The sequence below is a fragment of the Neodiprion fabricii genome, chromosome 3 (genome assembly GCF_021155785.1).
Source record: "Neodiprion fabricii isolate iyNeoFabr1 chromosome 3, iyNeoFabr1.1, whole genome shotgun sequence".
In the NCBI taxonomy this organism is placed as follows: Eukaryota; Metazoa; Arthropoda; class Insecta; order Hymenoptera; family Diprionidae; genus Neodiprion; species Neodiprion fabricii.
The window spans coordinates 40,301,806-40,373,894 of NC_060241.1; the positions used below are offsets into that span (position 1 = coordinate 40,301,806).

General features: G+C 41.5%; 2 protein-coding genes across 2 annotated transcripts; one reads left to right on the forward strand and one right to left on the reverse strand.

The window, feature by feature from the left end:
* Nucleotides 1-10,290: 10,290 nt before the first annotated feature.
* Nucleotides 10,291-12,587, forward strand: LOC124178335. Its single transcript, XM_046561575.1, has 5 exons — nt 10,291-10,386; nt 11,293-11,468; nt 11,731-11,978; nt 12,077-12,255; nt 12,417-12,587. Exons 2-5 carry the CDS (start codon nt 11,341-11,343, stop codon nt 12,585-12,587), a joined length of 726 nt encoding a protein of 241 aa, XP_046417531.1. The 5' UTR covers nt 10,291-10,386; nt 11,293-11,340.
* A 22,576-nt stretch (nt 12,588-35,163) lies between these two features.
* On the reverse strand, nt 35,164-40,485 carry LOC124178336. Its single transcript, XM_046561576.1, has one exon. It carries the CDS (start codon nt 40,483-40,485, stop codon nt 35,164-35,166), a length of 5,322 nt encoding a protein of 1,773 aa, XP_046417532.1.
* Nucleotides 40,486-72,089: the final 31,604 nt, after the last annotated feature.

Below are 72,089 nucleotides of genomic sequence, written 5' to 3' on the forward strand. Positions count from 1 at the left end.
TCTGCCAAATTACAAATTGTTGACATCAAGTAGTTAAACAGTAGTTTGATATAATTTAATGTGAATATTATTTCTTTATAAACGATTACAGGCTGATTGTTTGAAATATATTGTTCAATTTTGTGCCTTCCGGAATTTCAATTTGCAAACTCGTTGGGATAGAAGTATAAAAAAAATTATTGAAGCACTTCAGAACATTTTGCAGTCAATACTCACGAACATTGACGCGAATTTTAAAAGGCATGAAAAAATTCAACCACCGTACGGACACTCGAAATTTATAATTTTTTATTTACCTTTCACCGGTAAATTTAATGACCAGGTACAAAAACCGTTCATAGAAACCAAAAAAATGGTAACTTTTGATATAACAAAGGAACTTGATGCAAGTATCAACTCACAAAATAATTTAATATGCAACAAACGAACGTTAACTAAGACTTGCATCTCAAATCAGAAAATTTGAAAATCATTTGACATTTGGCTAACTATTGAATGAATACTGCATAATGTATATACATCAAGGCCACAAACGAACAAGTAAACATGGATGAACTTGAAAGAAAAATGCACAGGAGGTGATAGAAGTTCGAGAGGCCGAGGGGTTGACCCCCTCTACTGACTCCACCGGGACCTCATACGAAGAAGGAAAAAAAGTACTGTATAAAGGAGAAAAGAAGCGAAAGTCAGAGAAAAAGGAGGAGAGAATACAAATGAAAGGAGTACAGAATCAGCAATGAAAGGAAAACCGCAAGAATATAAAAATCACTGAAAAAATGGACAACAGAGAAAAGAGAAAGAAAAGCCAAGAGGAGCAAGAAGATGCAAAAATAGGTAGCAGCATAAAACGATAAAGAGGAAATAAAACACAACGTATGGAAATTTAAACAATCATGATTTGTAATTGGATGTTCAAATCCATAAATCACTTCCACTAAGTATTTTCTTATTTTGTGATTATTCGGATGCAAATTCACCCGTGTCGGTCATTTGCTGAAAAAGCCGAAACGCATGCAATGAAATAGAAACTTATGAGAAAATAAAAGTTAGCCTATGAAATTAGGAAACAAATGGTAAAATTAGAAACAAGAAATAAGGATGTATTGACTGAGTTGAAGGTGAGAAAAAAATGTAAATTATCAGAAATAAAAACATGGTAAAAGTACAAATTTGTTAACGTAAAATTGCAAATGTTTCTACGATATTCATACCATATTAAATTTTTAGATAAATAAAAGAAATATATAAGTCCATATCCATTATACCTATACATGGGCTATTCCGCGTCAATCGGATCCGTCATCTCTCAGATATTTTTTCAATTTGGCATGTGGATTGTGTAGGGGGAGTTAGACTTTTGTGCCAAAGCGCGAATCTCATAATGCAAAATTCGATTTTTTATTAACAATAACAAATTAGACTCCCACTTTTTTCAAAAATTCATAACTTTGGCAAAAAGTTAGATGCGATATATTTTTTTTTTTTCAAATTACGCGGAAAGCTCCACAGAATTTAGAAAAAAATACGAAATGGTGAAAAAAAGTTGTCATCAATTGTTTATTCAACAATTAATTTTTCAAAGATTTTTAAAACAGTGACTGACACGATGGAAAATTTTTTTTTAAATTCTGACATGTTCCTTGAACTGTACCACAACCTGTGAATCAATTCCAGAGGGTTGTTTTTCTTCGTTTTCGAGTAAAAAATCATTAAAGGTGTCGATGCGCATGAAATTGCGGCGCGCCGAGTCTCTACGTAATGGCGGGCGGCCGGCTGCCGTCCACCGCTATCCTGTGATCTGCTGTGCGCAGCAGCAGAAGCAGCAGAGGAGGAGATGTTGCTTGAGACGGACGACGAAGAGTGGTCCGTCTACGTATGGTTAATGAAAATTATACAAGGGAATGTAAAGAAAATGATAAAAAATTTATCATCCCACAGCGAAAACATCCCAGAGTCCCAAAAACGAAAGAGGTCAACTTCGAACTAAATTTAAGGGCGTTGCCTAGCCAGAAAGCGCGGGCCACTCCGCTTCCGGCGTTAACCGTGGCGAGAGAGAGGGTAAAGAAACAAGTGAGACGGAGCAAACGAGCTGTCGCCGGAGTTAGGCGGGTTACGCGGCTAGCCTCTTCCACCCCTTACGGGCATTCGGTTTCAAATACTTTTAAACAGCCCAGTGTATCGCGCACCTGATGAATAATAGAAAAAAAAGAGACTCCTTTCAGATTACACTTGAAAAATTTACTAGTAATACAGAATTTAATAAGGAACCCAAAACTATTTTTTTTATAATTCAAAAACTTATCATTAATGAGGTAAAAATCGTCGAACATTTGAATTGTTTATAAAAATTGGGATTTGCAATAATGTTCAACATAACATTTTTTTTATGAAAGCTTATTCGTTCACCTTCCGAATGCACTGTAAATGATGTCTTTACGTCGAATAGAACCGGATACATGCGAGCTCCTTTTTCATCGAAATTGAACGATTGTCTCGTAACTTTCGAAAACGAGAGTAATTCGGACGGACACCAAAATGCGCATCGATTCTTTTTCCCTTATTTCACGTGAAAAAAAGTATGTATAGATCGAAAAAATACGAGGTCATTTTTTGATTGACGTGACGTAGAATTCCTCATACGTATGTTGATATAGATGTACATTCTTGATATTTCAACGAAAATTATATTCACCGGCGTCCGTATTTCTACGCAATGCGATCACGTGACTGGTAATAGTCCAACAGCCGGTATTCATAGTCGGGTTCGATTTGCAGGACTGTCTTGAGTCGGCTCAAAGCATAGCTTGATCGGCTGAGAGCTGTTCCTAATACAGTCTCGAAAATAATACGTAACTGTTTACGACTGCCGGCCAGACGTCGTCACAGGTCATTTTAAATTGAAAATGCAACGAATAGCTGTGAGCAAATTCATGATATAACAACGAAAATATCATCAATCTCCCAGGTCTCACCACGTGGAGGTCGCCATCAAACAGAGACCCGTCTAACCCGTCCCTACCTCCCAACCGTGATCGGGTTTGCACCAAACAAACGCAAAATGATAAAAAATAATATAAAATGGTAAAAGTGAAATTAAACTCGTTTAAACTTAACAAACATAATCACGAAATCTGTATGAGAAGGATCTCATAGAAATTAAATTGAAACAGTATAAGCGAAACATGACGGTAATCTTGATAGAGAAAATTGATATAACAAGGCATCGAGCATATTATGCATTGTATGGCTGAATAAATTCTATAGAAGGCGCAAACTATGGAAAGTAGTACGTCACGAGTGCAGGTCACAGATAGTAATGAAAAAATAGGCTATAGAATATTTACATAATATATAGGTATACACGCAGTCTGGTCCGACTGCAGAAAGAATTCCCGGAATGGATAATCAGATATATAATCATAACAATATGACCAGCATATTTTTAGCAGAGTAATACATATAACTAACTAAACATAAATCACAGAAATATTGCACGTAAGCTATACACAAAGCTATTATATTTATGTACATATGTACATATATTTAGTAACGCTAAATTCTGTTACAGTCTGGTCGAGAAGTGAGTTCACTGAGAAAAATCGTTAGAATGGTCTTAAAAATATGGCGATTGGTGCATTGGATTCAGAATTTAAAACGATGAAACCGGTATTTTTTAATTAATCCGCCATTAAAAATTTCCATTGTTATAAACAAAAAACGAAGAGAAAAAAAGGGAGTCTCCGTTTTATAGCTATAATTTCAAAAATATAAAAGATAAATGAATTTTGAAAAAAGATCCTGAAAGAGGAGGAAATTTCCGATAGGAAAGTCCCTACTCCCGGAATTCTAGCTTTATTATTTATAATTTTAATTTAACGTTGAAAATAGGGCTCCGCGCGGCCGTTTCGGTGCCTAGGCGTCACCGCCTAGCGAAGCATGCAACACGAAACCATCTTTTTATAACATTCAATATTAATTTAAAAATTTGAATAAATTAAAGTGTTATCTAGACACTTGAAGGAATGTAGTCTTACCTAAAAAAAAATTTCTAACTCGATTTTCGTTTAAGTTATTTCATTGTCAATTGACTCGTTTTTCGTAGACTTGACTTTTCATAAAATCACTTGCAAAAGTTTAAAAAATGGGTCTATAAATTTTTTTTCTTTTGTGAGCTCTTCTTATATAACTAATAAACAAGATTCAGTGGTAAAAGTTTGTAAAAGTTTTGTAAAAGTTTTGTAGTCACCCAACGCCTGACGCTCGCTCTGTACGAGCGGTGACCATGGTAACCCAACATTATGTTATAATTTTTTAAGCATTTTTTTTACGAGCGACTGCACTCGCTCTGCGTAAGATAGCGTGGTATTGTGCGTCTGACGGGGCTTGCGGTTTAGTCGAGGAAATAAAGCACTAAAAACGGCCCAACTGTCGATTTTTTGAGGAGTAAGACGGATTTTAATGCGGTTTTTTGCATTCGATTCGTAAGAGCGCCTACAAACTTTGTGAACTAAATCGATTAATTAATTTTCTGAAAATGCATTATGGCATTAATAATATGCATTTTGCAAGTGCACTTCCAAGAGACACTAAATAAAAAATTTGCTACTCGGGGGTTTTTGGGGTCGCTGAACACGAATATCGCCACGGCAACCGTCTCCGAGGTACCTGGTGCCCAGGGTGAACAGTATCAACGTCTTCTCCTAGTTTTGGCGAAAATTGTGATCGAATTTGTCGAAACTCGTTGCTCGGGGCTTTTTGGGGTCACTGAATACGAATATCGATACGGCAACCGTCTCCGAGGTACGTGGTGCCCAGGGTGAACGTTTCAACGTCTTTTTCTGGAATTATCTTGAGTATTATCATTTTTACCTCAATTAAAGTATATTGTTCTTAATTCAATCACAAATTCGATCACAATTTTCGCCAAAACTCTAGGAGAAGACGTTGATACTGTCCACCCTGGGCACCAGGTACCTCGGAGACGGTTGCCGTGGCGATATTCGTGTTCAGCGACCCCAAAAACCCCCGAGTAGCAAATTTTTTATTTAGTGTCTCTTGGAAGTGCACTTGCAAAATGCATATTATTAATGCCATAATGCATTTTCAAAAAATTAATTAATCAATTTAGTTCACAAAGTTTGTAGGCGCTCTTACGAAGCGAATGCAAAAAACCGCATTAAAATTACTGCGTCTTACTGCTCAAAAAATCGACAGTCCATTGCTTTATTTCCTCGACTAGTTGTTCTGCAAGTACGGACGCCTGCCGCGACTGCTCGGTCAGCGGGGACGGCGCGACGTAGAATGCGTCCGTACCGATAGGGTTAAACTACACACACCGGGCGACGTGATCGTACACGTATCGTACGATTGTACGGACGGGCGACGTACCCAAATTGCAAATGATGCAACAATGTAACGATAGCTCGGTAGATAATACGACGAAAATACCATAAGAAAGAGTAGAAATTATAAGCAACTTCGCAACGATACGATACAAAGGCAAAAGCCTTACCTTAATCGGTGACTTCAGGCACGCAACACTGAATTTATTTTTAATTATATACTTAGAATTAGCAAGCGGAAAAGGAAGGAAGGAAGGATCTGACGATAGAACAACGATAGTAGTGATAAAACGCTAGCGGGATGATCAACGATATAAACGATAGGGAAACGATAGCGGTAAAAGGAGAAGTATCGATAGCTTGAACCGGGAGGATAAAGGAATTCGATGCTACCACCCAGCCGATCAAGTGCAGACTGCAAGGACGCACGAGTTGGGCTCACCGCGATCTCGCCGGTGTCTCTTCCCTCTGATTGGTTGGTTGATAAGAGGACTTTCTGCGGTTTGACCGATCCGCGTGTATGCGCTATTCCGCGTCAACCGGATCAGTCATCTCTCAGATATTTTTTTAATTTGGCATGTGGATTGTGTAGGGGGAGTTAGATTTTTGTGCCAAAGGGCGAATCTCATGATGCAAAATTCGATTTTTCTTCACATGCTTTCCGACATTCAGTGTCGGCGAAAAGCCGCGGAAAGGCGCGCTTGACGCTGGCAAACGTCGTTACTCCCTGTCGTCCCGGCCACTACGCGCCTCTCTCCCCATCGCGATCTTTCGTCCGCGCACTACTTTCTGCGGCCATGATGCCATCTTAGCTGATCACAATACAACGCGGTCGTGTTCGTAGATTTGTGACGCTTTGGTTTGTTCATCACTGAGAGAAATGAAGTTCAGAATTCTGGTACCTAATGCTAAATTCTATCGACATACCCTTTACGCATATGACTTCGTACAAAAAAAATAGAGAATAATGATTTTAGTATGGCAATATTTATAAGTGACATAAATCGCTAGTCACGTTTGGCATCACATAATGTAACACTCGGAAGGTGTACCATTCTTTGCACTGTTTGAAACCTAATCTAGTATGGTAGAAAATACTAACAAGTCGAATAGTAACTGATGTTTTACGCATTAATTAGTTTTGCTACTGATTGTGGCATATTTTCCATTAGCAATCATAATTTTCAAAACTCGGAATCCCATTATGTGCTCCTTTATGACACGTATCAGATTCTATGCTGGTATAGGTACGATTCTGGTATACATGGCGAGAGGTAACCGATAGTGAATAGTATATTTGGCCAGTGTGAAGCACTGATTACGATACTGTATGGCAATCCTTGACTATCTTCTTAGATTGCGTGATACATGTATAAGGCCATTTTAATGCCCAAGTGATACAAGCATTGTTAATCGTCACTAGGCGTCTGCTACAACGCTGCATGGCAATTTCTGCTGTTCGCAGGGTAGTAATTAGTACTAAAGTAGCGAACCAGTCTAGTCAATAAGCACCTTTTTTACGATTTTCAATTACAGTTCTCCTAAAAATATGGTTGAGGTGTCATTCGATTCAGAATCGCATCAAGTAACTTCTTGAGAAAATTCAAGATCCGCAACAAAAAATTACAAAGGTTGTAAGCAATTGAGTAACAAAAAAGGGTTTTTGTTTTTCATGAATATCACGAAAACTATTGCAGATATCGCAAATGTAAACAAAGATTCATAAGGAGCAAGTAATTTCCTACAGGAAAGTCTAAACTTCCGGAACTCTACCACCAATATTCATAATTTTAATCTGGAGGTAAAAATAGCGCTGAAAACGGACGGTGTGATGACCGTGCGCTCGGCACGATTCGCTCATATTTACAACAAAAAATCTTTTAACCCATTAAATATGAATATGCAGGGACGAAAAAAATTCAGGTACCATTTAGACACATGAATGAACAATAATCCGTAAAAAAACAATTTTCCGTGATTTTTCAATTAATCATGCTCTTGTTAATCAAGTCGTTTTTATAATTTGTGAATCAACATAAAAACCCCTGTCATATTCCAACTAAGACCAGAAAATTTTTTTAACTTTTGGAATTCTTTCTTCAAAGGGTTTGCAGGAGATCCCCATTTGTAAACTTTTTCAATTTCGATTTTTCATGTTTTAATCAAAAATTTAAAGAATGAAAATTTTTAAAAATCAAACAGAGCTACCAAAAAACTTTTTTTCAAAATGTTTCGATTATTTCAGTTTCTAATCATTGAAAAATATACAAAAATAATTAAAATTTTTTTTTACTTTGATTCTTTAAAATATTGTTATAAACAAGTGCATTGTTTATGAGATTATCGAAAATTTGTTTTTGACGAATAGATAGTCGATAAAAGCAATGATTTTTAAGAAAAAAATCCTTTCATAAAACTAATTCCCTATAATTTTAAAACGCATTTTTTAACTAACACCTTTTTTTCGTCGCTGAAAATTAATGCTAAGAAACCATTATTTCTTTAAAAATCATTATTATCAGTGCTCTTTCATATTCTGACAAAAAACGATTTCTTGTCCATATCCTTATTGTTCATTTAATAAACAATCTGTTATAAACAAATGAACATCCGTACTATATTTTTCTTCATGTACTACCAAAAAACACGAAAACAACCCTGCACAACTTTTTGATGAAAATACTTTTTTCCCATTTTTTACATCATTTCAAATATTCTCATGTCCTCGAGGTAGCCATTTTTTTCAAGCTAACCATAACTTTCAGATACCAAGTATTAAATGAAGTATAGTGAGTATTCAAAAAGTTTACAAATGGGGATCTCCTTCAGGTTCTTAGTTTGAAAATGACAGGAGTTTTTATGTTGATTCACAAATTATAGAAACGACTTGATTAACAAGAGCATGATTAATTGAAAAATTGGGGAAAATTATTTTTTTAAGGATCAGTGTTCATTTATATGTCTAAATGGTACCTGAATTTTTTCGTTCCTGCATATTCATACTTAATGGGTTAAAAGATTTTTTGTTGTAAATATGAACGAATCGTGCCGAGCGCACGGTCCTCACATCATCCGTTTTCAGCCCTATTTTTACCTCCAGATTAAAATTATAAATATTGGTGGTAGAATTCCGGGAGTTGGGATTTTCCCGTAGGAAATTTCCTGCTCTTTATGAATCTTTTTTTATATTTGCGATATCTGAAATAGTTTTCGTGATATTCGCGAAAAACGAAAACCCTTTTTTGTTACTTAATTCTTTATACCATTTGTAATTTTTTGTTGCGGATCTTGAATTTTCTAAAAAAGTACCTAGACGCGATTCCGATTCGAATGACACCTCAACCATATTTTTAGAAAAACTGTAACTGAAAGTCGTAAAAAAAGGTGCTTGTTGACTAGACTAAACGTTGTCAATCGAATGTGGCTCGCGTTGCCACGCTATTGGTCGAATCAAGCTAACGCGCGACGTCTTTTTTCCCGGACGAAAAGCGTCTGCTGCTGAGCTGTATGGCGATTCTTCCCATTCATATGGGTACTAATTGCTAAGCGAATAGTATCGCGTGCCAAATAAAAGGCTAGCAGTGCCAGTTCGATTTCATTCTCTAACGGTCGAAATACAAGTATGTCTCATTCTTGTGGGAACAGTGTGAAGAAGAGCATCAAAATGGATCACTTGTTAGCTGAGTGGGGCTTGGAACACATCGTATCTTAATTTCGTATTTCCTTTTTCGAATACGATCCGCAGTTCCTAGTTTAAAATTTATAGTTTAAAAGTTTTTTTTTTTCTTATTCACCGTACACCTCGAACACAACATTCATTATATTTCCACAAGCATATTAACTCACTAATTCGTGCAGCTATCTTGAATCCCTAATAGACGTACCATTATTCATATGTGCACCCTAATAGGATATACAAGTCTCATATACCTATGTATACGTATATATGCAGTTCTATTAGAGTAGGATCTATAGATCTCTTCACTTTGCTGTACACATATTATAGGTACAAACACAAAGCTGTGCCAATTTCTTTGTTAGTATATTCAATTGAGCTTTCCACGGGTAAGTTTGTAAAATAATGTATACATATGTACATTTTCAGTATAGTAAAACATGTGCATTTATATTATCGTATGCTGCGCGAAAAATATACAATGTACAATACAATTATACAAAATAATCGTCCGATTTTTTCTTAACTATCGATTTTTTCCTGTATGAATCGTAAAATTCACTGATTGTATATTTTTCGTATATTTGTATATACATAGCTCATTCGCGGAATGTAATGAATATTGGTGTTTCCAGTTTGCTGGCCTCTTTGCATGTTGATTCTTTTGCCTCTGTTTGTTATGTGAATACTTTGCGAATACTATTTGATCGACGTATAGTTTTCATACATTGTCTTGAAATTACACTTTTGTTTTCATATTTATCAGTCATTATCTGCATGATTTTGTCAATTTCTTATTTACTTTCAATTGCTTGTGTTATTTTCCAATTCAGCTGCGGGAATATCCCTATCCGATTTCCCGACCCTAAAATTCGACGACCTCAAACACGTTTTAACGAATGTCAACGATTTCGTATACTTCTTCGAAAAACTAGAAGGGTGGCGTAAGATTAATTCAGAACCGCAGGTACTACTAATCCTCCTTATCCTCTCATACTTTTATACGCCACTCCTTACTGTCGTTGCTGAGTTATCCTATAAATAGGTGATTTTATCATTTCATACGTCTATATACTTAGGTATAATTGTAAAAAATATAAAAACGCACTGAATGTTCATTGCATGTGAGGTGGCATATCCATCGTCGTAATATTTGCATACGTCATGCTGTACGAATAATTGATGTTCCACAGAATAAGATAATGTACTTAATTGAAGGTGCATTTATTTGAGTGTGTTATTCATATTATTGTCAGATTAACCAGAGGGTGGCAAAGTGGAGCGCTGGAAGCCTTCCATCCTTTCATTTTGAAAATTGTTCGTTAACCGACTCAATAATAGACCCGCAGAATTTTGATACACTGCCAGGTACACGAGTCATGCTCATATTTTTATATATATGATACACTGTGATTCAGAATTCGCGACGAACGTTTCACAATGTCAATCCTTGAAGTTGAAAATGATGAAATGAAGAAATTGAAACGGAATTTTGGATCTTAATTTTGATGAGGATTGGAAAAAAATTGAGAAAAATTATTATGATTGGTATTGTTTTTTTTTTCAATTAAAAAAATAGTCGCCTTTCAGAGGAATTGTTTTTTTTTTATCTCAATTTTGACAACAAGTGAGCCTGTGAAAGATTCGTCAAGAATTCGGAATCACCCTGTTTAGTTGAGATAGATAGCTGCAGATCCACATTATTTTTCGGGTTGATTTCGAGATACTTGATATTGTTTTTTTTTTTCTATGTAGACTTAAGCGAGTTAATATGTACAGGGCTAGAGCCCACTATTGTAATGCAGGAAAATATTGCAACGAATGCAGTACCCAATTCTGAAGGTCTAGAGTTATCGCAAAAGACTACCAGTAAATCTCCCACTCTTCTGGAACTAAAATCAGTTGAACAGCGTGAAAAACAAATACCCTGTACAAGCGGCACAATAAGTATCGCAGCTACTGATTCGGCACAATCGACGTCAAATTCCGACCCGGTCAAAAGATTGGTATGTTTTCACAGACCTTATCAAAAATATCCAATTAGGTATCTACAATTGCAGAATAATGTTCACCTTTCTAAAGGGAGACGCTGGACGCTTCATATTTATCAATCAATATTCCCCTTATATAACGTTATGGTATTTACCTCGAATATGCCGAAATTATTACGTCCTACGGAATCGATATTCGTACAACAATTGTACGCCGTTCATAGATGGTTTTAAATTTAATTTTGGAATTGTTACAGTCTGCTTTACATACCAATTTTTATAGGATCTACAAACATTATTGCAAAAGGACAGCGATGGAAAAGCTATTTTAATGGTGTACCGTAAAACAGGATATTTAACATCACGCCTTCGAAATCTCTTGGTTCAAAAAATAATTAAATGCAAACAAGACGAAGCCTTTGAAGATATTTCGATTGGTGAAGTACTTCCTGAGTTCAGGTACATTGAATTGTTAACCACGGTATATTTTTTAATTCGGGTGTCATTGCAATGTAGGTATATGGGGTAGTCCACCACTCCTGAAACGAATTCTTGTATACCGATTCTCCTATAGATTGAGCAGTCTAAAATGTGCATTACTCTAGATTTCTTGTATGGCATTTTGCGGAGATGAGGGATTTTCACGTGTTTATACAGGCTACATGACGTACGAAAAGACTGATCTGGGCAAATCCATATAAATACAATTCTATATTGACAGAATTACAACAGATGAATTTAAAAGCTGGGCAAAAGAAATCCACGAAGTTTTTCCTACTGAATCCATAGCAACGTATTACATCCCTTATGCAAAAGTACAAGGACAGCGTATCTGTGCATCCGGAAAGCTCTGGGAACATTTCCACTACACCAAAACTTTATTGCATAAGAGTGGCCTGTTACGCAATAAGCGCAAAGATAAATACACCAAGCCGGAAGTAAACGTCGAAGAAACATGCGAAATTACAGGTGCTTTGATTTAAATAATGATTAATTTTTTGCACCATTACTGACATAATTTTTCTGGGTGAGTGATACGTCTAGATGTATTTTATAAATTGTTGTAGATGAGGATAATGATAAACTTAGCTGGCTGAAAACTTATATTGAACCGTGGGGTAACGTGGTGGAATATTGGGACAGAACTTATCACATCAGAAGGCGCAATTTAATCAAAGATAATACATCCGTTGCGGATTATATAAAAACGTACCGCTGCTTGCGGCAAGAGCTGGGAGCTGAATTGGTATGGATCAATTGGAAAGCCAAAACGTTAATCCGATCTATATCTATTATATTACGCGAAGATCTATATATATATATACACCTATATTTTATCTATATATATATATATATATATATATGAACTGCACACATAACAACTATAAATATCGAATGAATTTTCAGATACATCGTGATTTTGAAAAACTTTATCCTGGAAAAAGTGATTCGCTGCTCAACAGATGGGATGCTATTCGCACACGGCTTTCTGAACTATTACAGGGTCCCCGCAAACCGAAAGGTTTGGATAACGAACTGCTGGTTAATAAACTGAAAACGTTGAGTCCTGGTAAGTAATGTATCTAAATGGTACGTGGACAGTAAAATTAGTCAAGTGTGGAATTAAAAGTCTGTATAGAATCACTATACGATGCAGGTGTATACACATACATAGGTATAATAAGCGGGGAATTTCACTTCAAATCGTCGAAGAAATGACTTGGTATGTCTCTTATATCGATTCACACTCTTTTTTACATGAAATATATAATATAAAACCATTAGATACGTATTTTGGTGTTAGTCTGAATTTTCTTTTTCAATTTGGAAGGTCGATTTAGCGTGGAATTCGCCAAATAGCATATTATTAGAAATATTTGCAGAGAATCAAGATGCCCTGATATTATACCTTCTACCAACATTGGTTAAAGCGACACAAATTAAATACCAGCCAGTGACCAAGAAACGAAAAATCGCGGATTCAGAAAGCAGTTGCAACAGCGTAGGAAAAGGACGAAACAAAAAACCGTCAACCTTGGAGTCACAGGAAGCATTTGTTTTACATGTCTATGTAAGTATATTGCTGCGCACGAAAGGGTACATTCCAACGTCATGGCACAAGCATTTGTGACGTTTACCGGGACATGGAATGTTACTGAATTTACACACGAGTGCTTCTTATGAATTTGGCTATAATGTGTGTGTAACTCACAAATTTGAGGCAGTTGATTTTTACATGTCATTTATAACTAATGATTACTTTGATTATTAATTTTCATTTATAACGGGTTACAGAATGCTGCGTCCGTGGAGCCGGCAATAGCTAATAAAAAGGCACAGCTACTACAGCAAGGACTAACGGCGCAACCCCACATAGTGCTTGTCGGACCGCTGGATAATATTCAAGCCAGCTATGTAGTGGTAGATGATGTCAGGTACACGACGACGTCTCCGCTGAGGGCACTAGATCTTACCTTTAAAACATTTTACGCTACCGATTGCCAGTATCCAATCCATGCGTTTCACATTTGGCTCTTCATTCAGAAGGTAGCATATGACATCACAAACACGGGTGACAAATTTGGTACCAATATAAATACCCTCATTGGAGAAGTGCTCTCTTATAATCAAGCCCTCTAGATTAACATACCGTAATGTCGTGCTTTGTGTGCCAGTGTATATTTCCTAGTAACTCCGAACTACTTCGGCACATAAGACTTTCACATCCAGCGTCCACTGTATTTAGATGTAACGAAGATTCTTGTCGGCGTGGTTTTTCTTTATTTAATTCATTCCGTAAACACAGACATAGAACACATTTTTTGGCAAGTACGCCTTCCTCGTCTTTAACAGTGCCCAATAACTTTCCTTCAGTCAGTAGCCTAGAAGGTACGACCGATCAATATAACGATTCAAATTCCACATCAAAGATTGATTCAAAAAATTTCGACTTCCAGTCACAGTGTGCGTCGAACGAATTAGGTGATGATAGTATTGCGGAGGTATTGCATGCGTTAGACAATTCAGACTGTTCATCCAGAACGTCTGATGATGAAGAACCCGATTTGATAGTACCTTCAAATTCTGTCACTCCTAGTATATCTACGGACACACTCACAGAGAAATTATGTAAATATTTAATGGAACAAGCAAGTCATTTCGTAAGCAAGTTATACAATTTGTCCGATTTACCAAGAAAGAGAGTACAGTTCATAGTAGAGGAAGTCACTAACCTAGCCAATGGAAGTGCTGCATATGTGGTACGAGACCATGTACTAAGTCGTTTGAAAGCTCTGAATGAAAATCCTGAAAATTTATCCGAAATAACTGCTTTGTTCGATAAACTCGCAAATCCATTCAAAAATTTCGAAACTGAGTACTTTCGTTTCAAATACTTTATTTCATCTGGAAACTTAATTCTACCGGAACAAGTTCTACTTGGTCAAAGAAATGAATATAGAGAAGAGAACGGTGTACAAAAATTGATACATATTCCTGTCACTGCCGAGTTCGTACCCATTCGCCAAGTATTCAAAAAGTTTTTTGAGATGCCAAACGTGTTTCGGGACACGATGAATTACCTTCAACGTCTTCACGAAAATTCGGACATAATTTCAAATTTTGTGCAAGGCTCATTTTGGAAAGAGAAAATGTCAGCATTTGAAAATAAAATTGTTTTACCTCTGTTCTTATACTTTGATGATTATGAAAATAACAATCCTCTCGGGAGCCATGCTGGAATAGGAAAGTGTGGTGCTGTGTATCTGAGTATACCTTGTTTGCCAGCTGAATATCAATCGAAACTTGAAAATATTTTCTTATTCATTCTATTCAATACCATTGACAGAAAAGTGTTCAAAAACAAAATAATTTTTTCTCGAGCTATTGATGAACTTAAATTTCTTAGAGCACAGGGTATAACGGTGTCTACTCCAATTGGAAATATACACATGTACTTTGAATTGGCATTAATATTAGGTGACAATCTTGGTATGCATGGGATGTTGGGCTTCGTGGAGTGCTTCCGAGCGAACTTTCCGTGTAGGTTTTGTTTGGTTCATAGAGATCAAATCAACAGCACTTTTGATGAACGATCCTGCGCCTTGCGAGATATTTGTAATTATGACTATGGTTTGACATTAAATGATGTAAGTCGTACAGGAATCGTGGAGGAATGTGTTTTTCACGAACTAGGTAATTTTCATTCAACTCGCAACAGATCTGTAGATCCAATGCATGATCTTGGTGAAGGTATATGTCCACGTGACGTTTCAAAGGTATTACATTACTTCGTATGTGTTGTCAAATTATTTACCTTGGAAGAACTCAATTCGAGAATTAATGGATTCCATTATAGTTTTCACGACAAATCAAACAAACCACCTGAAATCACTCTCGCACGTTTGAAGAGCGGTTCTTTGTCGATGAGTTCTTCAGAAATGTTCATCTTTGTTCGAAATTTACCAGTTATTATCGGTGATTTAGTTCCGGAAGGAAATATACACTGGCAAATAATCATACAATTAAAAGCCATAATTGAAATTATTTTGAGCAAAGCACACCAACCGACAACACATGATTATTTGGAAACATTGATCACTGAATATTTGACACTAGTTTCCGAATTGTTTCCGAATTCTCTGACACCAAAACACCACTTCCTACTTCATTACCCTCGGATTAATGCTCAAATGGGTCCATTATGGAAACTGGCTTCAATGCGGTACGAAAGTAAGCATAGAGAGGGAAAAATCACATCTCACGTTTCGATCAGTCGGGTTAATGTTTGTAGAACCATAGCTATTAAACATCAACTTCAACTAAATCATCGGTTAATGAATTATGTTCCCTACGCTGAATATGCCCATGGCCTGACGCGGAATGTCCTTTTGACCAAGTTACCTAACTATGCAGATTTTTGTCCCGCATTGCCATTAAATATCAGTCAAGATGTGAATGTTACCGAATGGATAGAATTTTCAGGCCAACGGTTAAAGACTAATTCGGTATTAGTGAGCGCTTCCAAAACTGGTCCGAAATTTTTTATTATTAAAACTATTTTCCTGGAAAAAGAAAATCAAGTTGTTCTGGTGGCTAAAACTTTAGAACAATGCTTTTTCGATGTACATTATCAAGCCTATAAGGTTATACCTACAGATGAAGATTCATGGTGTTGTACTACATGGTCACAGTTTCGGTATGCATTTCGAATATCGCATATAGTTGCGACAAATAACAGCAGTTCCTATGTTATAAAGAACTGGTATTAGTTTTTAAAAATAGTATAAGTATTGCAAACACGTACCTGCATAGTATATACACATATACAGCTTGTTCAATAGATAATGGTTCTATTTTGGACGCATCGGACTTTTTTGTAAATAAACCCTACGCCAAAAAAATTGTATTTTGATCTCTGCCTTCACTTCCTCAAATTTATATAAGAGAAAATATAACATTCTTAAGCATATGTTAATACAAGTTTTGTTTTTGTCTACAACGATAACGCTTGCGATTGGAAACACGTCAAGAAATAAATTTTCTAACTAAATATTTGCTGATATATGTTTCAATTGAAACTTCTGATAATTATGGAATATTGTTGAGAATAGAACGACACTCTATCTTCCAGCCAAATCGATGACGTGCTGACATCTATTGAAACCTATATACATTGCACGCCTCACGTGCTAGATACCTTTGTATTTTTGAATATCGTTTTGCACTTGTCGTGACCGCTGACGCGTAAACACATAACATATATACCTTGTACTGTTTCACACTTCAATTACCTATAAATTAAACTATTCAGATTGTTTTTTCAACTGTGCTTTTCACTTACGCATAACCCGGAAACCAACAGGTTATGGGCCCAGTATTGTTTATAAAATAAAACATAAGTGAAAAAGGGTTTAGCTCAGTGTAAAAATAAAAGGAGAACAATCTGCGATCGTGACTGTGCGATCACGTGCTCGATCCGCTAAGCGCGTTTCGAAGAAATCGGAAATTTCGCGAAAAACAGCCATGAGTGCCGGTAATATAGTGCGTATCGAACCACTGCATAGAGATAATTATGATACGTGGAGAATTCAGGCAGAAGCTATCCTAATTAAAAATGAAACGTGGAAATATGTGAGCGGTGAAAAGGCCCGACCCGATGTGAAACCGGGAGATGTATCAGCGAGTACAGCTGCGGCAGAGTGGGACGATATGGACAGAAAAGCGCGTTCGGACATTATACTCGCGATTAGCCCCACAGAATTACAACAAATAAAAGGTTGCAAAATGTCACGTGAAGTTTGGACAAAATTAGAATCAGTGTACCAGTCAAGCGGGCCTGCCAAAAAGGCAGCGCTGCTTAAGCAGCTGACCTTACACAAAATGGCCGAAAGTGACGATGTACGTGATCATGTGCGAAAATTTTTCGACATTGTAGGTAAATTGCAGGAAATGGATGTAGTAATCAATAAAGATCAACTGACGATTATGTTACTGTATAGTTTACCGGAAGCTTTTGAGAATTTTCGCTGTGCGATCGAAACGAGAGACGTTTTGCCCGAACCAGAAATATTGAAGGTGAAGATTCTAGAAGAATGCGACGCGAGAAAGGGAAGAACGCCGGAAGCTGTACCAAACGCCATGTTGGCGAACAAAAGCGGTCGTTTTAAGAAAAAATGGCAAGGGAAACCACATGCGAACAAGGGGAAGGAGGACACATCCGAAGGTACGTCGTCGTTTAAATTTAGATGTCATAGATGCGGAAAAGTTGGACATAAAGCAGCAGATTGCGGAAGGAGGAAGGACACGCAGCCCATGAGCGCCAACGCTGAAATGAGCTACATTGCAATTCCAACGCAGGAAGCCGCACTGAAGGTTGACCCAATTAAACCACAGGGTACTTGGTGCCTCGACAGTGGGTGCACCTCACACTTGTGTGGGGATGTTGACAAATTCATCGATATGAGTAAGTCTGAACACAAATCACTGAATCTTGCAAGTAACTCATGTACAGAAATCAAAGGGGAGGGAACTGTAAAAGTTGTAGCTGATAATGGAATTAATAAGACTGTGCTCAACTTGGAAACGACCCTATATGTCCCTGATCTGAGGACAAATTTGATCTCTGTTGGGAAAATTACTAACAAACATCACGAAGTCACTTTCAGGAAACACGACGCCCTAGTGCGAGATCAGGATGGAAATATTACGATGATCGCAGAACGAGTGAATGGCCTGTACTATCTGCGAGAAGAGTCCCAGAACGCATGGAGCGCCGATGGTACTGATTGTGAGGAAAAGTCGATGCTGGAAAAGTGGCATACAAGACTAGGACATTTGAACGAGAAGGACCTGGTCGAGGCGGTCAGTAAAGGAAACATCCTGGGAATAGAAATGAGGAAGGATGAGAAGCTACCTCCTTGCAAAATCTGCATGCAGGGTAAATTTACTCGTGCTCCTTTTCCGAAAGAATCCTCAAGAGAAACAGAATTGCTCGAATTGGTGCATTCTGATGTAAGTGGACCGATGCGTAAACAATCACATGGAGGCGCATGGTACTATGTAACGTTCATTGAGGACAGCACCAGGTGGTGCGAAGTATATTTTTTGAAAAAGAAGAGCGATGTTTTCGAAGTTTTTAAAAATTATAAAGCCACAGTTGAAAAACAGTCGGGCAGAATGATAAAATGCTTACAGTCAGACAATGGAAGGGAATACTGTAATACTGACTTTGACGAATATTTACAGAAAAACGGGATTGAAAGGAGGCTCACTGTGCCCTACACACCTGAGCAGAATGGGGTGGCGGAACGGAAAAATCGTACACTCAACGATATGGCACGCTGCATGCTCATCGAGTCTCAGCTGACTGGATCTTTCTGGGCGGAAGCAGTAGCCACCGCGAACTACCTTCGCAATAGATGTCCCTCGAGTATACTGAAAGGTGCAACGCCTTTTGAAAAATGGACTGGGAGAAAGCCAAACCTCTCGTATCTGAAGACGTTTGGATGCAGAGCCTTTATGCTTGATAAAACTCCTGGCAAGGGTAAGTTTGACCCTCGTGGAAAGGAATGTATCTTCATAGGATATTCGAAAGAATGTAAGGCTTACAGAGTTTGGATGTTGAATGAAAGGAAGATTATATCAACTCGAGACGTGAAATTTCTGGAATCGTCCAGTTTCTCAATGAAAAACATGAAAGCTGCTGCACGAAAAATACCTCTAGAACAAGATACAAGTAGGCCCTCAGAAGGAGGTACATATGAAAGAGGGGTTATAAAGTTTGAACTGACACCTGCAAGCACAACTTCAACTGAAAACCGACCAACATCGGAGAAAAGTGATTATGAGGAAGCTGAAGCAATTGTCGATGACAGTACTGACTCTTCAGAAAATAATAGTTCATCTGGAGACAGTGTATTCGAAGAAAGTATCGACGCACTGGGAGACCAGTCCAACCTACAAGACAACCTGACAAGAGAGGACCGATTTTTCGAGGAACCACAGCCGGAAGAACTTAGAAGAGGACCTGGTAGGCCAAAACTAGTGAGCACTGGCTCTAGGGGAAGAAGAAAGAAGATATATAACATGATTCCGACGCAGACACAAACCGAAAAGGATCAAGCAGACGACCCACAAGCAAGCCTGGCCGAAGTATCTATCAAAGACGCTTTAGCTAGTAATGAGGCACACGAGTGGAGAAATGCCATAGTTGATGAATTCGTGGCATTACTGGAAAACAACACTTGGAAGCTGGTGGACCGACCGCAGGATCGAAGCACCATTGGATGCAGACTGGTACTCTGCAATAAGTATGGAACCGATGGATTGCCGGTGAGAAGGAAAGCTCGATTGGTAGCTAAGGGCTACAATCAACGCCCTGGAATAGACTTCAGAGAAACCTTCGCACCCGTGGCACGAATGTCGTCTGTACGAATACTTGTAGCAACAGCCATGATGAAAGGAATGAAAATTCATCATCTCGACGTCGCTACTGCCTTCTTGAACGCAAAATTGGAAGAAACCGTTTTCATGGAAATACCGAAATTATTTGTTGAATCACTGCCTGAAATAGCTGCAAGAATGGAGAAAAAGCAGGGAAAAAGTTACGACAAAGATGCCATGACAAAGATGATCAAGGAAATCAGTCGTGGAAAAAAGGTCTGCAAGCTAGAGAAAGCCCTGTACGGACTAAAGCAAGCAGGTCATCAGTGGAATAAAGAACTTAACACAGTTTTGAATAAACTTGGAATGCAGTCTTTACAGGCTGACAACTGCGTATACTTTGCAAAGCGAGGAACGGACTGTATGATCATGCTGGTTTATGTTGACGACATATTGATGGCATCGAAGGACTTGAACTGGATGCAGGACATCAAGCAAGGACTTAAGAAGAGGTTCGAGATCAAGGATCTTGGAGAAGTAAGACAATGTCTAGGCTTGCAATTCACTGATCAGAGTGGGAGGATAAAAATTTCTCAACGAGCATATTGCGAAGAGATTTTGGAAAGGTTTAAGATGAAGGACTGCAAGTCAGTCGGATCGCCGATGGAACCTAACACCAAATTAGAGAAGATCGAAGAATGCCCAAAAGAGAAGCTAGACTTGTACCCGTATAGAGAGCTGATCGGCTGCCTGATGTACTTGGCCGTGAGCACGAGACCGGACATAGCTTTTACTGTAAACTGGCTTAGCCAGTTCAATACGGGGTACTCAGCAGAACACTGGAAAGCAGCAAAAAGGGTGCTTCGATACCTTAGAGGAACTACTGACCTTGGAATTGTCTTCGGAAAAGATCAGAGAACACTCGAGGGGTACGTCGATGCTGATTGGGGGTCGTGTCCGATTGATCGACGATCATACACGGGCATAATTTTTGTACTGGGGAATGGACCGATCACCTGGGAGGCGAGAAAGCAGCGAACTGTTGCTTTATCATCTACTGAGGCAGAGTATATGGGGCTCACTGAAGCAGCAAAGGAAGCCTCGTACCTTAGAGGATTTTTGAGAGAACTGGATGAAGTTCAAAAATCACCAACCGTTATTTTCAACGATAATCAGGGAGCTAAAAATTTAGCTGCTAATCCTGTATTTCATTCCAGAAGTAAACATATAGAAATTCGACAACACTATGTCCGAAGAGCAGTCAGGGACCAAGTTATTGAATTGAAGTACCTGCCGACGGAGGAGATGACTGCCGACATCATGACAAAGGGACTGAACGGGGTGAAACATCGAAGATGTCGTGAGCTTATGAACATGGGGTAAAGCAAATCGTTCAGAAAGCTGGTCGATCGATTGAGGGGAAGTGTTGAGAATAGAACGACACTCTATCTTCCAGCCAAATCGATGACGTGCTGACATCTATTGAAACCTATATACATTGCACGCCTCACGTGCTAGATACCTTTGTATTTTTGAATATCGTTTTGCACTTGTCGTGACCGCTGACGCGTAAACACATAACATATATACCTTGTACTGTTTCACACTTCAATTACCTATAAATTAAACTATTCAGATTGTTTTTTCAACTGTGCTTTTCACTTACGCATAACCCGGAAACCAACAAATATACATCGATCGAATATTTGTTTAGGCTTGGATGACTAAATTTTGGATAATATGAATAGTGAAAAATGGTAATTACTAGACCGATTAATAATATCTATTCGAAGAATATCAATCATCACTCTACGTATATGAGGAACTACTCCACATACATATAGCAAATCTTACTATCACCAGAAATGTGTTGTCTCATATATTATTGACGTAGATATTGCCATGCAACGTAAAGTATAGTCACAAGGTGTGGGTACGAATAGTTCACCCATTGGAAGGCAATTGCTGCGAGTGAGAGACGTATTAAGTCACATACTTATATACTGTGTAATGACATACACTACTGCGAAGTTTATCCTATCAAACCAGTGAATGATGCTAATCAAATATGTTACCATTCCTTCACAGTTCTACATCTCGGTAAAGTACGCATTGTACACTTTCAGATACTCATTCAAGTGATGTCTGATGTCTTGCAATGCATCGTTTGCCATACATATAAGGACAATCCGCTAAAAACCTTGATGGAAATATGGCTGCGCGTGTATGTCATATGTTACCAGAATATTTATGTGTCCCTCAACTGCCATACAAATTTGGGTAATGAAAACCTAGATTTCGGGCTTACAATACCCGAAAATCGAACTCAATTTCTCTCAGTGATTGTGTTTTAAAAAAGTTAAAAGTTATTTTATTTAATAACAGCCATATTTTTCTTAGGATTGTTTTCAAAAACTGAGAATTATTAATTGAGGATATAACAAGTAATTTTTTTCAAAAAAAAAACATAAACAAGCAGTATTTATTTTTCTGTAAATAATTTTTAAAATTGGTGACTTGCGATGATTCACGTGAGTGGAAGTAAGTGAGCGATAGTCGGTAAAGAAAGACAGCACTAGTGCGTGAGAAAGAAACCAATAGCCATTGACTATTGGTGTCCTTTACATGTCACGGTACTACCTTAAGCTGTCAGAACAATGAAATTCCTCCACATAATTATCAGATTATAGGTTAGCACAACAAGGACATCGAGCTCAACTGTCTGCATATAAATCTGATGAGCTTGAGTATTTCAAGGTCACTATTTTTTTTTTTACATTTTCAAAAATCGGCCGTGAGTTCTGACTGCATCCAAATCGTCAGTCTTTTGAATAGGATACCTTTTAGAGGTCACTTAACATTCCCCCTGAACATCTGATGAGCTTAAATAATTTTTTTTTTTTTTCATTTTCTACCCCTTCGTGCTGCCACCCCCGGCTTGTAAGCCGGCAGATTAATACTTCTCTGTTACCGGAAGCACATAGGGCGTATACGATATTAATGTCTGACGCGCTCGAGTATTTCTTTATAATAAATTGTTTTTACATTTTTGAAAATTAGTACCTACTTCCCCCGGCAGTAGTAGTAATCTTTATTGTTCCCCTTGGGGTTACAAGGACTTCCCTTTTCCTCTTCCTTTACAATATTTTTTTACATGTTTTCTTAACCTATTCTTACCGTAATTCTTACTTCCTACCTTATCCTTACTTAATTTCTAATTGCCTGTGTCCTGTGCCATTGCCTTGCCATTCCCTTACTTTCCCTCTTATCCTTTTCTTACTTTTTATCCTTATCTTTACTTAACCTTATCCTATTTTACCTTATTCTATTCCCTAATTCGTCCTTATCCTAATCGACTTCCATTTCCCATTCATCTCTCACTCTTTCATTCTCTTGTACATCCCTGATCCTTTCCAATTCTCTCATCCAGACTTCTCCCACCCCCTCCTCACCTAACATCTCCCTCACCACCTCCTGCCAGCTTTCCTCCCTTCTATCCCAGCCTACGCACCTTTCCCATACGTGCTCCCATGTTTCCTCCTCCCCCCCGCACACCCTACACCTTCTCTTTTCCTCTTCTTCCCAGTACCTTGCCTCCTTCATCTCGCTTCCTAACCTAAATCTTGCCACCCTTATCCACCTGCTTTCTCCCCATCCCTTTCCCAGATATCCTGGTATCCCTTCTCCTTTCACTAGCCTGTACCATCTGTTGTACCTCGATTCCCTTATTTTCTCCCACCTCTCTTTTCTCTGTTCTTCCCTCTCTCTCTCCTCTATTTCCCTAAACTCCATCTCGCCCCTCTCCCTTCTCGCGACTACCTCTCTACTCTCTACTCCCCTTTCCGCAAAGAAACTTTCCCTTTCTCTTTCCCACCTCGATCCCTGCCTCCCAGCTTCTGCCTTGTCCCTTATCTCTTCCCAGCATCTCCTAGCTAACTCGCTACCCTCCCCTCGCTCCAGCTTCCTTTCAAAATTCCATGCCCTTCTCCCTGCCCTAATCCTTAGTTTCTCCCTCTGTAGTTCCTCCCTTACTAGATATCCCGGTGTTCTCCCATCCACTCCTAATGTCCATCTCAAAAATCTATCCTGTACCGCCTCGACCGCCCTCCACTCCCTCCACCCCCATATCTCCGATGCATACTCTATTACCGTCCATACTAGCCTGTCAAATAACCAAATCCTTTTTTCCCAATCCCTCCCAAACCTTCTTTTTCCTATTCCCCATACCTGCCTCATTACTACCCCTGCCTTCCGTACTCTCTCTTTCACCTGTGCTTCCTGTCCCCCATTGCACTTTACTCTATACCCTAAATAGCTGAACTCTTTCACCTCCTCTATCCTTTTCCCTTTCCATCTCCAATCTATGTGTTTCCTTCTACCGCCTCCTTTCCTAAATCTCATAATCTTTGATTTCCCTACATTTACCGTCAGCCTTTTCCTATCCATATACCTTTCTAACTTCCTAATCATTACCTCCATTTCCTCTTCACTTTCCGCTAGTAACACTATATCATCCGCATAGGCTAAAGTGCATACCCTGCCGCCGGCTAACTCCACCCCCCCAACCCTTCTCCCCCTCCCCATTTCCTCTTCTAAGTCCGCCAGCAGCAGGTTGAACACAAGCGGACTGAGCGGACATCCCTGCCTTACCCCCCTCGCTGTCCAAAACGCCTCTCCTAGCTTTCCCCCGCTCCTTACTCGACTCTTTGTTTCCTTGTAAATTTCCTCTATCCTTACCCTTAGCCCTTCCCTCACCCCTCTCCTTTCCCTAGTCTCCCACAGCACCTTCCTGTTCACTGAATCAAAAGCAGCTTTCAGGTCCACAAAAAACGCCACCATCTTTCCCTTATCCTTTCCCACCTGCCTATTGATTAAATAATTAAGTACGTATATATTGTCAATGGTGCCCATGCCTTTTCTAAAACCCGTTTGATTTTGTGGTATCAAGCCCTTTTCTTCTACCTCTCTTTCTAACCTATCCGCTAATGCCATCGCATACACCTTATATAGAGTTGGCATCAAAGTCACCCCCCTATACTCTTCTACCCTTTTCCCCTCCCCCTTCTTAACTATCGGTGCTATCAATCCCTCCCTCCAATCCTCTGGCCAGCCCTCCCCCACCCAAACTCTGTTACATGTTTTCCATATCCACTGCTCCATTTCTTCCCCCCCATACCTCCATACCTCGCTAACTATTCCATCCCCCCCTGGTGCCTTTCCATCCCTCAGCTTTCCTATCACCTTTTTAATCTCTTCCCTCTGCAGCTCCCCTTCCCCGTCCCCCTTCCTATTTACCGACTCCCCGCCTTCTATTACCTTGCTTTCTACCCCGCCTAATAATCCCATGAAATACTCCCTCCACTCCTGATCTCCTATTTCTTCATTCACCCTCTTCCACTTCTTTCTTTCCCTATTAACTATCTTCCATACCTTGCTTTCTGTCTTTGCTTCCGCTGCTTCTTTTATGAATCCCTCATTTTCTTTCTTTTTTCTCTCCTCGCATAGCCTATTATATTCCCTTCTTCCCTTTCTATACGCGTCCCCTTCTCCCTCCCCCTTTCTCCATTTCCTTAGACTCTGCCTAACTTCCGCTTTTTTTCGCCTACATTCCTCATCCCACCATCCCTTTTTCGCTTCCCTCCCCCTCCCTCCGACATCTAAGGCTCGTCTAACTCCCTTATTTTTTTCTCTATCTCTTTCCCTACATCCACTTCTCCTATCCCCTCCCATTTGACTTCTGTTCTAAACCTCATCCTACCCTCCTCCGTCCAGTCTCCTCTACTAGTTCCCCCTACTCTTTTTCCCTTCCTTGTCCTAGCCACTGCCCCCCTCAACCACACTATTACCGGGTGATGATCCGAGTCAACCCTATCCCCAATCTCTATCCTTTTGACCCTGTCCCTCACCTCGATGTCTCCTATAGCGTAGTCTATCACTGTCACCCCTGCCCCTCCTACATACGTAAATTCCCCCTCCTCATCCCCCTCTATGTTCCCGTTCATTATTGCCCATCCTGTCTCCTCTAAAAATTGCACCAGCTGCCTACCTTCCGAGTTTATTTTCCTGTCCTTTGATTTCCTACTCCTACTCTCCTCCTCTCCTTCTCCCCAGCATCCTCCCCCCTCCTGCCCTGTCCTGGCATTAAAATCACCCCCCACTAACACTTTTACCCCTCCCTCTATCTCTTCTGCCCGCTCCTTCAATTCCCCTATCTTCTCTTTTAGGTCCCCATTTATGTATATTCCTACTACTACCCATTTTTCCCCCCCTACACTTATTTTCCTTGCTATCATGCCCTCTTTTACCTCTTCCCTCCCTCCCTCCCCACTTACTATCTCCCTTCTTACCCCTGATAGCATTCCGCCTATTGCTCTTCCCTTCCTATTTTTTCGCACCGCATACTGCACTTCCCATTTATACCCTACTGGCAACTTATTTCTAATCCTTTCCCACCCCTTCTTTTCTATCCATGTCTCCATTAGAAATATTACATCCCACTCCCCTAGCCCCCTCCAGAAATCTTCATCCTTTCTCGCGAGCCCCGCCACATTCCAAAAAGCTACTTTCCACCCCTCCCTTACTGTCTCGCCTACTCCCCTCTCTCTCCTCCTTATCTCCCTCCCCACCTGCCTCCGTCCCACCCCACTACCCATTCCCCCGACTGCCTTTCACTACGTACCCTTCCCTGTGCTTCTATACTTCCCTCTTGTCTTTCCTCGCTTGCTGACCTTTCCCTATCGCTTTCCCCTACTTTTCCCCTCCCCTCCCTTTGCCCCCCTTCCCTCGCTCTCCCTGTACCATCTCTAAGCACCTCTCCTATCTCATCCCACTTCCACATTTTTCCTTCTATCCAGATCTTTGCATACCCTATTCTTACTCTGTTTCCCCTTCTCTTCTCAATAGCTGCTATCTCCCTCAACTTCCATTTCATTCTTCTCTCTGCCCAGGTGAGATCCTCGTCTATTCTCTCCTCCCTCCCTTTGAGTAGGCTTTTTCTTCCCATTACCTGCTTCTTTTGCTCCCTATTTCCTAGTCTTGCTATCCATATCCCCTTTTCTCCCCCCTTTTTCGCGCCTACCTCCCACATATCCTTTACCTCGACCTCTACCCCTATCAGCTGCAAAATCTTTTTCAACTCTTCCTTTTCTCTTCCCTTCTCAAGTCTCGCTCCTCTCACTACTATATTTCCCCTTCTTTCTTCCCTTTCTTTCCTCTCTATGGCCCACTCCATCTCTTTTAATCTATCTATTGCTACCTGCGCCACTTCCGCATTCCCCTGTACCTGCCTTTCTCCCCCTCCTTCTGCACTCTTCTTTTCTAATTCTAACAGCCTCTCTTTTACCCTTTCCATCTCCCCCCCTCTCCGCTCTTCTACCTCTTCTAGTCTTTTACCTAGATCCCTTATCCTTTCCTTCATCTCCCCCCTCTCTACTTCCCACTGCTCTTCCCTTCTAGTCATTTCGCCTTTAATCTTTTCCATTTCTTCCCTGATCCCCCTTCCCTGCCCTTTGACCTCCTCTAAACCTATCTTCAGCTCTTCCCTAATCAACCTTAGCATATCTTGTATACCCCCTCCCTCTGCCTTCCCTTCCTCCCCTGTCTTACCCTCCGGCGACCGGTGCACTTTCCTGCTTTTCCCAAATACTCTTTCTCTTTCCTGCAACCCGTCTACCTCCTCCTCCCCTTTTTCCCCTTCCTCCTCCCGCTTTCTCTTCCATAAGTCTAGCACCGTCGCCGATCCCAGGCTATGCCTCCTATCCCTCCCTAACGCTGCTACTGCCCCCGGCCTACCTTTCTTTTTCCCCTCCTCTTCGCTGTTCGCCCCTTCTTTTTGGCCACCCGCGTTACTCATACTCTTTCTCTCCTTCACCGCTCCCTACCTTATCTATCCGCCGCCTACCTGTCTACTCGATCCCCCTTCTTACTCCCTAGGTGTCACTGCCTCTTCCTATCTTATCCGAATCGTTGCCGTCCGCCAGCTCTTTCTGCCTAACCTCAAAACTCTCCCCCTTCTTTCTTTTTCACCCGCCCTTCCCTTCTATCCCTGCCTCCCTATTCCCTTCCCCCGACCTCCCGTCAATGTCTTTCCCGCTCCTTCTCTGCCCTATTTCCTTTTCTCCTCACCTTTGCTATCCTGCTAAATTCTCGCCTTTTCTCTCGCACTCTTTCGCACACCTGTCACTCACATTCAAACGGAAACGGAAGTCCCTTCCCCCGGCAGTAAAAGAGCATATATCGTATGAACTTTTTTTCTTTTTAGTATCTAATCTTTATGATCCAATAGGTTCTCGCAGCGCTAAAGTGACTTACCATTTAGCCTCTTGGGCTCCCCTACTATTATGATTATTCATTCCGGGAGGACTTTCTGCGGTCTGATCAAACCGCGTGTATGCCTATGGGTGTCCCTCAATTGAGGGACACGGACCAGCCAGCGTGATACCTGACTGAAATGCAACCGAGAATTTCTTTACCGGAAGCTCGTCCGACGCATAGTTTTTGAATTATTAGCGATAGCGTTAGGCCAATCAGAGTGCACCATTTCATCTGGGTTTGCCGCCACGGAAATTCCTGTTTTGTTCGTCTGGGTGAATTATTATTATCCGGTTACAAAGTAAATATCGGCACCTCCCCTCTCTCGCTGTTGTACCCCTTCTCGAGCGGTGACCTCGGTATTGTTGCCGCGGCACACGCTGCCGGCCGCACACCCACGGACGCACACTCGTGTGTGTGAAACATAAGCGAATGCCCAGCTACGCAATACTACGAAACACCTCTACGAGTGAAAATAAAAATAAATCGCGAAATAAATCAGCGGATTTAAGCAGGGCCGGATTTAGGGGGGGGCAACCGGGGCTACAGTCCCGAGGCCTCCACGAAAGAGGGGCCTCTACAATTGAGACTTCGAAAAAAAAATTTCCAAATTCCAACTAGTATATAAACACTAGTAAAAAATTTTTTACGCTGTTTTCGCTTTTAGAAATTTTTCTTTCGCTGTTTTACCTTGCAAGTGGCAAGTGTGAGTTTTGTTTCTTTTTGTTGTAATCTTCAAAAGCCAATTTATTCATTGAAAAGCTAAACGGAAAAAAATTGTCCACTTTATTTGGAAAATAATTTGGGGCCAGGGGGCCTCCACTCCTTTGTTGCCCCGAAGCCTCTCGACCTCTAAATTCGGCCCTGGATTTAAGATTTAATGTTATAAAACACTTCCAATCATCGATGTATGCATAAAACTCGAGATTTTAGATGATTGATATGCCGTTAGGGTTCATGATTAGTCATTCAATCAATCTGAATTATGCTTTCCGAACATTTTTTGTGTCTTTGCAACATAACTTTTCCACTAGTTTGAAATTCATCATTGACATCCGATTTTTCAATAATGCGAGGGAACAACAACTCGCTGAATTGACGTGTCAATAGGTTTGTAAATAAATTTCAATTCACCTGAGTTAACACAAAATAACTGAATAAATGAGAATTCACTGAATCACTAAAAATGATAACCGAAATCATGAGAATTATTTGAGATGTAACTGAATTAGGAAGAGTTGTAATAAGTCAAGTTACTTTGAATAACTTTAGATTCGTGCCAAAATTTTATGTTTAGAGAGAAAAAAAATTGAATTCAGGTAAAAAAGTAATTTTAAATCAAGAAGAAGGAAATTCCCAAATACATACCTGAATTCAAATGAAGCAAGTTGAATTTAATAAATCGATCCGAATTTGAGGAAAAATAATTATTATTACTTGGAATAGCAAAATGAAGTCGAATTACATGAATAAATTCAATTAATTCAACTCACAAAAATATGGTGTCATTCAAATTCCCAGTTATACTCTATATACTACTACTATACTATACTATATACTTATATGTATAGTCGTATACTGTGAACTACCGGGACACAAATGCTTATGAAAATCGTGTCCCGGAACTTCATGATAATTGATATTGTCCCGGAAGTTAGCAGTAAAAATTGTATGCGATTGTCCTGGTAATTGACAATGCATGGCCGTAATGTCCTGGAAACATTCAGTACATCTTCGACAAGTCCCGGAAACGTACAATACGTAACGAGAATGTCTCGGAAATTCGCATTAAGCGTTAGGAAAAATGTCACTTGAGTTTACACTTGCATAAAAGTTGAATCGTACGATGAATGCCAGAGTTATAATGATTGAAGGATTATTAAAGTTCAAGTTCGTATCATATTCGCCTTGAACAGGAAACATACAGTATAAATTATGCTTCCTACGTCGAAATCCATTACTCAGGCGCACCATCAAGTATTCTCAACATTCCACGATAAGTAATATTATTCTGTATTCTTACGTTCTCGATTTGTCACATTTACTTCACATGCGTAATTTTGAGATATCGTTAATGGTTATCAAATACTGTTACTCATTATTATTTTTCATCACAGGTTTTTTTCAGATGACTGTTTACAAAGTTCAACCTCTCCAGAACAAGGTTGATGCAAACAATGGGTTGGGATGTTATGATACCCTTGCTAATTTATTGCACTCCAGAACCTGGAATTGCGGTAGTTCTAATTTTTCCATATCCATACCAGGAATCACACTAAAAATTTTCAAAACTCGAGTATCATCAATGATTATAAAGCGGAGGCCCTAGTACAGAGAAATGGAGCACACGATGAACTCGGCTACTTACAAAGGATGAGATGTAATCAAGGATCCACATTATTTTTTTGCCGGATACCCGTATGTTTATTCTTTATTCACTCGTTTCATTATATTTTTCGGATACGGGCGATGCCAATGAGCTGGGTATGGAGATCTACGAAGCAGGGTATTTGGATAGGTCTAGTTATACAAATTCCTTATCTTTGAAACATGAGTTACGGAAACTAATCTTATTATCAGAAGACCGGTTCCAAAAGTTGTATGAATGTATCAAAAAAAGGAAGTGATGACCATCGATGATTCTTTACTCTATACCTGTCTACCGGAGCTCCCATTGCAGTTTTTAAAGTTACGTGGCAATGGAATTAATTTTTCTTTCTTTTAAATTAAAAGCATTCAATACCACACGATTATTTATTTCACAACTTTTTCATGCCTTTAATACATATAATATAATATTGACATATGTAACATAGAGAGAAAATACAGCGAGCGGGCAGGCATTGTGTAGACAAATTCTATAATTCAATTAGGGTCCCTATTTACACAATGCCTTGATGCTCATTGTGTTTTTTCATCTCCTTACTTGATTTGTCATTAAAACACAGAACAGTAAGAACAAGAACAATCTTGTACTATACAGAATCATGAAGAATCGTAAACCAGAATGGGTAAGTATGACTAAAAGGTACAACAAATACTGAATTTTAATTCGCCACGTGCCTATTCAAAGTACGAAAATAATCTTATTTCACGTATGCTGATAAACTAGCGCTAACGAAAACAGGTACTGAAGTATGACTAAAGAATACTTGATGGTGCGCCTGAGTAATGGCTTTCGATGTAGGAAGCATAATTTATACTGTATGTTTCCTGTTCAAGGCGAATATGATACGAACTTGAACTTAAATAATCCTTCAATCATTATAACTCTGACATTCATCGTACGATTCAACTTTTATGCAAGTGTAAACTCAAGTGACATTTTTCCTAACGCTTAATGCGAATTTCCGAGACATTCTCGTTACGTATTGTACGTTTCCGGGACTTGTCGAAGATGTACTGAATATTCCCAGGACATTTCGGCCATGCATCGTCATTTACCAGGACAATCGAATACAAATTTACTGCAAGCTTCCGGGACAATCACCAAGTATTAGTAGTTATCGAATATGTCACGTCTTATTCATATGTCATGAGATGACTCGGATTGACTCGGATTAACGCAGTGATTATCAGCTCGACATTGTTGCCTCGAGTAAACGAAGTATGTTTGTGAAACATAGTCTGTGCAAAATACTGAAGTCATACGCATCAATTTTGCATTTGGTACCTGCCACTTCAACTGAATTTTTTTATCTCTCCGAGAACTTTAATTTGTTTCACAAGCTTCTCTCAACTTGTACTATCTAACATTAGTCACATATGTCGATTCGAAATATCGCAATTTGCTTGTCGTTTATTCAAAATAAAACCATACATCGGTGGTAGATGTGTAAATTCATTCACAATTTGAATCATCACTTTCGGGACCGTTCTGGAATAATTCATTTTACTGCTTATTTGATGAATGAGAAATTGTGTATAGTATCGATAATAAATTCCGGGACCGTCCCGGAACTAATCATTTGATATATAAAAGTTCCGGGACCATCCCGGAAGTATACAAATGTCTCGGAAGTTATCAATGGGGTACCGAAACGGTCCCGGAATTAATCAGTTTATATATATATATATATGTATATGTATATTATACATTGATGGAATTGAATATAAATACATTCATCATTATATATATATTCGGCCGGTCATTTGGCCATTCTCCGAAAGGCCCATGCTGTAGCTTATTTTAGCAAAAGAACTACAGAAATAGAGTCGCGATATCATTCGTATGAATTGGAAACACTTGCTGTTGTGAATGCTATTAGGCATTTTCGTCATTATTTACATGGTAGACAATTTACAGTAGTTACAGATTGTAATTCTCTCAAGGCATCTCGTGCAAAACTTGACTTATCCCCAAAAATTTATAGATGGTGGGCATTTTTACAGTCATTCGACTTTGATATTGTTTATCGAGAAGGAAAAAATCTATCACATGCAGATTTCTTTTCTCGAAATCCTTTACCTGAGAATGACAAACTGAATGTTGAAACTGTTGAGCAAAAACGTATAAATTTTTCAAAAATTTCTCACGGTTGGTTACAAGCGGAGCAGCAGAAGGATTCCGAAATTCGTGATCTTATTTCTAAATTAGAAAACGATGAGCTTGACTCAAATGTTTCTAACACATACGAACTTAAATCTGAAATTTTGTTCAGAAAAATACAGCGAAATAATGACACTCGTATTTTACCAATAATCCCTAAAGCTTTTCAGTGGTCTATAATAAATCATGTTCATGAATCGATTATTCATTTGGGATGGCATAAAACTTTAGAGAAGGCTTACCAACGTTATTGGTTTTCTAATATGTCCAAATATGTCCGAATATTTGTCGAAAATTGCATTACTTGCCGAATTTCCAAATCTACTTCTGGTAAAATTCAAGCTGAATTACATCCAATCCCAAAGAGTATTCCTTGGCATACTCTTCATATTGATGTTACTGGAAAGCTTAGTGGCAAAAGTAATATTAAAGAATATGTTTTTGTGTTTATTGATGCCTTTACTAAGTTTGTTTTTCTTTACCATACTCTTTCTATTGATGCTGTAAGTGCTATAAAAGCTTTAAAATCAATCGTCACATTATTTGGAGCACCGGTTCGTGTGATTGCTGATCAGGGGAGATGTTTTGCAAACAAAAATTTTCGTGATTTTTGTGGTTCCCGTTGCATTAATCTTCATTTGATTGGTACTGGTACTAGTCGAGGCAATGGTCAAGTCGAACGTGTTATGAGTACACTTAAAAATATGCTCACTTCTGTTGAGGTTGATAATAATAGATCTTGGCAGGATTCTCTTGGAGATATTCAACTGGCACTGAATTGTTCCGTCAGTAGTGCGACTAAAGCTACTCCTCTGGAATTGATGATTGGTCGCGTAGCCAGACCGTTGAATCTGTTACCGATTACTGATTGTGAAAAAGAAATTGACTTATCGGAAATCAGAGAGCGAGCAGCCAATATGATTGAGATTAGCTCGCAAATTGAAAAATCGCGATTTGATGCCCGTAGGCAAAATTTTTTAAATTTTCTGTTGGGGATTATGTTTTGATTGAAAATCACGAAAGAAATCAAACAAAATTGAATTCAAAATTGAAAGGGCCATTTCGTGTTATTGAAGTGTTAGTCGGAGATCGGTACATTTTAAAATCTCTAAATTGTAATCGAACGTATAAATACGCTCATGACCGTCTTCGAGCAATGCCTGACTGTTCTGTACCTTCAGAATTGGATATTGATTTTGATAAATCTTCTGAAGAGTCATTGAGTATTCAAGGTATTAAATTACAAATTTAATGTGTCATTTTTGGATTAATAACCTGTGACGTCCTTGTTGGCGCACCTGTTATAAGAAATTTATCAGAATATTGGAGTAGGAAATGATTTTCATTCCCTTTGGTTTGAGCTTGATCCTAGTGCACACATTCATTACGCTTATTAGTTGCAAGTCAAAAAAAAAAAAACCTTACTCATTTCGGTGAGCGGAGATGGCGCAATGTAACGGCTAATGGTGTGGTGCTGTCGCATGAGGCGACTGTGTGTGGAAATGTTGATGTATGGACGGCTTGACGTTGTCATACGGTCACATATGTGAAGCCCAATTGATAATTGGCAATGTGTGTGGAAATTACATGTTTGGATAAAAATATAAGTCTCATGAGAGGAATGCAAGTCTTTTGAGAAGATTGTAGTTCTTGCTCTTGTGGAAAGAAGATGATTTCTATGAAATGGGGTGTTGTCAACAGTTTGTCACCGGACTTGTTATTTAGTACGGAATTTGTTGAAACTTATGGATTTGTTAAAGCACATCGTCTCTGATTTTTGGAACGGTAATATGATGAGGTTGACCGAACGGTCTAAATATCTTTTAATTTCTGTATTACAGCACACGAGGACGTGTGATTGTCAGGATTAGCCGTGTGAAGGATAATGAAATGAATAACGAGAAGGATTATCACCGCTTTCTTCTATTCGGTCTCCAGAGAAACTACGGCAAGGATCAATAACAGAATAAAAATAGAGCATTTTGGATCTTGTTATAAACGTTGAATTTTAAAAGCTTTGTTCAATAAGTTAGGTTCCGTTTTTATCTTGTTGTTTAGAGAAAAACTGCGAACTCTTAATTCGAGAATGACGCGAGGGAGAAGTGACGGGATGCTTGGGAATGTTGCAACAAATTATAATTGAGTACTCGACACGTAAAATAATACTTCATTTATTAACACATGTTCCTCGATTGAGATATAGTTTCGGACAGAACGTGGTCATCGCGACAGCTCCGTTGTTGGGCGAAGCACACGCAACATATACAATAAACATGAGGATAGAAAAAACAAAACAAAACAAGTGTGGAATCGGCGAATTTTGGCGTTGAAGCGATACTTTGCCATAACATTCCGCCCGCCTTGACAAGCTTGAGGAAGATTGATAATGATGTAGAATAGGCAGAGTATCGATTAGTCCGCAGGAGTGTCCTTCGGTTTGTCAGTATCAGGACTCTGTAGAAGGCATAGCTTGACGATTGGTCGTTTATACGTCGAATGCTGAGTACGGACACTCACAACGCGAATAAGACCATCTTTTCCGGGGTGCAGCTCGACGACTCGGCCAAGGGCCCATTTGGTTGGTGGATATCGCTCGTCCTTGATGAGAACGAGAGAATTAATTTTCAATGCGTTCGTGCGGTAATGCCATTTTGCACGCAGTTGCATCTGTTGTAAATATTCCGTACTCCAACGGGACCAAAAATGCTCCAGCATTTGTCTCAACAACTGCCATCGGGATAACCGAGAGGCTGGAAGATGGCCGAGAGATGGTTCCGGGATGGCATTAAGAGCGGAACCGATCAGAAAATGTCCCGGAGTGAGCGCATAAAGGTCTGATGGGTCGTCTGAAAGTGCACAGAGCGGGCGAGAGTTCAAAACTCCCTCTATCTGTGCGAGTAACGTAGCGTACTCTTCGTACGAGAGTCGTGAGTCGCCAATGACTCTTTTGAGGTGAAATTTTACGGATTTTACGGCGGCTTCCCACTTTCCCCCAAAATGAGGGGCAGAAGGGGGGTTGAATTTCCATAAAGTTCCATCGTTTGCTAGAGAGGTAGCGATAGTAGAGAATTCTTTGGACGTTGCTTTGAAGAGTCTTCGCAATTCCGCGTCTGCGCCGATGAGGTTTGTCCCGCAGTCACTCGTTAAGGTCTCGCAAATCCCTCGGCGGCTCGTGAACCTCTTGTATGCTGCTATGAATCCCTCTGAGGAGTAATCTGTAGCCATTTCTAAATGAATTGCGGAAGTCGAGAAGCAAACAAAGACGACTATATATCCTTTGTACGTTCTGGCACCGCGACCACGAAATGTCCGTAAGAAGATCGGACCGGCGTAATCAACTCCGGAGTTGATGAACGGGCACACTTGACTGAATCGCGAGGGCGGTAATTGCCCCATCAGTTGATACCCGAGCATTGCGCGATTCCGTATACACGTAATGCATCGTCGTATGAAGCTACGGACTGGTACGCGGCCTCCAACTACCCAGTATTGGCTTCGGAGTGTGACGAGGGTAACTTGAGTACCCCCATGGAGAGTTTTTCGATGAGCTTGGTCTATGACAAGTGTAGTAAGGGAAGCTTCTTGCGGTAGTATTAATGGGTGCTTTTCGTCATAGTTGCATGGAGAGTTGTGAAGACGGCCGCCAACTCGCAGCAAACCGTTGGAGTCGACAAACGGAGCCAGTCGCAGAAGACGGTTGGATCGCGGAAGTTGTTTTTCTTCTGAGAGAAGTTGTATCTCTGCGTTAAAATGCGCTGACTGGGTCGCCTTGACCCAAAAAAGACGCGCATGCTCAAGTTCGACCGGCGTGAGAGGATTCTCTCTGTTGCGGGCGTCCTGCCTTTGTAGAAATTTTCGAGATGCTCGGAAACACCAAGCGGAAACGTGTAAGAGCTTTGTAAGGCTGGAATAGCGTTGTACGAGGTCCCATATGATGGTGCGATCGTCGGTGTTGACAATGTGTGCGTGTAATTTGCGGAGCTCAAGGGCGACCTCTGGATGGACTGGTGGATGCAATGAGGGCCACGATGATATATGCTGCGACAACCAAACGGGCCCATTCCACCAGAGGCTGTCTTCTTGTAACTGCCGCGGGCTAATGCCTCTTGACGCGCAATCGGCTGGATTTTCCTTGCCCGAGACATGGTGCCATTGAGATTGGTCAATTTCTCGAATTTCATTAACGCGGTTGCGGACATATTCCGTCCAACGAGACGGATCTCCACTGATGTAAGCCAGCGCAACGGTGGAATCCGTCCAGAGGTGAATCGTGGCGTTCTCGAGTTCGAGTACTTTTCGAAGGTGCGAGACGAGCCGAACTAGCAGCACGGCTGCAGATAGTTCCAGCCGCGGAATTGTCACTTTTTTTAACGGGGCTACCCTTGTTTTCGCCGCAACAAGTGATACTCGGATGTCGTTGCTTTCCGTAAGCAGGCGAAGAAAAACTACTGCACTCAGGGCACTTTGTGATGCGTCTGAAAAACCGTGCAGTTCGACGGACTGCGACGCTGCAAGGTTTGCTCGACTACCGAAATAACGTGGCACCGAGATAAGAGCAATATCCTTGAGTTCTTCTTCATAGATTCTCCAGCGAGTTGCAAGAATTTTGGGAAGTGGATCGTCCCAATCTAGACCAGCTGACCACAGCTCTTGAATGAAAATTTTTCCACGAACGACAACTGGGGCGATCCAACCGAGAGGGTCAAAGATCTGGGCAACTCGTGAGAGAACATTACGTTTAGTGGGTTGAGACTGTTGTTGCTGACGAGGCGAGGAGAATTTGAAGGAATCGGAATTTGCATGCCATAGGAGCCCGAGCGCTCGCACTGGATTGTTATCTTCAATGGAAACGAGCTGCGATATGTCCCTCTTTTCTTGCGGTATCTTTTCGAGTAATTCCTCGCAATTTGAGGTCCATTTTTGTAAGTTGAAGCAGCCACTGGCGAGGCACTCGTTGATTTGGCGAATCTTTTCTGTTGCTCCTTCAAGGTCGTCGGCTCCTGATAGAACGTCGTCGACGTAGATTTCTCGTTCGATGATGTTCACTGCGAGGGAAAATCGAGATTTTTCGTCAGCTGCGAGCTGTCGGAGTACGCGTAAGGCCAGATACGGGGCGCTTTTAAGTCCATAAGTTACCGTGCACAGTTGATATGTTGATACAGGATCCTGTGGATTGTTTCTCCATAGAATTCGCTGCAGATCCCAGTCGTCGGGATGTACTCCGATTTGACGGTACATCTTCTCGATGTCTGCTGTGAAAACATACGCGTATCGACGCCATCGAGTGATTACATCTGCGAGATCATTCTGAAGCTTGGCCCCAGCGTACTGTAAGCTGTTGATTGAGATTTTGCGTGTCGTAAGTGCAGATCCATTAAAAACGACTCGAATTTTCGTAGTTGTACTGTTCTCACGCACCACTGCATGATGCGGTAGATAAAAAACGCGTCCCGAAGCTTGGTCTGGATTAGGCACTAGAGTCATGTGTCCAAGACTCTCGTACTCCGCGAGAAAGTCTGAATAGGCGGTTTTTCTTGCCGGATCTGCCTCGAATTGTTTTTCTTGACGCGATAACGCAAAGAGCGCAGATCTCCGAGAGTCCCCAGGATTGTCTGGGAGTTGTTTAAGAGGAATACGTACGATGTACCGGCCTTCCGGTGAACGAGAGTGAGTCTCGACAAAATGCTGCTCGCATTGCGAGTCTTCTTCGGAGAGTAAAGTTTCGCTATTTGAGGTTGTTTCTTCTTGCAGCCAGAAACGTTGAAGAAGGCTGAGGAGTTCATGATCTACGGAACATTGAAATCCGTATGCCGATCCCCTTTTTTGAGGGGGGTCCTGTGACGGAATTGAACCCGATAGGATCCAGCCAAGGGCGGTTTGCTGAGCTATGGGGCTTTGTTGATCTCCTTTACGTAATCCTTCCTCGAGAATCACGCTATAGGCCTCTGCTCCAAGAAGAAGATCAATTGCTCGTGTTGAGGACGAGTCTGGATCGGCAAGTTCTAGATTTTCTAGATGAGGCCAGTTATTTTTGAGTACTCGACAAGGGGGAACGTAAGACGTTAGTTTTGCAAGTATGTATGCATCTACGGGAAGCGAAAACGTTTTGACGCGAGACTGGATATTGAGATTGACAAGTCCGCGCGCACTGACGGTGCGCTTGCCACCGATTCCGCGTATAGGCAGCGAGGTATTCTTTCTTGGCAAAGCTAAGCGTTGGGCGAGTGATTCTGTGACGAATGACACCTCCGATGCTTGATCGAGTAACGCTCTAATTATGAGTTCTTCCCCAGTACGAGAGGTGACCTTCACGAGCGCGGTTGCAAGCAGTACTGGTTTGTATTGGATCGTACTTGTAAGTGCAACGTTTGTAGAGACGGAGGTGCTAGGCTGATCATCGCGACCCGGGATCGCCGCACCGTCAGTTTGTTTGCTGGGCTCAGGTGTTTCCGATGGCGACGTGGCGCTGAAACCGGGAGCTCGTTGCTCCACGGCTTTCGAACGATGTATCGTGGTGTGATGTGGGCCAGTGCACACTTGACACCGCTTTGCTGTCCGACAGTTTCTGAATTGGTGCGCCCCGAGACAATTGAAACACAAATTTCGCTGTACGAGAAGCTCGCGCCGCTGATCCGGTGTTCTGTTGCGATACTCGGGACACGTTGAAATATAATGCGACTTTGTGCATAAGGCACAATTTAGCCCTGAGGGTACGGCCGTGGACTGCTTTGATTCGTTCTCGTTCGCTCGGTTGATATTTGTTTGATGTACTTTCGCGCTGCGTTGAGGATTGGCTTTGGCGATTGGGTTAGAATGCGCCTTACGAGAGGTCGATACTCGATCGACGGCTTCCAGAGCACGAACACGGCTGAACAGGAATTGTTCGAGGTCATCGAATGACGCGGGGTCTGTTTGTGCTCCGATGTTTATTTCCCACGCCTTGAGTGACTCGGAGTCTAGTTTTCGCGCTGTCATGTACACGAGAATATGATCCCAATATTCAATTGGACTACCGAGGGATTTAAGCGCTCCGAGAGCGTCTTTCGTGTCGTTCAAAAGCTGCTTTAAGTCGACAGCTGACTCGTTATTTACACGGCGCGTCGAGAACAATGTCGCGAGATGGGCGTCGATCAGAACGCGTTTATTTTGGTACCGATTAACAAGAGTTTCCCAGGCGCGCCCAAAGTTGTCCCCAGCGACGGAAATATTTTTTAAGAGCAAGGACGCGTCTCCTGTCAGGCTCATTTTTAAATACTGCAGTTTTTCCACATTGGAAATGTCCTGATTCTGACCGACCATCACTTGGAATAAATCGTGAAATTCTGTCCATTCATTACACGACCCGGAGAATTTCGGTAAATTTATACGCGGTAGTTGTCGGGAAGTAAGGGCATTCCCCGGCGCTCCGTCGTGAGCAAGGGGCTCCGGGCCTCTCCAAGATTTGATAAGCACGAGCATGTCTGCCTTATTAGTGAGAAATGCTTCCTCGCATGTAGCATAGAGATCATCTGAGAAGTACGGAAGCTCTGCCCTTTTTTCGGGCTCGATCGTTGTCAGCTGTTCGTGAGCTGTTTGGAATTTTTTCCAATTGTTTTCAAGAGCCTCTATTCGTGTTTGACAGTGTATGGGTGTTCGCTTCTTCGACTCGAGCTTCTCGAGATTTATGACAGCTCGACTGATATACCCAAACAAATCGTGTTGTGTTGCGATTAGTGAACTCGCCGTGACGGGCATCGTTTTTGCTGGAATCTCTTTCGCGGAATGTTACCTTGACTGTAGCCTCGAGTGTTGACAGTGCCGAGAATCCGGCAGCGATGAGGTGGCACGAATAACTATTACTAGAATATTCGTTACAGTTTTAACTTATACAACACTTTGCACTGTTCAATAGTTCAGACGTCCGATTCTGTTTCCTCTTTCCCGGTTTTCTCCGGCAGACACTGATTGGAGTATACAGACACGCGTAAACCGAAACGAACCAAAGAAAAATGGGGAGGATTGAGTTTTTGGCGCTTACGATGCACTTCACTTTTCAGAACCGCGCCTTTTCGGCTGTTTTAATTTCTATGCGAGACCGAACCGAAAATGCAATCTTCCAAGACCCTTCCAATGCGCGCGCTCTCTCGAATCCGGCTCGAAGGACCAGAATATGTTTAGAGAAAAACTGCGAACTCTTAATTCGAGAATGACGCGAGGGAGAAGTGACGGGATGCTTGGGAATGTTGCAACAAATTATAATTGAGTACTCGACGCGTAAAATAATACTTCATTTATTAACACATGTTCCTCGATTGAGATATAGTTTCGGACAGAACGTGGTCATCGCGACAGCTCCGTTGTTGGGCGAAGCACACGCAAACATATACAATAAACATGAGGATAGAAAAAACAAAACAAAACAAGTGTGGAATCGGCGAATTTTGGCGTTGAAGCGATACTTTGCTATAACACTTGTAAACGAATAAAAAGGTGGTTCATCATGCGTCCCACACGCAAAACACAAAGTTCGCGAGTGTTATCTGGCCATTCTCCGACACATATATATATAATGATGAATGGATATATTCGCACATACTGCATGTAAGAATATTCTTACAGTTGTGCTCGAAGAGGCAGAACACTTTATATTCACACATACTACAGCACAAGAAAACAAATTTGAACTTACTGGTGATGAAAGGAATTAACGACATCAGAGTCAGGGCGGCTAGGTGGTCTAGTGGAGTAAGGCTCCGGTAAAGCATCGCTAGATGCCAGGTTCGATTCCTGGCTCCGTCGTTAATTTTTCGAATTTACCAGTTTTTCAAATTTATATCTTCGATAATAATTACATAACTTGCTACTTATTTTAAAATAAAAACACATTCTTGAAACTTCACTTATCGCTTTGAGCAGGCCTTGTGAAGGTACAGTTTTTTTTCAGATTCTTCAATCATGTCCTACATCGTGAAAATGACTCTAAAATAACGCTGCGACGCCACCGCGGGGTAGCGGTGGACGGCAGCCGGCCGCCCGCCATTACGTAGACGGTAGAGACTCGGCGCGCCGCAATTTCATGCGCATCGACACCTTTAATGATTTTTTACTCGAAAACGAAGAAAAACAACCCTCTGGAATTGATTCACAGGTTGTGGTACAGTTCAAGGAACATGTCAGAATTTTAAAAAAATTTTTTCATCGTGTCAGTCACTGTTTTAAAAATCTTTGAAAAATTAATTGTTGAATAAACAATTGATGACAACTTTTTTTTACCATTTCGTATTTTTTTTTTAAATTCTGTGGAGCCCTCCGCGTAATTTGAAAAAAAAAAATATATTGCATCTAACTTTTTGCCAAAGTTATGAATTTTTGAAAAAAGTGGGAGTCTAATTTGTTATTGTTAATAAAAAATCGAATTTTGCATTATGAGATTCGCGCTTTGGCACAAAAGTCTAACTCCCCCTACACAATCCACATGCCAAATTGAAAAAATATCTGAGAGATGACTGATCCGGTTGACGCGGAATAGCCCCTATATATTATGTGTAGTGTACGCGAGGACGCTGTGTGAGTATGAGAGAGTGCGTGGTGTATGGATAAATGAATGTCTCTCGTTCTCTCTTACCTGCGCGACACCACATTATGTAAATATTCTATAGCCTATTTTTTCATTACTATCTGTGACCTGCACTCGTGACGTACTACTTTCCATAGTTTGCGCCTTCTATAGAATTTATTCAGCCATACAATGCATAATATGCTCGATGCCTTGTTATATCAATTTTCTCTATCAAGATTACCGTCATGTTTCGCTTATACTGTTTCAATTTAATTTCTATGAGATCCTTCTCATACAGATTTCGTGATTATGTTTGTTAAGTTTAAACGAGTTTAATTTCACTTTTACCATTTTATATTATTTTTTATCATTTTGCGTTTGTTTGGTGCAAACCCGATCACGGTTGGGAGGTAGGGACGGGTTAGACGGGTCTCTGTTTGATGGCGACCTCCACGTGGTGAGACCTGGGAGATTGATGATATTTTCGTTGTTATATCATGAATTTGCTCACAGCTATTCGTTGCATTTTCAATTTAAAATGACCTGTGACGACGTCTGGCCGGCAGTCGTAAACAGTTACGTATTATTTTCGAGACTGTATTAGGAACAGCTCTCAGCCGATCAAGCTATGCTTTGAGCCGACTCAAGACAGTCCTGCAAATCGAACCCGACTATGAATACCGGCTGTTGGACTATTACCAGTCACGTGATCGCATTGCGTAGAAATACGGACGCCGGTGAATATAATTTTCGTTGAAATATCAAGAATGTACATCTATATCAACATACGTATGAGGAATTCTACGTCACGTCAATCAAAAAATGACCTCGTATTTTTTCGATCTATACATACTTTTTTTCACGTGAAATAAGGGAAAAAGAATCGATGCGCATTTTGGTGTCCGTCCGAATTACTCTCGTTTTCGAAAGTTACGAGACAATCGTTCAATTTCGATGAAAAAGGAGCTCGCATGTATCCGGTTCTATTCGACGTAAAGACATCGTTTACAGTCCATTCGGAAGGTGAACGCATAAGCTTTCGTAAAAAAAATGCAACGTTGAACATTATTGAAAATCCCAATTTTCATCAACAATTCAAATGTTTGACGATTTTTACCTCGTTAATGACAAGTTTTCGAATTATAAAAAAAACAGTTTCGGGTTCCTTATTAAATTCTGTATTACTAGTAAATTTTTCAAGTGGAATCTGAAAGGAGTCTACTTTTTTTTTCTATTATTCATCAGGCGCTGCGTCTTGCCGAGCGCGATACACCGGGCTGTTTCAAAGTATATGCAACCGAAAGCCCGTGAGGGGTGGAAGAGGATAGCGCGTCACCCGCCCCACTCCGGCGACAGCAGCTCGGCTCAGGGGGAGTTCACTCTTTACCCCCACTCTAAGCAATTTTGGCAGGCTGCAGGAGTAGGGCGCGACAAGTTACGAAAACAAAATTCTACTAGAAGTGAATATTTTAGAGTGGTAGAACTGCTAATAATAATAATGTGCACATGTGCAGCCGGAAAATAATATTCCGCCATTCTTGTATCCTATGTTAGAAGACCGTGGTCTGCGATTACATAATCACATTACTCGGTAGAGGGCGCTCTTAACATCCTAAGTAATGCTGACATGTTACTATACTCTAGCAAGAAATAACTATAGAAATATAGTAACTGCGAATTTTTCAATATTGTGTTGGTACAGTATAGTCCTGCAGCCTGCCAAAATTCGGTCCCATCTAAAAGCATTGAGTGAACTCCCCCTGGCTCGGCTGCTCCGTCTCACTTGTTTCTTTACCCTCTCTCTCGCCACGGTTAACGCGGGAAGCGGAGTGGCCCACGCTTTCTGGCTAGGCAACGCCCTTAACACCCTGGCAATAACACCAAAAAACTGACACCCAGTTGATAACATCAGAATATTGACATCCGCAATATAACACCATAGAACTTACACCCTGAGAACAACCCCAAAAAGTTGACACCATGGTTATAACACCAGAGAATTGGCGAACCGACTATTTTTTCTTATATGAATATAGGTATATGCATATATGACACATGAGGTAGGGTTTAAAAATAAAATACAGTGATTCATAAGATAATCGAAGTCAATATATAATTTCTGTTATAGAGATAAACACCAAAGATGTGCTTTCAAATATATACATATATAAACTTATTTTTGCTCATACATATATATAATCACACGAACCTTAGAATAATCTTACATATTATATATTTGATATCAAAAGTACAAAACTTATTTTCTCTTTAACAATAGATTAGCTAAACAATAATTAATTATTATTGTTTGTACTTTCCGTTCTGCGCGATAGGAACTTTCCAATACCGTATGCATTTATATAAACATGTAAATTGAGTGACATGAAAAAGCGTAAAAACTAATAGTACAATATATAGATTATAATTATGATAATGATGAAAATAGTAGCATATAGGTACGTTTAAAAAATATGACATTTCGGCACTACGAACAAAGTAGTTTTGTGATAACTTTGATGAAATTCATAGGCATACTTATGATTCAACAGATTTAGATCGATTAAACTATAGGTCTTTATAATTTTGGGTTCGACTACAAAAACATGGTACTCATCACTAAAATATTTTGTTCAACATTTGGTACAAATAACGAATGGTACATTGTGATGTACAAAGATATGAGTGATAACCTGAAATAGGGGTATATCCGTCTGTTCATCAATATGGGTTGCAATTAAAAATCCCACTTTATAAAGAAATCTAGAAACTACTTTTTTCACCACGAATATTCTATCGGATGGATTAATTTGAAAATCGCTTCTCGCTAACAAAAATTCAGATATAAAATTGTCATACCTATCAAATTTGCCTCCGCCTGTGCCAATAACATTTCTTTCTTTTGTGTCTTAGGACAGGCATTGCGGAGGAAGATCAACTGTCCTTGCGCACTTTCCTCATTGTGAGGGTACACATTTTTGGGGGTTCAGCGTTTTCTTTCTGCTCAATTTTAACTTCTTTACTTGGCACTTGAGCACGTCTATTGAGGGTGCGCAGTCTCCTGGAGATGTAACCTGACCGGTCTTCAGGGTCATAGAATATTTCCTGAAATTTAAATCAGTAAATGCTAGATAGTTTTATTAACACATGAACAATTCGCTACTGTATATGGTCCTGTAAAAAATATCGGGCTAAAGTTTTACTTATATATAATTAAGAGCATGATTGGGATTTCGAAGTATTAAAAAAAAATTTGTAAAAATGCTAAAAAAAATTATAAATTAAGAAAAGTTTTTGAAACAGAGAACTTCTATAGTAGTTACTTCGACGACAGAAACTGAAATTTGTTCAAATATTCCCGAAACTGACGAATTAAATTGAAATTGTTTGAATTATTAACAAAAAACGTTAAAAATAGTGGGTATTGAAGTTTGACAGTGAATATCTTCTGAACAGTGAGGTATACAAAAAAAATTGCAAGAGACCTTTTTTGTAGAGAATTCAATTTCCTATGAAAATATGAGTTGCACGTATTATAATGACGTTTTGTTGAAGAGTTATAAAATTCATAAAAAAAAAAGACATCTACCTTAAAATGATCAAACTTTAACCTTCAATAACTTCTGAACAGTGAGGTATGCAAAAAAATTTTAAGAAACCTTTTTTGTAGAGAATTCAATTTGCTACGAAAATATGATATGTGTTTTTATTTTTATAAATAGTAGATACCGAGATATGTATTTTTCTTCCTCACCATAAGAAAAAAATAGAAAACTGCGAGGCGGTGGACCTTCCTATTAAAATTAAGAGCTCATACTTGGAGAGAATGTTTTTGAGGTCTCTACCAACCAAGTTTTCGGAGTACCAAGTGAAAAAAAAAAATAGTCGATTTTTTTGGCCCACCCTAGTATGCGTGTATGGTTACCCCAGAATTACGTCAAGTTTATTTCTAAAAACAAAACGCGCGTATTTTAGTTGCCTATACGTAGGCGCCGTATTTACTTCGTATGGAAAGTTCTGCCAGATACCTTGTAATTTTACCTTGGGTATTTAGGCAGTCACAATGAGTGATGAGAATATTCCTTATGATCGACAAAGTGTAAACACTAATGCAAATTGCCGAATAGTGATTTCGATCATTTAAATTGAACACGTAACAAATTGATGACATATTTTAGCGACTAATGCAAACCGGGCTAGTACCACACGTCACAATGCACTCTAGTTTATATTTTCGTATGTATAAAAAACTTGAGAATGAATTTATACTGCTATCATGAACAGCAATATCGGCTCTTGACAGTACCTTCTTGGATTAAAGCCCTGCGATTGTTCGTACTCAAGTGATTGAATCTCGAAGTCGGAGAGGATGCGACATCAATCATATAAATAATTCGATTTACCTAATTTTTTCCTGAAATTTGCCACAATCTTTCTGCCGGGTCGTTTCTCCTTCTTCAAAGACAGGTTCCTTCTCTTCTTAGCCATCGCGGGAATAAATACTGACTCGAAATAATAAAAAACACGGTAGAAAAACACAAGCAAAAATAAAAGCGCGGAACACTATCCACGTGCCGAGCGACGAGGATTCGAACGAGGGGAATTGTAGTGGGGGGGTTTGAGTCTACTCTCATCGCCCGTAATTCGCATGGTCGCCGGCCAACGCGGTCGTGGCGCTAGCAGCCGCCCGCCTTTGGCGCGAAAAATTTGCTGTTTCATGCTTCGTGATTTTCCTTCTCATTTCCTCATTTTTGAAGATACTCAGGTTCTTAGGGAGTCATTTTGAAGATAAAGAATAGATCTGTGTCACCTTTTTCGCCGAATCTTGAAAAAAAATTCACTGTCCGCTGTGTCTCACTTCAAAGATAACGTACTTTCAAGTACGTTTTTCGCTAATCTGAAAGCGAAATCGAAAATTCGGCAAAAGAGGCGGCACAGATCTATCCTTTATTTTCAAAATGACCCCCTAAGAACCTAATTATCTTGAAAAATGAGGAAATGAGAAGGAAAATCGTGAGTCTCTGTTCGCGCGCGCTCTTCGAGGCATAGGCAACGCCCTTAATCCGCTGGTGTTCGTTCGCAAGGTGCTAATTCAGTGGTGTGGATTCTTATGGTGTCCATTTCGATGTTGTTATTTCGCAGTGTGCAAATTCGTTGGTGCTGATTTTTATGGTGTCATAATTGTCTGGGCGTCAATACTCTGGTGTTATTCTGAAGGTGTCAGGTTTCGGGTGTTACTGCAATCGGTGTTACTTCGGAACACCAAACTTTTAACACCGTCTGTTAACACCAAGCATGCACACCAACGGAGTGAACTTTTCGGGACTACGCGTGGTGTTAAAATGGTGTTGATTTTGACACCAAATTTTTTACAGTGTCGGCTGTGATTCGTACCTGTCGTAGCCCATATCTTCTCCTGGATGTTCGTTGGAATGCTGAGTGCGGATTAGTTGTAATTATAACAAAATCGGTTTCCGGTTCTTTGAAGCTATCGCGATTTGAGACGCCGACCCCACCCTCCACATCTTGGTCTAAAGGCATCGGGTTTTGGATCGTTTGGACTTTCGGAATTTTAAATCCCATCCGAACGAAAGTGCACATATTCTTAAAATCCAAGAAAGTGAACATGTGTACTAAAGCTAGGAAGGCGCAACAGAAGAACAGAGCGACATCTCTCCAGGCACTCCATGATGAGGCTTTGTTTCTACAGCTGAAGAGTTCCATAATTTCGCAGTTTACGTTATAGATGTAAATAGTCCATATCATCCATATGAAAACGATGAACAACAAAATGTATATTGGCCATTTGCACACTATAAACGTGGTCGCCGATATCCAGCAGACTGAAACATTAATAATAATCTATTGAGTACCAGTTTTTTTTCACCACCGATTAGTAAAACAAAATTTCGCGTGTTGTCATCGTTGATTTCAAATCATGTTACAATTTAGACTTTATTATCAAAAAGAGCCACCTTCCAAACTTCCGGATACTTGATTTTATGGATAAATGCTTATTCGAACCTCAAGAAACTTGAAAACGCTACCCTCTGTATGGAGGATTCCTAAAAAGGACTATCCGACTTGAGTGAGTCGAATAACTGACATGTTGAACGATAGCGTGAAACCACTAATTTAAACCATGATACAGAGAAAAAATTTAGAGAGTATTATACAGTGTTGACCGTTCGTGACGTCACAACTTTTTCCACAGCCAACACAGAAGGCAAAAATTCAGGCCTGTGCTTCGTACAACAAATGTGATAAAAGTATAAAACTTGAAATTAACATACGTTCTGTTTACTTACCCATGCCGATGAAGCATTGCAGCCAAATTCGGAAAACATACCATTTATTTAGTGCAGCTCCACGAGAACGACCCGAATATATATAAATATAATAGTCTTGCAAACTCCAAGCGAGAAATATTAACGCAGCCATTCCGATCCACACTGTAAAATTTAAATAGTTTCCGATAAGTTCAATGTTGTGAAAATAAGATTTCTAATAAAATATCTCGGCAAACATTTCATGCATTCTGTTGCGTCAAATATTATGAAAAATATATGTGACTTGGTAATTTTATGTCTAGTAAATTGTAGAACACAATTCTTATTTATAAGTAGTTAAATATATAAATTATAAGTAATAAAGAATTATACCGTACTTGACTTTCCTATCGGTTTGTTCTTCTGGATCATGACTGCTAGGTCTACAGTCAGCTGTGGTCCGCTGCTTATAAACGATGGCATCAGACAGAATAAAGACAGGTTCTCGTTCTTTTTCTCGAGTTCCTCATCATAACTTATACCAGCAGCTTCGTCGATTTTTCCTGACATTTTGGATTTTCTTAACTGTTTCACATTCCTTGCGTAACTGAAACGCTCCCAAAGTAGCTTTAGTAACGACAGACGAAACAGAATGTTGACCATGGCGAAAAGGATATCTCCTCTTCTACGCGAAAATATCTGTTCGTTTTCCTGAAATGGCACATATCGGGTAAAGTCAATAGCGATTTTCATTAGGTCAAAGCTGCGGGGAGCATACTCAATATTCATGCTATGGGAAAATTTATTTACCTTTTCAGTCTCCCGCTGCTTTACGTGGTTCATCATGGAAGAAATTAGAAGACTTCCGGCTCCCGATAATACATAGAAGGTCAACGTTATGCAGCTATACGCAATTCCTTGGTCCTTAAAGTAATCATTTGCAAACCAATAGTTGGAAATAATGCCCCATAGGTGAAAAAAGAATAAACCCAAGTAATACAAAATCTCGATCCATGACATGAGCTCTTCAAGATAGAAGCCTATGTCGCCGTCGCGTGCTTCGGACGGCATCGCAATACACGTGGTATCAGTACGTTTTTTACCGCTTCGAGAACCGTCCATCGCATCTACGAGATGCCGTCGATCTGCCAAATTACAAATTGTTGACATCAAGTAGTTAAACAGTAGTTTGATATAATTTAATGTGAATATTATTTCTTTATAAACGATTACAGGCTGATTGTTTGAAATATATTGTTCAATTTTGTGCCTTCCGGAATTTCAATTTGCAAACTCGTTGGGATAGAAGTATAAAAAAAATTATTGAAGCACTTCAGAACGTTTTGCAGTCAATACTCACGAACATTGACGCGAATTTTAAAAGGCATGAAAAAATTCAACCACCGTACGGACACTCGAAATTTATAATTTTTTATTTACCTTTCACCGGTAAATTTAATGACCAGGTACAAAAACCGTTTATAGAAACCAAAAAAATGGTAACTTTTGATATAACAAAGGAACTTGATGCAAGTATCAACTCACAAAATAATTTAATATGCAACAAACGAACGTTAACTAAGACTTGCATCTCAAATCAGAAAATTTGAAAATCATTTGACATTTGGCTAACTATTGAATGAATACTGCATAATGTATATACATCAAGGCCACAAACGAACAAGTAAACATGGATGAACTTGAAAGAAAAATGCACAGGAGGTGATAGAAGTTCGAGAGGCCGAGGGGTTGACCCCCTCTACTGACTCCACCGGGACCTCATACGAAGAAGGAAAAAAAGTACTGTATAAAGGAGAAAAGAAGCGAAAGTCAGAGAAAAAGGAGGAGAGAATACAAATGAAAGGAGTACAGAATCAGCAATGAAAGGAAAACCGCAAGAATATAAAAATCACTGAAAAAATGGACAACAGAGAAAAGAGAAAGAAAAGCCAAGAGGAGCAAGAAGATGCAAAAATAGGTAGCAGCATAAAACGATAAAGAGGAAATAAAACACAACGTATGGAAATTTAAACAATCATGATTTGTAATTGGATGTTCAAATCCATAAATCACTTCCACTAAGTATTTTCTTATTTTGTGATTATTCGGATGCAAATTCACCCGTGTCGGTCATTTGCTGAAAAAGCCGAAACGCATGCAATGAAATAGAAACTTATGAGAAAATAAAAGTTAGCCTATGAAATTAGGAAACAAATGGTAAAATTAGAAACAAGAAATAAGGATGTATTGACTGAGTTGAAGGTGAGAAAAAAATGTAAATTATCAGAAATAAAAAAATGGTAAAAGTACAAATTTGTTAACGTGAAATTGCAAATGTTTCTACGATATTCATACCATATTAAATTTATAGATAAGTAAGACAAATATATAAGTCCATATCCATTATACCTATACATGGGCTATTCCGCGTCAACCGGATCAGTCATCTCTCAGATATCTTTTTAATTTGGCATGTGGATTGTGTGGGAGGAGTTAGATTTTTGTGCCAAAGCGCGAATCTCATAATGCAAAATTCGATTTTTTATTAACAATAACAAATTAGACTCCCACTTCTTTCAAAAATTCATAACTTTGGCAAAAAGTTAGATGCAATATATTTTTTTTCTTCACATTACGCGGAGAGCTCCACAGAATTTAAAAAAAAATACGAAATGGTGAAAAAAAGTTGTCATCAATTGTTTATTCAACAATTAATTTTTCAAAGATTTTTAAAACAGTGACTGACACGATGGAAAATTTTTTTTTAAATTCTGACATGTTCCTTGAACTGTACCACAACCTGTGAATCAATTCCAGAGGGTTGTTTTTCTTCGTTTTCGAGTAAAAAATCATTAAAGGTGTCGATGCGCATGAAATTGCGGCGCGCCGAGTCTCTACGTAATGGCGGGCGGCCGGCTGCCGTCCACCGCTATCCTGTGATCTGCTGTGCGCAGCAGCAGAAGCAGCAGAGGAGATGTTACTTGAGACGGACGACGAAGAGTGGTCCGTCTACGTATGGTAAATGAAAATTATACAAGGGAATGTAAAGAAAATGATAAAAAATTTATCATCCCACAGCGAAAACATCCCAGAGTCCCAAAAACGAAAGAGGTCAACTTCGAACTAAATTTAAGGGCGTTGCCTAGCCAGAAAGCGCGGGCCACTCCGCTTCCCGCGTTAACCGTGGCGAGAGAGAGGGTAAAGAAACAAGTGTGACGGAGCAGCCGAGCTGCTGTCGCCGGAGTGGGGCGGGTGACGCGCTATCCTCTTCCACCCCTCACGGGCTTTCGGTTGCATATACTTTGAAACAGCCCGGTGTATCGCGCTCGGCAAGACGCAGCGCCTGATGAATAATAGAAAAAAAAAGTAGACTCCTTTCAGATTCCACTTGAAAAATTTACTAGTAATACAGAATTTAATAAGGAACCCGAAACTGTTTTTTTTATAATTCGAAAACTTGTCATTAACGAGGTAAAAATCGTCAAACATTTGAATTGTTGATGAAAATTGGGATTTTCAATAATGTTCAACGTTGCATTTTTTTTACGAAAGCTTATGCGTTCACCTTCCGAATGGACTGTAAACGATGTCTTTACGTCGAATAGAACCGGATACATGCGAGCTCCTTTTTCATCGAAATTGAACGATTGTCTCGTAACTTTCGAAAACGAGAATAATTCGGACGGACACCAAAATGCGCATCGATTCTTTTTCCCTTATTTCACGTGAAAAAAAGTATGTATGGATCGAAAAACTACGAGGTCATTTTTTGATTGACGTGACGTAGAATTCCTCATACGTATGTTGATATAGATGTACATTCTTGATATTTCAACGAAAATTATATTCACCGGCGTCCGTATTTCTACGCAATGCGATCACGTGACTGGTAATAGTCCAACAGCCGGTATTCATAGTCGGGTTCGATTTGCAGGACTGTCTTGAGTCGGCTCAAAGCATAGCTTGATCGGCTGAGAGCTGTTCCTAATACAGTCTCGAAAATAATACGTAACTGTTTACGACTGCCGGCCAGACGTCGTCACAGGTCATTTTAAATTGAAAATGCAACGAATAGCTGTGAGCAAATTCATGATATAACAACGAAAATATCATCAATCTCCCAGGTCTCACCACGTGGAGGTCGCCATCAAACAGAGACCCGTCTAACCCGTCCCTACCTCCCAACCGTGATCGGGTTTGCACCAAACAAACGCAAAATGATAAAAAATAATATAAAATGGTAAAAGTGAAATTAAACTCGTTTAAACTTAACAAACATAATCACGAAATCTGTATGAGAAGGATCTCATAGAAATTAAATTGAAACAGTATAAGTGAAACATGACGGTAATCTTGATAAAGAAAATTGATATAACAAGGCGTCGAGCATTGTATACATTATATGGCTAAATAAATTCTACAGAAGGCGCAAACTATGGAAAGTAATACGTCACGAGTGCAGGTCACAGATAGTAATGAAAAAATAGGCTATAGAATATTTACATAATATATGTATAGGTATACACGCAGTCTGGTCCGACTGCAGAAAGTATTCCTGGAATGAATAATCAGATATATAATTATAACGATATGACTAGCAAATTTTTAGCACAGTAATACATACAACTAACTAAACATAAATCACTGAAGTATTGCACGTAAGCTATATACAAAGCTATTATATTTATGTACATGTGTACATATATATATATTACAGTTTTTTGTCGTCTGTCGGTCGTGAATTTACTGTTTCTTACGCGCGGCCTTATCTGAGCTTCGATGATTTGAGGGAGTCCGCGGATTGAGAGTTATCGGGCGCGTCTAAAATCTACGATCTCAGGTAACAAACAAAAGTAAAAGATATCCGCTAATTTATTCTCCATTTTTTCGGTCCAGAATTTATCGTCACGTTTTATTTTATCAAAAATCAATCCCTTTGGCGTCCAAACTATAAAATAGCACCACTTGCTATTCGTAATGTGTAGAAGACCTTGGACCTGATACATGTAATTATGAGAAAGCTCTAACTTGGCTTTTCCACCTATTATTTTCGTCTCAAATATTAATTCTGTATCCCAAAAATCTATCGAGCGAGCGCAGCGAGCGAGCAAAATTTTTAAATGTTCAAGCGAAATTCCACAAAAAGTACTGATATCCCCAAAAAGCACCTCTGGTGCAAAAACCTTTCGCCAAGTATATTAATGTGACAGCCACCCACAAAACAGCCACCTACAAAACTGTCATCAAATCAGATACTGCTGCCAAGTATAATTTATTTAGAAGCTAATGATGATTTTGATATACTATAACTAATATAATGACGAAAAAAAAAAATTGAAATCAAAATTGAAATTGAAAAAAAAAAATAATTTTTATTGAAATAAAAAAATTGGAGATAGTGGTAAAGGCGGGCAGTTTTAAAACAAGCACAAGAAAATACAAGTCGAGTTATATCAATGTTGTAATGGCAATATAAACATGGGCCCGCCAAGTACCACGTACTCCAATTTTTTTTTTTGTTCATCAAAATTTTTTTTTTTTTTCAATTTCAATTTTGATTTCAATTTTTTTTTTTTTTGTCATCATTAGTTATAGTATATCAAAATCATCATTAATTTCTAAATAAATTATACTTGGCAGTAGTATCTGATTTGATGACAGTTTTGTAGGTGGCTGATTTGTAAGTAATGTGTGCATGTATGATTACCCCAGAATTACGTCAAGTTTATTTCTAAAAACAAAACGCGCGTATTTTAGTTGCCTATACGTAGGCGCCGTATTTACTTCGTATGGAAAGTTCTGCCAGGTACATTGTAATTTTACCTTGGGTATTTAGGCAGTCACAATGAGTGATGAGAATATTCCTTATGATCGACAAAGTGTAAACACTAATGCAAATTGCCGAATAGTGATTTCGATCATTTAACCTGAACACGTAACAAATTGATGACATATTTTAGCGACTAATGCAAACCGGGCTAGTACCACACGTCACAATGCACTCTAGTTTATATTTTCGTATGTATAAAAAACTTGAGAATGAATTTATACTGCCATCATGAACAGCAATATCGGCTCTTGACAGTACCTTCTTAGATTAAAGCCCTGCGATTGTTCGTACTCAAGTGATTGAATCTCGAAGTCGGAGAGGATGCGACATCAATCATATAAATAATTCGATTTACCTAATTTTTTCCTGAAATTTGCCAAAATCTTTCTGCCGGGTCGTTTCTTCTTCTTCAAAGACAGGTTCCTTCTCTTCTTAGCCATCGCGGGAATAAATACTGACTGCAAATAATAAAACACACGGTAGAAAAACACAAGCAAAAATAAAAGCGCCCAACATTATCCGCGTGCCGAGCGTCGAGGATTTGAACGAGGAAAATTGTAGTGTCGGGGTTTGAGTCTACTCTCCTCGCCTGTAATTCGCATGGTCGCCCGCCAACGCAGTCGTGGCGCTAGCAGCCGCCCGCCTTTGGCGCGAAAAATTTGCTGTTTCATGCTTCGTGATTTTCCTTCTCATTTCCTCATTTTTGAAGATACTCAGGTTCTTAGGGAGTCATTTTGAAGATAAAGAATAGATCTGTGTCGCCTTTTTCGCCGAATCTTGAAAAAAAATTCACTGTCCGCTGTGTTTCACTTCAAACATAACGTACTTTCAAGTACGTTTTACGCAAATCTGAAAGCGAAATCGAAAATTCGGCAAAAAAGGCGACACAGATCTATCCTTTACCTTCAAAATGACCCCCTAAGAACCTAATTATCTTGAAAAATGAGGAAATGAGAAGGAAAATCGTGAGTCTCTGTTCGCGCGCGCTCTTCGAGGCATAGGCAACGCCCTTAATCCGCTGGTGTTCGTTCGCAAGGTGCTAATTCAGTGGTGTGGATTCTTATGGTGTCCATTTCGATGTTGTTATTTCGCAGTGTGCAAATTCGTTGGTGCTGATTTTTATGGTGTCATAATTGTCTGGGCGTCAATACTCTGGTGTTATTCTGAAGGTGTCAGGTTTCGGGTGTTACTGCAATCGGTGTTACTTCGGAACACCAAACTTTTAACACCGTCTGTTAACACCAAGCATGCACACCAACGGAGTGAACTTTTCGGGACTACGCGTGGTGTTAAAATGGTGTTGATTTTGACACCAAATTTTTTACAGTGTCGGCTGTGATTCGTACCTGTCGTAGCCCATATCTTCTCCTGGATGTTCGTTGGAATGCTGAGTGCGGATTAGTTGTAATTATAACAAAATCGGTTTCCGGTTCTTTGAAGCTATCGCGATTTGAGACGCCGACCCCACCCTCCACATCTTGGTCTAAAGGCATCGGGTTTTGGATCGTTTGGACTTTCGGAATTTTAAATCCCATCCGAACGAAAGTGCACATATTCTTAAAATCCAAGAAAGTGAACATGTGTACTAAAGCTAGGAAGGCGCAACAGAAGAACAGAGCGACATCTCTCCAGGCACTCCATGATGAGGCTTTGTTTCTACAGCTGAAGAGTTCCATAATTTCGCAGTTTACGTTATAGATGTAAATAGTCCATATCATCCATATGAAAACGATGAACAACAAAATGTATATTGGCCATTTGCACACTATAAACGTGGTCGCCGATATCCAGCAGACTGAAACATTAATAATAATCTATTGAGTACCAGTTTTTTTTCACCACCGATTAGTAAAACAAAATTTCGCGTGTTGTCATCGTTGATTTCAAATCATGTTACAATTTAGACTTTATTATCAAAAAGAGCCACCTTCCAAACTTCCGGATACTTGATTTTATGGATAAATGCTTATTCGAACCTCAAGAAACTTGAAAACGCTACCCTCTGTATGGAGGATTCCTAAAAAGGACTATCCGACTTGAGTGAGTCGAATAACTGACATGTTGAACGATAGCGTGAAACCACTAATTTAAACCATGATACAGAGAAAAAATTTAGAGAGTATTATACAGTGTTGACCGTTCGTGACGTCACAACTTTTTCCACAGCCAACACAGAAGGCAAAAATTCAGGCCTGTGCTTCGTACAACAAATGTGATAAAAGTATAAAACTTGAAATTCACATACATTCTGTTTACTTACCAATGCCGATGTAACATTGCAGCCAAATCCGGAAAACATACCATTTATTTAGTACAGCTCTACGAGAACGACCCGAATATATATAAAGATAATAGGCTTGCGAATCTACAGCGACAAATATTAACGCAGTCATTCTGATCCACACTGTAAAATTTAAATAGTTTCCGATAAGTTCAATGTTGTGAAAATAAGATTTCTAATCAAATGTCTCGGCAAACATTTCATGTATTCTGTTGCATCAAACGTTATGTAAAATATTTGTGACTTGGTAATTTTATGTCTAGTAAATTGTAGAACATAATTCTTATTTATAATAGTTAAATATATAAATTATAAGTAATAAAGAATTATACCGTACTTAAATATCCTATCGGTTCCTCCTTCTGGATCATGCCTGCTAGTTGTACAGTCAGCTGTGGTACGTTTTCTATAAACGATGGCATCAGACAGAGTACAGATAGGTTCTCAATCTTTTTCTCGAGTTCCTCATCATAACTTATACCAGCAGCTTCGTCGATTTTTCCTGACATTTTGGATTTTCTTAACAGTTTCACATTCATTGCGTAATTTAAACGCTTCCAATAATGGCATAGTATCCTCAGATCGAACAGAACGTTAATCATGGCGAAAAGGAAATCTCCTCTTCTACACGAAAATATCTTTTCGTTTTCAGTCAATAGCGATTTTCATTAGGTCAAAGCTGCGGGGAGCATACTCAATATTCATGCTATGGGAAAATTTATTTACCTTTTCAGTCTCCCGCTGCTTTACGTGGTTCATCATGGAAGAAATTAGAAGACTTCCGGCTCCCGATAATCCAATGAAGGTCAACGTTATGCAGCCATACGCAATTTCTTGGTCCGTAAAGTAATCATTTGCAGACTTAATGTCGGAAAACGTGTCGTGTACGTGAAAAAAGGGTGAACACGTAAAACACAAAAACCTGAACCATGATATGGACAGTTCGACATCGCAGCCTATGTCGCCGTCGCGTGCTTCGGACGGCATCGCAATACACGTGGTATCAGTACGTTTTTTACCACTTCGAGAACCGTCCATCGCATCTGGTAATCGTCGATCTGCCAAATTACAAATTGTTGACTACAAGTAGTTGAACAGTAGTTTGATATAATTTAATGTGAATATTATTTCTCTATAAACGATTACAGGCTGATTGTTTGAAATATATTGTTCAATTTTGTGCCTTCCGGAATTTCAATTTGCAAACTCGTTGGGATAGAAGTATAAAAAAAATTATTGAAGCATTTCAGAACGTTTTGCAGTCAATACTCACGAACATTGACGCGAATTTTAAAAGGCATGAAAAAATTCAACCACCGTACGGACACTTGAAATTTATAATTTTTTATTTACCTTTCACCGGTAAATTTAATGACCAGGTACAAAAACCGTTCATAGAAAAGTAGATAAGCAAGGGGGGTTCTACACGCAGATTCCTGTTACCGACACTTACCGACCGAGCCGCTCCGCGCAGCCCACCAGTCCGCCTATACATTCTCCCCAGACTCAAACCCTTTTCCGCTCCGCGCAGCCCAGACTCAAACCCTTTTCCGCGATGACGTCACAGTCTGACGTACCGAAGGTCGAAACCGTACAACCTTACCGACAGTTGTATCGATCGAGGGTCAAAATCGTGCTGTTTTACCTACAATCTTACCGACAGTTGTATCGATCAAGGGTCAAAATCGTGCCGTTTTACCGACAATCTTACCGACCGAAGGTCTGTAGTGCTCGCCTGTCCCACGATAGGACTGCTGATGTGTAACATGAACCACTCCGAATTCCTTTCCCACGGTAGGACTGCTGACGTGTAACGTCAACTACCTCACATTCCTTTCCCACCTTATCAACCACGTGACATTCCAAAATTAATGGTTCCGAGAATTGTTTGTCTCAACGTCGCACCGAAATCCTTTGACCGCATGCCGCTCGCCGTCGAAACTTGTCGAACGCATTGTTTTGTCTAACCACCTTATCAACCACGTGACATTCCAAAATTAATGGTTCCGAGAATCGTGTTTCACTTATTCGGATGTCGGTTTGATATCAACCACCTCACATTCCTTTCCCACCTTATCAACCACGTGACATTCCAAAATTAATGGTTCCGAGAATTAGTCGCGGTACAGAGCCTGCGGTGTCGGGTTACTATCGCTCTTGGAATGCCAAAAGGTGCGCGCGCATCCGTACAGCTGCCCTATAAAAAGGACGCTCATCACAGCAAACGATCATTACGTCACAACCTGTCAAGCATACGTGAGGAAAGAGCTCAAGATGGAATCCGCGAAGTGTTTGAGATTGATCGATATTATGGAATCGGCGTTCAAGATTTTATCGGAAAAATCGTCGCCGGCAGAAATTGCAAAATGGATTCGACTCGGAACCCAAAATATCAGGCTTGTGACGTTGCACCTAGAGTGCAAGTCACAACAAACCCCAAACCCGCGGGGAAGAGCCGAACGGGTGAGCCCTGTCCCGTCGGGAAAGACCCGAACATCACCGAAGCCCCCCGACGCTCGGCAGAGCCGAGCGCGAGATTCAGTACGAGCACGGAAGTAACCGCAGCAACACCTGAGCAGCCCAGCCTAAGAGCGAACGAGAAAGAAAGAGAGAGAGTCACAGCCACACACCGATACACCCAGCTACACTCAACCACACCGAGAGAAAGAAAGAGAGAGAGTCACACCCACACACACCGGTACACCCAGCTACACTCCACCACACCTCGAGACACCCACCCACACGCCGATGACACCAGGTTAGCCTGCATTCTACCGCCGATCTGCTCCTCCCCTCGCAATACCACCCTGTCTACCACACACTCCCCGTCACTCTACACCACCCTCCCCTCGCCTTATCAACCCTTCCGAACTCATATTCCCCGTCACCTCCCACACTCCTCCCCCCCCCCCCCCCCCCCCCCGCGCGCGTATCTGTAAGTTAGTATTAAGTAACGCTAAGGGCTGAGGCGTGATCAGCCACCGCTCAAGTCTACAACCCTTTTGTACCTCTTAGTTTAAGTCGAGCCCTGGTGCAAAAATACACACACTGAGTTTTACCGATTATATCCGCCCCGTCTCTAATTGTCTTCCCCACCCATATTATTCGTGCGGACTCAAAACCCGTCACAAATTGGCGCCCAACGTAAATTACCCACATTTTTACCCCAAATACGAACAATTAAGAGACAAAACACAGGAATAAACGCTAACAAAGTACACACAGACTCACGAAACAAAGCTACACAATCACGAAAATTCGAATAAAGACAGTTGAACACACACACTACCAAACACGAGACACACAATGGCAGACCAAGGACACAGAGAACCACAAGGCCTAGCGCGCGAACACATGGACATACACACACCCGAACGCAACCAAAACAACCCGACACAGAGCGAGCCGCGCGCGACACGAGATCAACAAACGCCCACCCAACCGCAGGAAATAAATAGAAGACGCTCGATAAATTCACCAAACGCAATAAATATAATCGATGCAGCTATCATAGAGAATACACACAATTTACATAGTACACAAATTCAACATCAAGAAGCCCAGAACCAACAAATCCCACACAAACATACAATACAATCCCAACACCTACACACACGCAAACTAACACGGTAACAACCAGTCAAACGAACCGACACTTCACGGGAACAGTCACATTTTTAGCCACCAACACTCGTAACACACGATATATACAAAATCTGATAGACCTCGGAGCACTACCAAGCGACAGAAACGAATACGAAGACCCACACATATACAGCACACAGTCAATACACCCCACAAACAACCAAAACACGACACACCTAAACCACACACCAAACCCGAACAGTACATACTGGAATCAGCCAGCAATGGCAATGAAAACAATACAAACATGGAACATAAAATACTCAGGAAACACAGACGAAGACATAGACGAATTTTTACAAAATCTCCGCGACTATCAAACGGGTTATGAAATACACGATACACAATTAATCAACAACCTCAGCCCGATACTCGAAGGTGACGCAAAAAACTGGTACAGATTAAATAGAGGCAAATGGCGAACACTGGAAGAATTCGAGAGAGACATTACACACGCATTTCAAGACATACAACATAGGGACAAACTGGAACAAAAAATCAAAAACTACGTACAAGGACCAACACAAAAAATCACACAATTCCTAATACAATTTAGAACACTACTATCACAACTAAAACCACCATACCACCCACGAACACAATTAGACCTGGCATACAGAAACATGAAAATAGAATACAAGGCATACATAAAACCATACGATTTCGCGAACTTCGACCAACTGGAAATGGCCGCAAAAGAATGGGAAGCAAATATCGAATGGGAAAACACGAGACAAACAATATTAAACAACTACACACACCCGCGAGAAACCTACACACACCAAACACACCACACACAATACATCCCATACAAGTACACACAAACACAACCCCGCCCAGCAATACTCCCAACACCAAATATACCACCGGCACTCACATACAACATACGACGAAACCAAACAAACCAAAACACGCAACAGACTCGATACCCCGCAATCACGTATAACTCACCACACTACACTCAGCAACAAACACAAACGAACCCAAACACAGGCACAACACCACGCAGATGCTTCAACTGCAACCAACCCGGACACTTCAGATGGCAATGCACACAAACACAGAACCAGGGAAACGAGTAAGGGTTGACCCAGCAAGGGTGGAGGGCAACCCCAAAAACAACACAAACACACCCGAGACAGTAGCACCTACAACAGATAACAACAGAACGGAAAGTAGGTTTCACATCAGAATCGAAATACACGGTCACGAATTTAACGCACTAATAGACACAGGCGCAACACACTCATACCTAGGCGCAGAAGTAATACAAATACTACATAACACAGACACACAAATAAACAACACACTCGACAGAACAGCTACAATGGGAAACGGAACACAGGTGACGATAGAAGGAGCAGTAACACTCCCAATACGCCTCGGCAACATAACAAAAAAAATTAATTTCGGATTAATACCAAACTTAGGCTCACAAGGTATCATTGGGAACAGCGACTTAATAAGATTTGGAATACTAATAAATTATGGAAAAAACACATGGTCACTGATAGACGACCCACAAACACACTACCACATGCAAGCTAGACCACAAAAACTACCAACACCACTCAAAGAATACATACAAACACATCAAACACGAGAAACACGACACCAATCAACACAAACACACACAAAACAAGCAAAAGCAGCAGAAAAATTAGAAGCAACGAAACAACAAACGAACCCGAAAACAACAGAAAGACACGAAAACACAAAAAAAACAACCATGAAACAAAAACCACTAACACCAACACTACCCAGCACAAAGACACCACCGGAAAACACCCCCCAAAAAGACAACCCACAGAACACACAAATCACAAATCAAAAAATCATACCCACAAACGCACAAACAACAGACGACACACAAACCGACAAAGAAACCGAACCACAGATATGCGCAGGAATACAAGAACTCACACAATCACAACACACACAACTACAGACGACAATACAGCAGAAAATCTCAACACTACCAGGCCAACTCGGGCTAACACACCTAATTAAACACAAAATAGACACACAAGGACACGCACCCATAAAACAAAGATACTATATGGTATCACCAAAAATTAGAGAAGCCATCCACACAGAAATAGGCAAAATGCTAAGAGAAGACGTGATAGAACCATCAGAAAGCGAATGGTCGAGCCCAATTGTTATGATAAAAAAACCAAATAACACATATCGCTTTTGTTTAGACTTTAGAAAAGTAAACTCAGTATCAAAAAAAGACGCATACCCACTACCATACATGACAGCAATATTAGACAAACTACGGACAGCACAGTACATATCAAAAATCGACTTAAGCCAAGCATACTTCCAAATACCACTCGACGAAGACAGTAAACACATAACAGCCTTTACAGTCCCGGGAATGGGCTTATTTCAATTTAAAAGAATGCCATACGGACTGACAGGCGCACCGGCGACATTCCAAAGACTACTAGACAGACTCATAGGCCCAGAATGCGAACCATATGCATTCGCATACTTAGACGACATAATAATAGTAACACAAACATTCGACGAACACTTACAAAGACTAGAACAAATACTCAAAAGAATTACAGACGCGGGACTAACAATAAACCCAGAGAAGTGCGAATTCGGATGCGCACAAGTCAAATATCTCGGATACATAGTAGACAGACACGGACTACACATAGACCCCGACAAAACACAACCCATAGAAAACTACCCAAACCCAAAAACAATAAAACAACTACGGAGACTAATTGGCATGGCATCATGGTACAGACGCTTCATACCTAACTTCGCACACATTACAGAACCACTAACACGACTACTGAAAAAAGACCAGAAATGGTACTGGGGGGAAGAACAAGAAAACGCAATGAACACAATCAAACACGCACTCACATCACCACCCACACTCGCATGCCCAGATTACACACAAACATTGACACTACAAACAGACGCTAGCGGAACAGGGATAGGTGCCGTACTAACACAATCTCTCGATGACGAAGAGCATGTCATAGCCTACGCTAGCCGTGCGCTAAGCGAGGCAGAACGTAAATACTCGACAACTGAGAGAGAATGTTTGGCGGTACTCTGGTCCATAAAAAAATTCAGACCATACGTGGAAGGATACCATTTTAAAGTCATTACAGATCACCACGCACTGAAGTGGCTTAGACAATTGAAAAACCCCACAGGCCGACTTGCACGATGGGCACTAGAACTATTAGAATACGACTTTGACATTACACACAGAAAAGGTACAATGCACGACGTGCCAGACGCACTTTCAAGACGACACGAAGACGAAGAACACATAGACACAATAGAAGACACGACAGACAAGTGGTACACATACAAAAAAACACAAGTACAAACACGCCCAGAGAAAAACGAGTCGTGGCGAATCAGAAACAATCAACTATACTTCCACCGCCCGAACCCCCTACACTCAAACCTCCTACCAGACACAAACCCATGGAAACTAGTCATACCCAAAGACAAAATAACACACATACTACACGAAAACCACGACGTAACACAAGCAGGACACTTAGGGATCGAAAAAACATACCAACGAGTAGCAAAAACATATTATTGGCCAGGGATGTACAGAGACACAGTAAACTACATAAAAAAATGTGACACATGCCAAAGAACAAAAACAATACAAGCGCGACCGGCAGGACTAATGGGCATGAGAATTATCGAAGAACCGTGGACAGTAGTAGCCTCCGACATCATGGGCCCACTCCCACGATCAAAAAAAGGAAACCAATACATCATAGTGTTCGAAGACCTATACACTAAATGGGTGGAAATCATACCCACACGCAAAGCAAACGCCAAAACAGTAGAACAGACATTCCACTCACACGTAATATCACGATGGGGTACACCACGCATACTACTGACAGACAACGGCACACCATACATAAACAAACTCATACTCGAACTAACACAAAAATTCAACATAAGACACGCAACAATCCCCCCATACCACGCACAAGCCAACCCCGTAGAGCGAGTCAACAGAACCGCTAAAACAATGATCCAAGCCTACGTAAACAACGACCACACAGAATGGGACATACACTTACAAGACTTACAATTCGCAATCAATACATGTACACACACATCAACTAAACACACACCAGCCTTTTTAAACCTAGGAAGGGAATTAAATCCCACACAATGTCTAAGAAATCAGTTAGAGAACGACAACGAAGTAGAATTACAAGACACAGACAGATGGACAGACCACTTGAGACGACTACAAATACTTAGAGACGAAGTACAGAGGCACTTAATAGAAGCAAACGAAAAACAAGCACACTACTACAACCTACGAAGACGAGACATTCAATTCAAGGAAGGAGACAGAGTACTGAAAAAGAACCATACACTCTCATCCGGACCAGAACGAACGACAGCTAAGTTAAGTAAAAAATTCATAGGCCCATACACAATCACTAGAAAAGTCTCACCCACAATATACGAATTAACAACTGAGAGCGGTAAAAATATAGGAAAATGTCACATAGAAGACCTAAAATTATATACATAATCAAATAAGCAACAAAACAACCACGCCCAATAACACGCCCCGAAAATAAACTAACATGTGTATTCACTCCACAGAAACACAACATGGAAAATCAGCAAACAAAAATACCGGCCCTGATGACGCTGCGACTGACGAGACCGACGACAACGACGACACAAACAGAAAAAACACCACTATTACAAACACCAGGACAGGCCCCACACCCACACAAATACGGACGCGACGGCATACACCAGACGGAGACCCGACGAACCCTACTACCGACACCCCCCACATACAGAAAGGTAATACAGACCACCACGACGACAACACACTTAACAACCACTGCACCCATAGCCACACAGAGACACTCACAAACACACACAACGATGACCACACACACAATTACACCCTCCGGACCAAAGCAATGCCCGAAATGCAACGGGCTGGTCCAGGGCACCAAATACACAGAACACATACAAACCTGCACACAAACTAACACAGACACACCACACCCACCACAAATTATCACACACCCACCAACAGTTACCCACACCACACGAACCACGGCCACACACACGACTACACACCCACCCACCAAGAAACAAACACCCCATACAACCACACGCCCCACACCCACACCAACACCACGGTACACACCACCCCCCGCACCAACCCCCCAATGGGCACGCACCAGATTCGCGAGACCACCACAGACGACAGAGGACAGGATCTTACAGACACTCGCTAACATGGACAGACACACAGAATCGACACAGACAAAACAAACATGCAAACAACACACAGGACCACACCCCGAGATAATAGCCATAATTGCAAGTTTAGAACCAGCAAGCACCCTATACGACGAATTACGAGCACAAAAAGAAAGATACATGACCAGACGGGCACACGAACGCACAAACACTGACGAAACAGAAGCCAGCACCTCAACACACCAACCACACACCACACATCAAACAGCACCACACAAAACACAACCCCCCAACACACCAGACACCGACAGCGACACAGATTCCACCACCTCCACCGCAGAGACAGTGATACACATCGAAACCACACACACAGGCACGCTACAAACACAAACGACGGACAACGACACAGACAGTAACACCGACACCACCTCACTCACGGACACAGTCGAACATACACAAACACCCCAACCAGCCACACACACCACACGGGACTCAAAACGATACAAAAAACGAAAATCAATACGGAAACAGAAAAAAGAACAAAACAGGAAACACTAGACAAACTGACAACACCAAACGGACGGACGAACAACGACGCACACACAACACGGGACGCAATACGATACAAAAAAAAAAAAAAAAGGGACAAAACAGAAAACACCAAATACACTAACAACACCAAACCGACGGACGAACAACGACAGACGGAGGCCAAAGAAACAGAACACAACCCAAAAAGAGAGAAGAGAAGGGAGAAGAAACCACGAGCCACGAGGTACAAAGAACAACGCAAAAACTCACCAAGACCCACACCGACGAGAGCCACCGTACCAAAACCAAAAATTCAAGTACAAAATAATATAAGAATAGAATAAGTTTATATAAAAAAAAAAAAAAAAAAAAACATGATTTTGATTAAGACACACGAGACTAAGTAGAATGAGTAGATATAAGACGACCCACAACCCACACCAAACACACACCCCGCAAATACAACCCAACCTCCATCCCTTAACCCCGACAGATCGGAGCAGACAACACAGAAACAACAAAAATAACAAAAGGCGAATACACAGACGAAAGGACCACAAAATCCGTCACCGAAACCGGCTCACCCTATAGGCCTCGCCCCGCGTGGGGAGGGGGGAGTTGTGACGTTGCACCTAGAGTGCAAGTCACAACAAACCCCAAACCCGCGGGGAAGAGCCGAACGGGTGAGCCCTGTCCCGTCGGGAAAGACCCGAACATCACCGAAGCCCCCCGACGCTCGGCAGAGCCGAGCGCGAGATTCAGTAAGAGCACGGAAGTAACCGCAGCAACACCTGAGCAGCCCAGCCTAAGAGCGAACGAGAAAGAAAGAGAGAGAGTCACAGCCACACACCGATACACCCAGCTACACTCAACCACACCGAGAGAAAGAAAGAGAGAGAGTCACACCCACACACACCGGTACACCCAGCTACACTCCACCACACCTCGAGACACCCACCCACACGCCGACGACACCAGGTTAGCCTGCATTCTACCGCCGATCTGCTCCTCCCCTCGCAATACCACCCTGTCTACCACACACTCCCCGTCACTCTACACCACCCTCCCCTCGCCTTATCAACCCTTCCGAACTCATATTCCCCGTCACCTCCCACACTCCTCCCCCCCCCCCCGCGCGCGTATCTGTAAGTTAGTATTAAGTAACGCTAAGGGCTGAGGCGTGATCAGCCACCGCTCAAGTCTACAACCCTTTTGTACCTCTTAGTTTAAGTCGAGCCCTGGTGCAAAAATACACACACTAAGTTTTACCGATTATATCCGCCCCGTCTCTAATTGTCTTCCCCACCCATATTATTCGTGCGGACTCAAAACCCGTCACAGGCTTTTGAATAAAATCTTACGCAACAACGCCTCAACGATCGGGGAGAAGACAAGAATTTTGACTACAATCGGAATTCTGAAATCGTTGACAGTCAAATTTCAACAATTGCAGAAAGTGGGTGACGGATTACGAAGCCGACGAAGAAGCGATCGAGTACGGTGGGAAGATTTGGAATCAGCTTTCGAGAGGAGAATTCGAACTGGATCCATCGTCAATTTGAAGCATAAAGATGTGGAGAGATTTCTAGAAGACGCAAAGGTACTAGCTGTGGCGAGACTGAAAAACGCTCTGAAGAAAGACAGGAGCTTGAAAGCCAACGTTATCCTGGCTTGTAAATTTGAACTCAGAAAAGTTGATCGCACGGTGGAAGAGATCAAATTTTTTAATACGAGAAATGAAATCATCCTCCAGACAACGGATATCAGCGAATGGTTCATCGAAAACGCGACGGAGCGTTTGTTGAAAAAGGTGGAAGATTTCCAGGAAAAGGATTCAGGCTGGTCGCTGACCGAAATAATCAATTTGACTGTGAATATCAACAAGTACGTGCCACTACGAGGCGGTGTCTTCACATACACCCCGTTACCTAAGCATATCAGTGATAAGAAGGCTGTAGTAAACATCAGAAACAACGACTCTTACTGCTTTCTTTGGTCGGTCACCGCAGCTCTGTTCCCAGCCGACAACAACCATCCTAACGCGACCAGCTCGTACCCACATTTCAGCTCAGTGCTACGGTATGATGGTATAACGTTTCCTATGTCTCTAGACAAAAACACCATTTCAAAATTTGAGAAGCTTAACGACCTATCAATTAACGTTTATGGTATAGTCCAAGGTGATCGGAAAAAGTGAAATAGTACCGATTCACCTGAGTCAGAACGAGTCTGATAAACCTGTAATTCATCTTTTGGCGATAGAAACTGAAACCAGTGACGATGACGATGACGATGATATGGTAAATTATGAAAAAAATAGAATCTTTCATTTCACTTGTATTCGAAATTTATCACGGTTGACAAGATCTCAAATTTCCAAGCATAAATGTCATACTTGGTTGTGCGATAGGTGTCTGTCTCATTTTAATTTCGAAAGATGTTTGTTGAAGCACCGAGCTGATTGCATGAATTTAAACAAAACCAAAGTTATTCTACCTACAGATGAGGAAAAAATACAGGGCTTTTATTTAGACAAACAATGTTCCCCCGGGCTCACATTGTTTGCCCGGGGGTGATATATATACAAGTTCCGCCCCTGGCGGTGGCTTTAAAAGGAGTATAATATAAAATTGTGGGGTATAAGCACAATATAAAAAGATAAAATGGTCATAAAGTAAAAGGAATACACATCTTTGGTTTAGGTAATAAAAGCTAAGTTGCATGCACTCCAAGGACCAGAGTGTACATGGAGAAAAGTATAAATAGAGATAGAAAAAGGGTGCACTAAGTCCTGGAGTACATGCAGCCTGTTAAAACTATAAAGGAGGACAGAGTAGTATAAACGAGTATAGATAAAGGAATAAATCAAGAAGGTAAAATAGAGTGCATTAAAATATGTGGCTTAGATGTGCATAAGAATTAAAATGTAGGGCCTGACCCCTACCGGCCACCGCCCTTGAATTTCAATAACAATAAAGACAGAAAACAGTGTAAAGTTTAGAAATAAAAGGAGTAAAGAGTTCAAGACATTAAAATGCATTGGGACGCAGCCTAGACTTGGCCCGTGAGCGGCGGCCTTTCGCCGTTCGGATTTTCAGTTTGAATTGCTCCCGCGTCACTCCCCAAGGGTCCGCTAATCTCAGGCACGCGGTATTGCCTGACGCCCGAGACGTGCTCCACGTATATATCGCGGGACCAGCGTATGGTCTCCGAGACAATGAGCCGGCGCATCAGAGCTGCATACCTGTTACCGACATGCAGCTGCTTCAGCACCGACTCATTCCTCGGGTCCCATGAGCCGAGGACGCCGACGACGAACGCAGAGACCGTCACCCGGTAACCGCGCCTTCCGAGCTCGTCGGCCAGGGGCTTATATTTCCAGATCTTACGTCCCCTGGCCTCATCAAAAGCTATCTTGCGATTCTCGAAAGGCACGGTCACGTCGACGATGACGATGCTCTTTGAGGGCTCATGCCTGACCACAATGTCAGGTCTAAGAGCCCCCAGTTCCCCGTCGACCCCCTCGACGCGCTGGTTCACCCGGAGCTGCCCTGGCAGGCGGTTCGCCTTCGCTAGGCGGGCGACGATGGCATCATGCCGCAGCTGCCACGCGGCCGAGTGCGGGCGGCAGTGGCAGATCACATGGGGAAGGGATTCGAGTGCTTCCCCGCAACGCCGGCAACGCCTGTCTCCGTCGCCCCAGCGTCGTGCCCCGTTAAGGGGCAGGACGTCTAGGCGCGCGCGGTGGACAAAGCGCCAATCAGCGAAGCGGGTGAAGCTGCCGCCGCGGAAGAAGTGGTTGGAATACCTCGACCACGACGACACCTCGAATACCTTCCCCTGATCAGGCTTCCTGAGAAGCCTCAGACTGTAGTGTTCCGCCCATGCCGCCCGCAGCCGGCGTACAATTTGGCCCCGCGCTCGCGGTGGCACCACCGTCGTCCGCCCAGCCGAGCCCCGGATCTCCACGGCCAGCTCCCCAAGCTCGGCAGACCATCGCCACTTCAGGCCCAGGGCCTTCGCGCTCCTCCTCGCCGCATTCCGAGCCCTCGACCACAGCGAGGAAGTGTCCCCCCCGTCTCTGGCAAGCCCATCTTCCAGCGAACCGGAGAGATAGGCCGCCAGGTCGTAGCGCGACGGGTCCCGTCCAAGTTTCCTGGACACCGCCCGCCCCAGTGAGCTCCACGCCAACTCCCTGACCCCCGCATCGGCCGCGGATAACATCCGGAAGGCGTGAGCGATGGTCAGGGCGTCGGCAAGGTCAGCCAGAGGAAGCAGTCCGCATCCCCCCCTACTGGGAGGGAGGAAGACCACTTCCGCGCTAGCCCTCTGGGGAAGATTTAGCCAGGACTTGGCCAGGCGCTTAGCTAGCCTGTCGGCTGCCGTCAGAGGACCCTTCTCCACGTGTGCTCCCCGCAACGAGAAGTCAAGACGGGGCAATATGAAAGTTGCCACCGTCTCAACCTTCTGCCACGGGGTGAGGAGGGACTCGTCAACGGCTCGGAGGTCACGTTCCAGCTCCTGGACCGTCACCAGCGGGGTCTGCTTCACCTGGTAGCCAGTCGGGATCCCCAGGTGCAGGTAAGGCTCCCCCTCCGCCAGAGCCGTCATTTCTTGACCCTGGAGGGTGAAGCGGGTGGGAAGAACTCGGCCACCGCGCCCACGCCCCATGTGGAGCGTGGCGCACTTTGCGGGCTTAAACCGAAGTCCTATCCCACCCGCCGCAGCCTCCACTGCCCCTAATAGCGCCTCCATTCCCTCCGGAGTGTCTGAAATTAAAGCCAGATCGTCGGCGTATGCTAGTAAGTTGTGCCGATGGCCGTGTAGCGTGTAACCCGCCGGGTGGGCCGATGCTGCACGCAGCACCGGTTCCAGCGCCAGGTTAAACGCCACAGGGCTCATCGGGCACCCTTGACGCACTCCGGAGCGGATGGTGACGGGGTCCGTGTACCCTTCGGACGTTCGCACACGGGTGGAGCAGCCATTATACATCTCCTCTACAATGTTTCTTAACGGCGACGGGACTCCCGCCCCCTCAAAGGCGCTCCAGATCGCCTCGTGGGGGACCGAGCCGAACGCGTTCGACAAGTCCAGCCACGAGACGATCACTTGGCGCCCCGACCTGCGAGCGTCGGAAAGGACCTCCTGCAGTACGAAGTTGTGCTCATAGCACCCCTCGCACGGCAGGAAGCCCTTTTGTTCCGGACTGAGCCGGTTGTTATGGACGGCCCAGGCAGTAAGCTGGTCAGCCAGCAGCGCGGCGAAGAGTTTGGGCGTGGTGTCACCCAGCGCGAGCGGCCTCCAGTTGGACAGGTCGTCGCGGTCACCCTTTTTGTAGATGAGCACCGTGTTCGACGACTTCCAGCTGGGGGGGACCGCCTCCAGACGACGGCAGGCGTTAAACGTCGCCGCCAGCAGACGACAATCGGGGTCGGCCTTTCGGAGGTCACGGTAGGTGAGCCCGTCGGGACCCGGCGCAGAATTATTCATACGCCGGAGCCGACGGTCCACCTCTCGCTCCGTGAAAGGCCTAACCAGATCGTCGTTGCTGTTTTCGTCCGGAGGTGTGAGAGGTTCGGCCAGAGGGCGGCCCCCCAGGCTCTCCGCCGGAGCGTACATGCCCTCAAAGTGTTGACGGATCCGCTCCTTTGACACTTCGCAGTGCTGGAGCGGGCCCGTCAACACTTCTTGGACAGCGCGCCGACGGTTCGCCCGAAAGAGCCGTTGGATCCTCGTGGCCTCTCTCACTCGGTCCCCCCCCGCTGGAAGTGCCCCACGGCGCTCCCCACCGGGGCTCCCGCGATTCCCCGCCCGCCCGGACCCCCCGCGCGTGGCTTCCCCAGCCCTCCCCCCGCGCCGGCCCCCCGCACGACCGGCCGCCCTCTCCTCCCCCGCAGCCCCCGTTCTCGCGCCGGTGATCTGGAGGAACATGGCGACTCGCGCCGCCAGCTCCTCCAGATCGTCCCAACTGACAGCCACCTCCGCCAAGCCGAT

Bases quoted from the DNA above. Each gene is read 5' to 3' on its own strand.
- LOC124178335 (XM_046561575.1), top strand. From the start codon at position 11,341: ATGGTGTACCGTAAAACAGGATATTTAACATCACGCCTTCGAAATCTC. The intron at 11,979-12,076 runs GTGCTTTGATTT...AAATTGTTGTAG, and splicing joins AGAAACATGCGAAATTACAG to ATGAGGATAATGATAAACTT. The intron at 12,256-12,416 runs GTATGGATCAAT...ATGAATTTTCAG, and splicing joins AAGAGCTGGGAGCTGAATTG to ATACATCGTGATTTTGAAAA.
- LOC124178336 (XM_046561576.1), bottom strand. From the start codon at position 40,485: ATGCCCGTCACGGCGAGTTCACTAATCGCAACACAACACGATTTGTTT.